Source organism: Cygnus olor, chromosome 1 (genome assembly GCF_009769625.2).
Source record: "Cygnus olor isolate bCygOlo1 chromosome 1, bCygOlo1.pri.v2, whole genome shotgun sequence".
Lineage (NCBI taxonomy): Eukaryota > Metazoa > Chordata > Aves > Anseriformes > Anatidae > Cygnus > Cygnus olor.
The window spans coordinates 40,735,840-40,807,928 of NC_049169.1; the positions used below are offsets into that span (position 1 = coordinate 40,735,840).

The 72,089-nt window shown below is 42.7% G+C and overlaps 2 protein-coding genes and 1 long non-coding RNA gene across 7 annotated transcripts; 1 reads left to right on the forward strand and 2 right to left on the reverse strand.

Moving 5' to 3' along the window:
• Window positions 1-4,199: 4,199 nt before the first annotated feature.
• On the reverse strand, window positions 4,200-7,008 carry PHLDA1 (pleckstrin homology like domain family A member 1). Its single transcript, XM_040553767.1, has one exon. The coding sequence runs from the start codon at window positions 6,874-6,876 to the stop codon at window positions 6,403-6,405; it is 474 nt and encodes a 157-aa protein (XP_040409701.1). The 5' UTR covers window positions 6,877-7,008; the 3' UTR covers window positions 4,200-6,402.
• Window positions 7,009-7,220: 212 nt separating this feature from the next.
• Window positions 7,221-13,788, forward strand: LOC121068544. Its single transcript, XR_005818951.1, has 2 exons — window positions 7,221-7,861; window positions 10,263-13,788. It is a non-coding gene; the product is annotated as an uncharacterized LOC121068544 (long non-coding RNA).
• Window positions 13,789-14,493: 705 nt separating this feature from the next.
• NAP1L1 (nucleosome assembly protein 1 like 1) lies at window positions 14,494-45,221 on the reverse strand. 5 transcript variants are annotated; one of them, XM_040553755.1, is made up of 15 exons: window positions 45,019-45,221; window positions 32,149-32,181; window positions 31,365-31,453; window positions 26,853-26,955; window positions 23,516-23,657; window positions 22,981-23,061; window positions 22,607-22,732; window positions 22,053-22,124; window positions 21,279-21,418; window positions 19,362-19,507; window positions 19,259-19,278; window positions 18,462-18,584; window positions 17,389-17,421; window positions 16,985-17,035; window positions 14,494-15,220 (listed from the first exon to the last, which is right to left on the reverse strand). In XM_040553755.1, the coding sequence occupies exons 2-15, from the start codon at window positions 32,163-32,165 to the stop codon at window positions 15,182-15,184; spliced, it is 1,182 nt and encodes a 393-aa protein (XP_040409689.1). In that variant the 5' UTR covers window positions 32,166-32,181; window positions 45,019-45,221; the 3' UTR covers window positions 14,494-15,181. The 5 variants fall into 5 exon arrangements, with proteins under 5 accessions (XP_040409689.1, XP_040409659.1, XP_040409685.1 ...); XM_040553725.1 differs by having other exon boundaries at window positions 22,607-22,735; window positions 45,019-45,190; XM_040553751.1 differs by having other exon boundaries at window positions 14,494-15,217; window positions 22,607-22,735; window positions 45,019-45,182.
• Between the last annotated feature and the right edge of the window lie 26,868 nt (window positions 45,222-72,089).

Sequence of the window (72,089 nt, forward strand, 5' to 3'; positions counted from 1 at the left end):
ACCCCATGGTGTTGTGGTCCTGCTCAGCTCCATGACCAAGGCACCATCACTGCTCGGAGGCCCCAGGCACCCAGCCTGCTCCTGCACGACCTTGGGCGGGCAGCACAGGCATCCCAGTCCTGAATTTCCCTTTCTCTGAGGCAGAGATAGGAGAGGATGAGGGCTGAGAGCCTTGCAGAGAGGGGCTGTCACAGCACAGGCAGCTATCGTCTGCAGGCCGGGCCCCGAGCACACCGCGGCATGAAGAGCACCGTTCCCTCAAAGGACCCCAGGCCTGGCACCGAAGCCAAGGACAGGCTGTGTCTGTGCTTTCGCGGAGCCCCAACTCGCTCTCTATTTCCATATTTCTAGCCTTGCAGGTGGCCGTAGGTACAAAAGATGCAGCGAGGGACAAAACATGGTCAAAAACTACAGTTAATGAAATAATCGCCTCCTAAACAACATATGACACAATACTTGAGTCCCCTGCAAGTTATAATCAACACCATATGTACAGTCATAAATATCAGAAATATTTACAAAACACTGACAAGATCTTAAAAACAAAAGCAGTGATTTCCTCATCTTGCTGGAAGCATTACAAAACGTGTGGTAAATTGTCTCATTCAAAATATCCCGCTAACCGCAGAGCGCAGTGCGCCTCGTTGTAATGGTTACTCACCCTATATGCATTCACTGGCACGTTTAATCTACGATGGCTGACTACAAACCATTGCAGGACAAAGATTACGAGGCAGGGTCGATCCTGATTTTGTTTGTGTGAAGCCCGCTGTTGTCATAGCACCCTGTTGCACAAAAGGTAAACCAAGCCATCATCCAACCATTTCCTACACGGCGGCAGCTGGCATTGATAGAGACATCCATCAGGGTGACTCAAAAAGACTGTAAAATTGGCCAATTTAAAGTGGCTGTGATTAGTCTATACTGGGGCAAATGTCTCTGTTTTGATTTTTCGTCCAAAAACCTAAATGAAACGCCTCTGGCTTTCCCTTCAAAGTCTCTTTAGGAAAACTAGTGACTGCTGCAATCAAACCAGGTCATTTGTGCCAGTCACGGGCTTCAAGTGGGTGACAGCTAGCAAGATGACTTCATTTCCCAGCCCCTCACCCGGGGGCTGATGGCGCTTTCCCTGGAAATTCAGTATGTAGCATTAGGCCAAGACCCCACAAGCCCCATCGCTGGTCCCTTGGGTGTCAGGACACCTTGAAGGGTTTCAGCTCTTACCAGGATCGGTCACCGTCTTCTGCTCTGCCCACCTTCAATGCTGAAAGCAGGAGGCAATGCTGTCAGCAGCAAGGAGGAGCTGTGCGGTGTTTCCAGGGTCCTTATCTCACAAGCCCAAAATCTCTCAGTGGAAAGACAGAAAAATCTTATCAAGACCACTAGAGTCCCCACAGTACTGTTTGTAGCTTCATAACTTAGAAATAAACTGTTTAAAAGACTCTAGTTGGCAGTCATTGCAATGGTTGATCTAAAAAACTGGGGGGGGGTTAGGTAAGGGAAGCCATTTGAGCACTTCCTAGAAAGGGCTAACGTGTTGCTGCTTGGAAACAGGCAAGTAAAGGTTTGGGTTTAGCTCTTATTTGGGTTCAATTAAAAAGGAAATTGTTTCGTTTCAGCTCTGCTGTGAATTCAATGGGTCTGCAAAGAACCATGCCAGTGCAGACGAAAAAAAAAGCACTTCAGATGAGACTTCTTTTATATTTCATTTTGTTTGGAAAACACAGGCATTGTTCCATCTTCTTGTTGCTCTCCCCCTCAGTTCATTGGAAAAGATGAAAGGCCAATGTTAGTGCTATACTAATCGCTGCACCCTCACTACTGGCACGGGTTCTGGGCGGAGGTCTCGCTTCTTGGCTCTCATTCGTTTGTTTTCTAAACAGAAACAGAAAAGGAGCCACCGTTTTTGCAAAAGGTCACAATCTGTCTTAGTCTGGGAAAAAAAAAAAAAAAAAAAAAAAAAACAGTTGATTTCAATGAATTTTGAATCAGGTCCACAAAATTTAATTGCTGAAACTTACACTGGTTTCTAAGTTTCAATGTTCATTATGGTGTGTTGTTTTTTTTTTTTTTTTTGGTTTGTTTGATCATAAAAATATCTTGAGAAAACCCTGGTAAAACAACATTCCCCAATAGGAAAACAGTGGCCCTGGTTTTAGAACCATTTTGCATGTACTGTTTTACATTCTTAGTCAAAAGTTAAAGCAGAAAAATAGAGGTGTATTTTCTTTACACCTTTATAGACATCACCATTGATGTGGGAACAGAAACAACGTCAAGCAATGCGATCCTTGTTCTGCTATATTTATGTCCTTACAGAGACACTTATTATTGTGTTAAAAGCTCATAAGGGGCATCTCTAAAAGCTGTAAGCAACGGTGGGCACTTGAGAAGACAATAAATCCACAGATACTTAATTGTAAGCACACAGCTTTTCAAAGCTTCTGAGAATCAGCATTTGTGAGAGGTTAGCTCTTTTTGTTTTGTTTTCGTATCAAATATTAAGTTCGAATGCCTACAGCTTAGCTGTTTACTAAGGAAAAAGAGAGTCTCCTAGTTGTTACAAGGACTGCCTTGGAGGCCAAGCAGAGCACTGCTGAAATTAGGGGACGCGGTGTGGGCGCTCACATCTCTCACTGCAAGAAGGGGGACAGGACGCTGAGCCTCGTAATCATGCTACGTGTAAAGATCAGTTGGAGCATCTAGGTGGGTCTTTCCTTCAGAAGAAATCTATACAGGTTGAAAGCCTTCCTCTTAGGCCGCAGGAAAAGCTTAGGTCAGGCCTTAATCATTTTAAAGCTAGAAAAGAGCCCAAACAACCATTCCTTCGACATAGCGAGAACTCTTTCAATAGATACCTCTTTATTTGAAATGGAATGCATCTTGAAAAATATGAAAAATAAATCACATCTCTCGGAAATCATTTATGAGTCATATTTACACACAATCTTTTTGACGACACTGATATTTCTGCTCACAATAGGATATGCTAGAAAACATTTGGTACATCACTGCAGCTATAATTCCAAAGCTGGCATTTGCATATCATGAACAGTAAAAGAGAGGAAATACTTCATGATGTCACAAAAACAACATCCACTTGACCTTTCCTTTTTCCCCCAATTTCTAAATTTTCTTGGTACAAAACGGTCACCGCAGCTTGAATTTTCTGGCTGCATCCTGCCCCTCAGCTGCTCTTCACTTTTCTTTCTTTATTTATTTTTAATCAAGATGTAAAATTTTGACCTCCTTATTGACTGTCTACAACTTTGTTACCTATACCAAGCATTTTCCCATTTCTCGATAAATTTATTTAAACCATATACTGTTTTTTTTTTTTTTTTGGGGGGGGGCGGGGTTGCTTTGTTTCTAGTTTGGTTGTTTGTGGGTTTTTTGTTTGTTTTGATGAGGGGAAAGACACTATTATTCCTTTTCTTGCGGTTCCACTAGGATGGAGCATAATCTGCTGGACCTACTTTCACGGCCATTTCCTACAAGGCAGTGACAGACAGTATTTAACCAAGCAGCTCCAATGAAGACTACGGTCAAAAATTGCTATCAGCCGAGAACACCGGGGAATTTAGAGGGTGAGAAAGTTACCAGACTGACCACATCGGACACCTCAGCCTTCTTTATACTGACACGACATGAGCCGCAAGCGCGACTGTCCCCAGGGGACCCCAGCCCCTTCGTTTCCCTTTGGTTTCCAGCACGTTGGGTGCCCGTGCCCATCCCAGCCGTGACCCATCAGCCCAGGCTGAGGCACAGAAACAGCTCGAGGTGGATGTTGTGGCGTGACCGTCTGACACCAGCATTTCTACAAAGGTAACACAGTGGGCAATGACAACAGGCAAAAGTTTGTCAGCAAACTAGATCAGTCCAAAGGGTTTTGAGAGAACATCCTTCAGAACAACTTAAAACAAGAAATGTGAGGTGAAACACAACATTGACCTTGAATCAGTGAATAAACAGCTTTCATTTTGAATTTCCTTTGCTTTTTCAGCCCTTTACATCAATTATATCACTAAAACCCTCAACTTTTCTTTTCAGAGTACAAATACTTCCAAAAGAGAAGTAACATTTCAGCTTTACACCAGATCCGTAGACTTCGGTGGCGTTCAGTGGGCTTGTGCCTGCCTGGGACAGGAATACCTGCCTCCACCAGAGAAACATGCACGTCTCCAATCACGTAGGAACAGTTTTTCATCAAGTACATTTATTCTTCATTAGACTGAAACATATTTTAGTAGGTGAGATACCAGCGATATGTCTGTATATCTGAAAAGGTGGATTAGTTACTCAGTAAACTGTAATTAACGACTCTAAAGAGAGGAGCCAAATTACAAATTACAGCCTATTTTGTAAGTCTCCGACTAGCTCATTAGAGAATCCCCTTGCAGCTCTAACATCCAAGCATTAGCAGAATGATAATGGCAGATGTACAGAGATGTGGAAATTGGCTATTATGATTGCCAAGACAGCGAATCTAATCCTAGAAGATGCAGGGCACCTTCGACTTCAATTAGTCTCCAAGTAATAACTTTGTTAGGACAGCTGTAATCTACCTCCCCAGGCTTGTCGCGCAAACTTTTCAAGGGCCAGATCTGAGAGAAGAGCTCGGGGATAACCACAGAGGACGGAGGAGGTCTGGGCTTTAACTCTGCCATATTTTGTGTGTCTGTGTGTGTGACCCAGACACCTGGGGGCAGGGGAAAGAAGACGAGGACAAAAAGAGATCTCTGGTTACTCCTTACAGGGCTGGGAGTAAGCTCAGGTGCACAGCAGACCAGAAAGGACCACTGCACGCAGTAGCAGCCTGACTTCTCCTTTTGAGTGTCGCTTCAGAGTTTTGCCTAAAACACTTAGAGAAACAGCTTGAACCAAGATCATGGGGGTTTTACAGTCAAACTATGTCTCAGTTACACAAACAATGGGTTGCTGGATGCGCAGCTTTGAAAGGTTTTGTTTACGCTCACGTAACTTGTCAAGGGGCCAGAAGCGGTTTTCCTCGCCGCGTTAGTTAAAACAAATAGCTCTGCGGCTGCAGCCTTTTACCTTGAGCCAGAGACAGGGGGGCCCCGAGCTGGTCTGCCCCGCTCACGAGCGCAACTCGTGCCGGAGAGCACCACGAAGCGGGCGCTGCCTGGAGGGTGCTGCCCGGGGACGCACACGGGGTGCGAGCCCTGGGACGCACACGGGGTGTGCACCCTGGGAAGCACACAGCACACGGGGTGTGCATCCTGAGAAGCACACGGGGTGCGTGCCCATCCCGCCCCGGTGAGCAGCTCCCAGCCGCGCTCGCTCGCGCCCACGGCCGAACTCCCGGTGGCTTGCGAGAGGCACAGGAAGATGCACCAGCTGTGCAATTAGCCCTTTGTTTTCCAACTTGGTGGCTTCATCAACATTTTTAGAGGCGAGATCGCACGCCTCTCGCAGCATCTGACAGTGCTGAACACCAAAATTAATCTAGTTTATCTCAGCTTACGGGGGCTGTGACCAGAATGATGCGTTTGGACACTAAGACATACATAAGATGGATTTTAAACTAGGGGCTACTTTAATGCGAGACATTTAAAAACTGCCATGAAAATAAGGTCGAGAGCCCAGACCGTTTACAAGCAGATGGAGCCTTGAACTCAGATGCGAAGAAACATTCATAAATGGTTCTCAGCTGCTGCCCTCCAGCCTCAAGGAGCCGGAGCCTCAAACCCATCGCGGAATCCAGCCGTGATTCCTGCACCACCGAGGAATCGGGTTGGATTCCCCTCAGCTCACACGTCAAACAGATGGGTTTTAGTCTCGGAATAACCCCCGGCATTATTATTATTATTTTTTTAAATAACCAAGCGTGTATAGAATTTTATCGTCTTCCACCAGGCGTGTATTTTGAAAGAGAATCATTTAAAGCCTGATTTGTAATTGCTCTTCTCACCGGAGAGAAGAGTTTTCACGCGCAGCATAGGTCTCACCCAAATTCCGAGCCAGACATCACATTTTCCGCGTTAGCGTAACACAGCGTATTTCAGGTAAAACCGAAGGACTTTTTGTCACATCGCATGCGGCCAGGCTACCCAGGGCTTCTGTAGGGCGCTAACGTACGCCGCGCTTTTTCCTTCGCTTTTTGGGCACGGCCTATGCTCCGAAACGTCCTGCAAACAAGCCTTTGAAAACAAGAAGCCAACAAACGACCAAACTAATAAATAAGATACGTTAAAGTTACAGTACGTCACGTCTGCCTGGAGTCCCCGGGGCACCGCAGGATCCGTCCCGAGGTCCCCAACCCCGGGGCTGGAGGGGCTCCTGGGCGCGGAGGGCGGCCGGGCGGGGGGTCCCGGCCAAGTCCGCTGGGTGTCCCGGTGGGGGGGCGGCCGGAGCCCCCCTGGGGGGGCCGCGGGGCCGGCGCTAGGCGGAGTTGGAGGCGCTGCGGATGCGGGGGCCGTGGGGCTGCTGCGCCAGGTGCTGCTGCTTCTGGCGGGTGGAGCGCACGGCCAGGATGGCCTGGCGGTTCTTGTACTGCACCATCTGCAGCGTGATCGCCGCGTTCCAGCCCTGCTCCTGCGCGCACCGAAAGTCGATCTCCTTGCCCTCGGCCATCACCACGGTGAAGTACACGTACTTGCCCTTCCGCTCCACGCAGTCCACCGTCTTCATGTTGGAGAAGTGCAGCTCCTTGATCTTGGCAGCCGGCTCGGCGCCCGGCTGCTGCTGCTGCTGCTGCTGGGCCGGCTGCTGGGGCTGCGGCTGCTGCTTGGGGGACGCGAGGAGCAGCCCCTCCTCGGTGAGGATGCAGCGCTTCTTCTTCCAGAGCTGCAGCAGCCCGTCGCTCCTCTTCTCCAGCACGCCCTCCTTCACCGCCTTGCAGCCGCTCTCCAGCATCCTCCCGGCTCCGCGGGGGCTGGGCTCGGCGGGCGGCAGCCGGCACCAGCCGAGGAGCCGCCGCCGGAGCGCCCCGGCCCGCGGGATGCGGAGCGGCTGCCGCCCGTGGCGCGGCGTGGCTGCGCCCTCCCTCCGTCCCCTCCCGCTCGCCTTTTCAGCTCGCCTCGCCCACCCCGGCCGGAGCGACACCCAGCGGAAAGGGCGGCCCCCGCCGACACGCGTGGAGCCGGCGCCGCCCCGGCACCGCCGCCCCCTCGCCGGGCACCCCGGGCGGAGGGGAGCCCCCCCAGGGAGGCCGGGGACGGAGGAGCAGAGTTTCGGCCGGGGAAGGGGCTCGGCGCTGCCAGGAGCCGCACGCGGCCCCCCTCCGCCTCGCTGCTGCGCCTGCGAGGCGAGCACGGTCCTCTGCCCCCTGCGGCAGGCTGGGGAGGGCTGAGGAAAGAAGGGGCCGCTCACTGCTTCGAAACGTTAAGAAGGAAGTCGGAAAACGTCCGAAGTAGCCCCCCGGTAAAACCCCCGTTCGTGGTGATCCGGCGCCGTTGCCAGACGGGTGCTTATTGTTAGATTCCTGCCCCCCCCGGCCAGCTTTTGGGTTGCGTTTGCAGAAGCCCTTTATTTGCATAGAGAGGCCACCTGACTGAGGGTTAAGCTGTTTAAAAACTCTTATCAGATGCAAGATCAAGAGGCAAGGTAACTGAATTTGGCAGTGCCAGCGAACAGGCTGATGGCGCCATGTCTCACTATACTCAAGAACACTGCTTTGCTTTTATTTATTTTTTATTTTTAAACATGTATTTAAAAGGGCCATAAGAAATAAAAACCACCTCGTCAGCCTGGTCTTAGGAGGCAGGAAGCAGGTCATGCTATGACAGAGGTCAGCAGGAACACCTTAGAAAAAAATCAACATTAATGACTGCTTCACTGGAGTTTCTCTCCGACAGTTTCCTCTTGCCTGTCTTGCAAGTTTGAACTTCAAGCATAAAAGGTAAGTTAATTTTGATTAGTTTTTTACCTCTCCATGCTTGAAGTAGTGAAGGCAATTAAAAGTAATTTGGTTGTTTTACCTTTCCTAAAGTAACTAGGAAGAATCTCACATCAGGAACAAAGATAAGGTACTAGCCACAACAAAGAGAGGGATTAATATCCTAAAGGTCACTTTAGAAAACAGTCCCTTCGCCTTGGAGCTTAGTATACACACTAACAGTCTATTCTCACAAGTCTCACGCTTACTTTAATAGAGGCACACGCTCATTTTAAGAAGAGCTGAACATTGTTCACAGTTGTCTCAAGCTGTCTCATTGCCATTTCTACCTGAATTCCCCCTGCAACTACCTGCATCTTCCTCTCCTGATCCTCCCACAAGGAGCCTCACACACAGCCCAAAGGGAGTAAGAGAATCTCCCAGCTTTTCACCTTTTGCATCTACTTTACTCTTGATTAAGTGTCAAAGTGTTAACATTCAGACATTCATCTATAGCAATCTACAACTTGATTAAAACATTAAGTTTATAAGGCACAGGACGCTGAACTACACCCACAGAACACAAGGTCCCAGAAATCTATTTCCTAAAGGGGGCCTATAGAAAAGCTGGGTAGGGAGTGGAGTGACAGGACAAAGAGTAATGGTTTTAAGATTTAAAAAAAAAAGTTTAAGATTTAGATTAGACAGTAGGAAGAACTCCTTCCCTCAGGTGGTGCGGCACTGGCACAGGTTGCTCCATCCCTGGAGGTGCTCAAGGCCAGGCTGGATGGGGCTTTGGGCAACCTGGTCTGGTGGGAGGTGTCCCTGCCCATGGCAGGGGGCTGGAAGTGGGTGGGCTTTAAGGTCCCTTCCAACCCAAACCACTCTGTGATTCTAATTGACCTGTACACTTTTGGTTGCTGCTTCATTACTCTAAGTGAACAGTCATTTGCTTCCTAGCAAACACACTAACCAGTAGTATGGAAACTACTGTAGGAATCCCACATTCTGCAGCAAGCATCCAATTTTTTTCCCCTGCAACACTGCACTGTAACATTTATATAGAGATTGTGTTTTAACATGAGCATTTTTTGCTTGTTCTCAGTGCTGGGAGTAATTTGCAATTAATCAACAAAAAAGTGAGTAAAGAAAGCCAGAGAATTTCATCCAGTATACAGGAGAAGGGGATTAAGTTCATTTCACTTTGGCCTTCCATTGTATAAAGTTCTCAGTTGTCTTGTAGTAAATGTTGGATGTCAGCTTTTTAACCCAACTCTAAGCACCATGGACATACTCTGCTAATGTAGATACAACTGTTTATTCCTGGTGAAATTCACCTAAGCATGTGATCAGAAGTAAACATGCAAAACATCCATTTCAAACTGTATTCTGTATGTCAGCAAGTATTAACAGACATTTAAAATACACTACATTTGACCAAAAACACCAGAGCAGTCAGAATTTAGGAGACTTAGGTTAAAGGAAATACTGACAGGTTCATGGTAAAAGAACATGATACCCCAAATTTTATTGCTCAGAATTTATTAAATAAACTTTGTTTTCCTAGATGGAAGTCACAACTGAACTTCCTGAGACATTTCTTAGAATTAGTATCTTGAAAACCTACATTCAACACTGTTAAGCCCACTGCATGTCCCACTGAGGTTTTACTTGACTTTCCTTTAAATATGTACTTAAAGCACTGCAATGATATTAAATGTTCTACAGCTGCTACCACTAAGTTTCACTAAATACTATGCAGGTTCTGCATCTGTTCCTACTTTGAGGAAGTTCTTCTGATATAGCTGATGCACAGATGCCTCCTACTGTCAAACCTGAAATACTACAACCTGAAAACAATGATTCTTAGAAGAATCTAAGATCTATTTTTCCCTTATTAAATTTTTCTTTTTGTTTAATTGCTCTAAGTTAATACTGGTAACATGAATGAACAGGTACATTCAGTCTCCTATATCATAAGCTCCCTAATTTAAAGGCTCCAGTAGAATAAATTTTGTATGTGTAAACTTAATTACTCTTACTGTAATTACTCTTTAAAGTGTTCTTTTTAAACCCTGAGGCAAGTCAAAAACTGTTTTGGGAAGCCACCATGAAAGACTAAAAAGCCCATAATTTTAGCGTTCTCCTGGGTAATAAAAAAGAGCAGCTTGATACCAACAATCAACTAATTTCAGAGATGCTAAATCTACACTGAGTGATAACACTTCATTACATAGAAATAAATGGCTAAAACAGCAAAAGGGTTAAGGGGGAAACTTAAAAAGAAGCATGATCTAGTCATTGCAGGACAGAAGATGAGAAAATAGACAGCCATTGAGAAATACATGACAAATTGAAGTGTTGCAATATGATTAGAACAATTATACCAAGTGCTTACTTCATAAACGATTTTCTTGACCTTCAGTGTCTCCAAATAACTTCACTGGAACTTCCTGCTGACTGAACACTGAAGCATCGAGCATGGAATCTGGAGAGCAGTCATTTCCTTTTATGAATTCCTTCTTACTGATACCGGTGCTTATCTCACAGTAAACCAGGCATAACCAGATGAAGTATTTACCCAAACTACCAGTTGCATTGCCCCAGGCTTTGGTGTTCCCTACGAAGCACAGTATGACAGTACCAAATGAAGAAGCTGTGTGCAAGGCACAGACTGGCATTGCAGCTGCTCCAGCCTGGCTTCTCCAGAGTTCCTTGCACTTCACAGGTAGCTGTCTTTCAAATTTTTTATAAAGCACTTGAGCACCCACTGGAGAGCAAAGCCAGCCTGTAAGAGGCTTTAAGTGACCTGAAGGCTCTCAGCATTGACCACCTAGTGCTGAGTAAGACATGCTGCAAGTTCAAACATACCAACTGCTTTTCATCAGCTCCAGGATAAGCATCAAGTTTGGGTGGGTACCTGCAACACTCGAGCACATAAAAGTACATCTGACAACAGCTGAAATTCAGCAGCAGCAGAGGGGACTCCTCTTGTGATCTCAGCACACTTCAGTTAGATACCTATTGACACAACAAGAGTTCTTCCGCTAAACCTCCACACTCCTTTTGCACCCACTTCTAGTGCACACCAAGCAGATCCAAATGTGGAATACCTTATCTTTTGCTTGGTGTGCTCTGTGCTTGCCCGCTTTGCTTGTTCTAGTTTTCCTGCAAAAGCTGAGGGATGCAGGCCACATGTGAAAGGCTAACAGCAGCCTAACAGAAGGATTTAAGAAGCGATGGGATGGAAGCCATCACTTGACACAACCTGTCATACAAAAACTTCCAACTCATCTTGATATGACAGTGTAGGACCCTTACTATTTCCAGGAAACGAATTTATGTTCACTTTAGGTAAGCTTTAGTGATTAGAGGTCACTACTTTGACACTCATTTGAGAACTTAAAAGAATCCGTGCATCTCAAATAGAACTGATCAATTCTGAAGTGCAACCGAAGGTTGGGGTGAGTATCAGTTACTTGACTAACTTGTACATGCAAGCCTTGGACAGGGCTACACTACCTGGAAAAGGCTATGTCAGCACAGAAGGAAGGAGGAGCTGCTGTAGAGCTGAATCCACCTTCCCAAACACCTGCACAGCTTTAGTTCCATCCAATACACTACATAAAGAAATGCCTTTGTTATCAGACTGTCCCTTTTATACATAGCTCAGCATTTTGTTTCCACTGAAAACATCACAGTGCAATCTTCACACCCAGCACAACACAAGGCATCTGAGAAACAACTGCTGCACAGATGTTTGTGAATACAGAAATCTCTGGTGATTAGCTCACATTCTCTATCAATTTCTGATTGAGGTCTACAACAGTGGGCCCTAAAACAAAGGGAAAGTTTAAGCATCAGCTTGAAGGCAAAGATGAACACAGTAAGCTCTTGCAGTTTTCTACATTCTGCTGTGTTTTTCATTTAACAAGTAAAAACCATGTCAAAGTTATACTACCTGCTATATAGGTTGGGAAACATTGGTTTCAAGAACCTAACTAAGAAGTCTAAGCCTGTGAAGCTAGTTGTAGAAGACCTCAGTAAGAAAAGTTGATATTTAGAACATCACCCCTCTCCAGAAAACAAGCCTTAAGAATGCTAAACTTAAATCTGGTCTACTACTTCATTTCAGGATACTGTTTAAGATCATGTTAACAGAGCTATACCATACAGGAAAACCCATTAGTGCTAACAATCTAATCTACAGTTGTCAGAAATGTAGAATTAACAAGCAGCACCCCAATCCATCAAGCACAAGCTCTGAGCATCCTTCTGCCTCATGCAAAGTCTCAGTTGATTCTCCTGCCTTTCCTCAAGAACCTCATTTCTCCCCCAATAGTTCTCACTTCAATATAGCAACCAAAACCAGAAGACCCCACTTGCACAAGTCCTAAACTTTAGTGTAGCACAATACTGCAACAGCTAAGAAATCTGATTTCTTGTGACACATTTTCCTAGCCTGAAGTTCATAAGATTACTAACTTACTCTCCTGAAATACTAATGAACAGTTTCTCTACAGCTGGTATAAATCCACAGGAAGCAAAAAGAATGAGTCACAGTACTCCAATCAGTGGTGAAAGTTTAATGTTCCTGCTACATACTGCCTTTACGAATTGCTAAACAAGAGAGTTGTTCATCACAAAACCATGCTGAGCACTGAAACAGTTTGTATTTAACCAGTGCCATAAGAACTGACACCTCAATTTGTATGATTGTATCCTTTTTGCTGCAGCCTGGAGAGCACAAGAACTGCTGATTTAGTACTAGCAAACCAATCTAGAGAGCAGCTTACCAAAATCTGTCATCCACATGGATTCACGGCTCTGGATCTTGCAGGCTGCAAGTTATCTTTAACATCTACCAGCTCTCCTTTTCAAACACAGTATCATGTTGTATAAGATAACAAATGAGAAAGTAGCTTCAATACAAGCTACATTTCATAAGAACAGTGACTTCAGAAATTTGTTGGACAACTTGTGACAGTGCTTCCTCTGTTCAGGATACTGTTGCCAGATGCTGTTAGCAAAAATGGGCTAGATCTAAGTAAGGACTTCAGATACTTCTCATGTCCAGAAATGTGAACCCCAAAGCCCTGTGTTAGTTACTGACGGGGTCATAACACGCCATCAGTTTGGTCTCTGCATGCCCTAAAGTTCAAGTTTTAACAATAAGTGCTTGGTTTCAACTTAATCCTGGGAGACATTCACAGAAACCAAGTGATACCCAAACACCTGGCAGGGTCAGCATCTCAAAGGATAAGCATATTCTGTCAGGATTAACATTATCACAAGACCACAACCACATCTACTTTAAGACATGTACCATAGTTATGCTAACCTTTTATTACTGTATTTTTCTATGCTGTGATCTGTGTGTTAACCTAAATAAACACTTAAGAACACAGCTTTGACAGTACTGTTTCATATACAGCTTTAGATAACAAGGGCTCCTTTTCCCAAATCCATAGATATCTAGAAAGGATAAAGATGACACCTCGCAGGGATTCTGAAATTATGCCCTGCAGTATTCAAAACTTCAAGGAACACAAAGAAGAAATCACTTTTGAGCACACTAAACCTACTTCCTCTCAGGTGTTTGCAGATTAAGGGCACTTGCGATACACTTCATTATGTCTTACCTACCTTCTAAGCAAGAGACTTACTGGAGAAACTTCATCCACAACCCCATCCTTACATGGCTGTTGACTCCTGCTTGTCCTGCTTTTTTTCAATGCTTTAACCCTTCATAGCTACCTCAGTATATCAGTGGCAAGGAACAGAGTAGCTACCGCAGAAATAGGCGCATGGTTAGCTGGGACTTCTTCATGGTCCTGTGAGGACCTTCTCATCCCCCCCAAAAGTTGCCTACATACTTATTTAGAAAATCAGAATTTCTACAATTAGGTAAAGAACAAGATTGTAGAGTACAATAGCATCCTGCTGACTGGGAAAAGTTGAATGGAAGACATCAGTTCACAGTCTCCTCAAGTTGAGTGCATTCAAACCAACGTCTCAAGAGCACCTTCACTGGTAGGCTACAGACAAAACTAGTATGAAAGATCTAGCCCATGCTTCAACTTACAGTGAACATCCAATATAGACAACACATGAACCACAGCATGCAGACAAGCATAGTGAACAAAACATTCAGTAAAAGGAAGGAAGAATTCCTTGGGTTTTGGTTCCTCCTCTTTAGATGCTTAATAGCAAGTACAAAGTAGAATACAGCTACGTGTTCTAGCAGTCTTAGGTTACAGAGCAAATTTTGTTCAGGACAACGTAGCTCTGTCTACAGAGACTGGAAATTCATGCACCTTTCTTTGGTCCAGATTTCACACTAATAACACAATGCCTTAGAATCAGGCATGGCAATATCTAAGTCCTTTACCAGATCTAGCCCCACTTCTAAAATATCTTCTCAAAATGGCAGTGTTGACCACTTGCTGAAACATGTAGCTCAGATTCACAAGTATAGCACTGCAAATGGAAAGTGTGAATCAAAAGCTTTCCAAACTGCTTTTAAAATGCTATGTAACTTGCTTTTCAGTGACTCAGTTTTTGTTTCTAGCAAGAAGTGAACTACAGCATGGAAGATACACCTTATCAGTTTACACATGCAGATACACACATCATAATAAAACAAGACTAGCTTCTGAAAATACTAGGTTTTATTCACACCCCAGTGGTAAACAATAACCTTAATATGAGGACTAGGTTTCTTTTGTAGATCACTATGTCACATAAAATACAAAACCCATAGCATAAACAAGCTGACAGTTATGAATGTTTAATGTGGTCTCGCTGGAAATTAAACAAGTCATACTAATCTTCTCAAGTAGTCAAATTCAAAATGCATCATCATCTCCTAGTTAGTACAAGTCACTGCCATTTCTATAACAAAGTAATGAAGGCACAGCTAGTGCAAGCAGACTTAAACCCGTTCAGACTACTGGGCTGAAAAATACTTTGGTTGGTTCTTCAGGAGAGTTTTCTCTAAACAAATATTGGTCTCGGTTAACAGTTCTGATAATCTTCACAGCTGCAGTCTAATAGCTACATGACAAAGACTTCACAAGAACCAAACTATGTAGCAATGAATTAACATTCATGCTTTAGGGGATTTACTGCATTCTACATATTGGCAGAAAATTATACTGTTAAAATGCTAGGTAGATTGAACCTACATTTTAAACTGGTTCTTATGCTTTTGATTTTATTTTTTTTTTTAACAAATTGGTTACTTAATTCTACCAAGATACAAAACATAAGGCTGTAAGTAACTAATAGTTGTGTTTAGGCTATTACAGTGCAGGTAATCCTCAAGGCCACATACACACTGCTTCACTGCTGCTTGCATTCTGCTGGGTTTTGATCCTTCTGCTGAGAAAAAAGGAAGTATCAGTTTACAGATATCAATACTTTAAAGGAGTTATTAGAATTGCTAAGCACACTTTCAAGTTCCAGTATTCAAGCTCTTGCATCTCTTCCCCTAAGCTAATTGCCCAAGGTTAGTAATACTGCCAACCAAAGATAATCATCTTTGGGTGTGGCAACATTCACACTTTTGTTAATGCATACATATATATGACGGATGCAGAACAAAAATCAGTTCAGAATTAAGTGCAGTGTGATACTCTGAATGACACCAAAACTGGAAAAGGAGGAGGTCAGTTATGTATCATATCAAACAGGCTGGCTCAGAAGCATAGGCTTCAGAAACACCCATACCTTCTATACAGTTTGAAGCAAAAAGCCTTCCCATAGTCAATAAAGGCACAGCCTTTCTCTAGAAGCCATTGCATAGCGGTACACTGAAACACCAAATCATGGTATGTTCTTAGCACTCTGGAAACTTCTTTTGAAATAAATTCCAGTTGCTAGAAAAATCCCAAGTGCAAATTAAGAGCACTTCTATACTGAAGCAGGCAATCAACTATACCTCACAGTATAATATGGGCATTTATGGAAAAGGCTCTGGGTGGTTACGAGTTCCATTGCAAGTTTTACTACATTGCTTTTTGTCTGGGATTGCTATTCTACGACCACAGTGCTAACTTTCAGCCTGTGATTAGCTTACAACTATGTTATTTCACTGTAGAACCACTGCCATCTGCCTCTAAGCCTTTGGCAGTTCTCTGGAACAGAACATACAATCTTGCCCTTAGCTGTTTAGCATAGCAAAAAACAATCTCAAGTGGTAGACACAAGAGGCCTAATTTGCATCTGTTTCATTTTGATTCCAAAACTTTCTTGAACTGGAAGCAATTTAAATACACTATTGCAGATTAAACATCCTCAATAGGTTGTACATTTTGATTAGTAGTTCTATACCCCACATCTTTTCAACTACAATGTTAAAATTATAGTATTTTGATTGCAGTTCAAACCATTCCTACTGAAAAATATACTGCCTCATTTGAAATAATAGGGACATGTCACAGCAGACATTCTGAGTTAACAGCTTCATTTTTGACTGCAGCTTTCACCTTTCACCATCAGGTGCTTCCAGGATGCCTTTTGCTCAGCCAGTAAAAAACAGACAATTTAGTGCCTTGCAATCACTTTCAGCTAACCAAGCCCAACAGCCATTTGCCCTGACTGAAATTTAAAACAAAGCTGCCAGTTTGTTGGCTGTCCACATCTTAGTGCTTGACTGTAAATGCATTCCTGAACTTTGACTTCCGCTACCTCAAGAAATAACAGGTTTGCTATCACCTCCCCCTGAAAAAAGTGTGATAGATTCACTCAGCACAGTACAAGAATCAGCTTGTAACAAGTTCCCCAAACCTGAACACTGATTACTTGAACAGCTCTCTGCATGTCCTTATGACTACCGTTCAACATTTTCATCACTGAACTAAAACAACGACTTGCTGCAAGATAAGTTCATAGAAAACCAAACTTGACTAATTTCAGTGCTCAAAGCCAAGCATTACTTTTACAAAACATTCCTTAGTGAAAGAACTTCAAAAACAGTTGCCACGTCAATATTACTGTCAGAACTGGGACTAAAACAGTCTCAGCCAAAAAAAATCACCATAAGAACTACTAAATGCTTAAATTAAAACTCAAGATTTAGCCTGCATTAAATATTAGGGATGTGAATGCATACGTATACTTCAAATATTCCTTGTAATTTCTTACTTTTGGGTCATAATCAGGATCGTTTTCTTCATCTGCTTCTTCTTCCCCCTCCTGAAAGAAAACAGTTGTTTACATTTTGCTAGCTTATCTACATTAGTTTCCCAAACCATTTTCAAGAACATTAAATTCTATTCTGAAATGAATTAACTACCACTTCAAATTATGCATATGGTATTAGTTTACCATCTACAAAGTGCATCATCTTGTACTGTTTCAACTTGATTTGTAAGATATCTTAGGGTTGCTTTCCCCCCCAGTCTGGATCTATAAAGACAAGCTGTTGTACCTTACATTCATAAGCGTAACTTAAACTGAGTGTCCAAAGCATTCAAAAACTAAAGGAACTTATTCCAGACAAACAACAGAAAGGAAACTATTTAAATCAAGGGAATCTGTCAACCCACCTCATCATCTGCCTCTTCACCTTCTTCATCATACTAGGAAAGAAAAGAAATGGTTTTGACAGTGTCATAAATGGTCATTTCAGACAGCAATTCATTCAGGATAACTAAAGTAGGTGCCAGAGACCATCCACACTGTACTGTGCTTTAAGAGAGCATCCTATAGCTGACAGATTTAAAAAAGCTTTATGAATCGGCATGAATAATCAAACTACATTCTGGCAGAGAAAGCTTCCGGCTTTATATTCCTTATGTGTTATGCTGGAAGAGATTATCAGACTGCGGTAACACCTCTGTCCAGCAGGGCATGTCAAAGCATAAGGCAGTCCATACCATCACTTCCCTCTTCCATCCAACCCCCATCCACTGCTCTGGACTAAAGGTTACCCTTCGACATTCTGAAAATCCAGCTCAATGCTGGACCTGTCTCACCCAACTCAGCTCAATAAATTCATCAAGCTTGTCAAACTATGCTTGTTTGTGGGGAGGCAGGGGGAAGAAAATATTTTATCTATATACAGTTCTTGTTTTCTGTACGTAGATTTTCAACCTTAGCTCCTTTAAATGCATCGAAGCAAAGCTTTTGCAGAGCTTGCTTTAAAAAAAATAGCAAGCTTTGAATGCATATATCTACATTTTTCTAAAGAGTGCCCTCCTGAAAGGATCAGACCTGAATCTCAAGAAACTGGGTAGCTAAGTATCACTATAACTATAAAGAGCATTCTGACAAGCTATATAAACAGACTAATTAGTTCTCCAGAAGCTCACTGTATTTCAGTGGAAGTATTATGCACACCCCTCTTGCTGTTATGCATATGCACACAAACTTCTGCTCACATTTCCTCTAAGTGTGCAGCTTCTATTACTGCTTTTGTTATAAAACTCTAAAGTCACTACTTCTAAAATTAATTACCTTCCCACTGCTCCTTATTTAACATCCTAGGAAGTGTATCTGAAACTAATGTTGATACCTCCCATTATAAATATGCTAATATTAATTACAAGAGTCAAAAGTTACCCAGTCTTTAAGCAACATTATTTGGAAGCTTTTAGTGCTTTGAAACACCATTACTTACATCATCATCATCATCTTCAATAGCTTCTCCTGTGAAGTACAATACTGATCGGGGGACTATACGTTCACGTAAGAAATGACCTATTTCAAAGTCTGCAGCAAGGATTGCCTCAGCATCATCATCCTGCATAAAACAATGTCATTTTCCAAACCGTAAGTCAATAACTACTGTTGATGCAAAAACACAAGTTGCAGAGATTTTGATGCGGCCAGATTTACACAAATCCCATGCACTGACTTCATGGTTCATCATTTGCTTTGTAGAAATTGAGGTTGTGAGATCAAGTATTACACTTCAGACATTCTACTCACATCATGCAGTTAACGGTTTGCTTCTTTAGTAAGCTTAATTATACAAAGATCTGGAGTTAAAATTTTATTCTTCACCCACATCCCACCTTACATCTAAGGTATAAAAGTAGTTTAATACCTCCCATAGATTTTCAGTTTGCATTAAGAACTAACCACTAACCAGGTGAGCCTAATTAAGTATCTCCATGGTTCCTATCAATCAACCCATTGTAAAGCACTTGCACACCTAAACACACTCTGTTCTAATAATAAGCTGCTGAAGTGAACTAAACTCTACCCCATCCAAGTCAACAAATACCATTTTAGTAAGGAAAATTCACGCAAACTGTTTATCACAAATATTCCCAGGTTAAATACAGAATCACTTAAAGCTAAACCTATTTAACAAATTCCTAAACAATATGAACAAGCACATTGTATAAAAAGGCAGGTATTCTTCTACTGGTGGTTCCCCCACCCCAAAATCCTTTTGATAAAACAACTTACCAGGTCTCCACTTTCAGGAACTGTAAAAGAGAGAAGGAAAAACAAGTGAGTGACGTATATATGACATTTAAAATTAATGTAAATAAACTAATATTCTGTTTACCTTCAGGGGGACTAAAGAAGTTGAAGAAGGAATCATTTGAAACAGTTTTTGTCACTGTTCTAACTGTTCCACGACCCTTGTGCTTCTGCTTCTTCTTAATGGTTTTCAAAGTAACATTTTTTCCTTTTTTCCAGTCTATTTGGCAGCTGGAAAGAAAAGAGCTGCAGCTTAGAAAAATTCCACTTATTACTAATACCTACTGAGGTTATCACAACTGTAAGGGATACAGTAAATATAAATTTCAGGTAACATTTAATCAGTGCTGTCTTTTTGTTTTATACTATACTTACTAAGAAAAAAATACTTTTTAGGATTGAAGTTTTTCATCCAGAACTTTCTCCTTCACCATTCAATCTCTGCAATATTAAGTCTCATCTGCTACAAAGTTCTATCTAGTTTCCTATCAAAAAATAATGTCACCATTGTTAGTGTGACCAAAAAAATTATAGTGTCATATTTGGTCTTAATAAGTTAAGACTAGTAATATGTTAAGAGTTACCACATAATTATAAAATCAATAAATCATTAAAATAATGCATCAAGCACATATGTAGGGTTTTTTTTTTCCTTATGACTCTTGCTGCTTACAGACCAAAATCATACCCATAGGCTTCAGTGACTCTTGCAAAGTACGGTGGGGACATGTAAATGAAGAAGTGACATAAATAAGGCTGCCTATATTTGCAGAAATGTCTTGATTAGATCCCTTAAAGACTCAAAGGAAAGAGGTAAGTTGTTCTGCAATAAGAATAAGCTGTCTTAGTTATAATACAAAACGAGAATTAGGAATAAATCATTTTCATAAAAGCAGTGTCATGTTACAGGGACCTCTGCCAGGACTTATGCTTTTCAGTAACAATCTTAATTGGGGAACACAAAATTATTTGATCAAATACACTCAAACAGTTAGACTAAACTTTTCAGGACATTTGCAGCAACATATTACATTAAATGACTGAAATGAAGTGCAATGAAAGTCAGTATTAACAAAGTGCACAGCACTGCATGGCTAAAACCAAACCTGACTATACAGCAATAGGCTCTCATTGTTACTGCTCAGAAGAGTAAGAGTGCTCAGGTGGGCAGTCAGAACATTAAGGAGGCATTAACAAAAAAGCAGCTAAACAAGTCATGATACATACATAAGCCCCTAATGTACCTGTAAGGGCGATTATGTATGACTCAGGTTACATCTCCTCTTTCTGTTCACAGTGAACGTACACAGAAAAGAGATTAAATAATTTAAGAAACTATAGCTAATTTGGAAGAGATCACTGAGAACAGAATGGGACATTTTAAAAATCCTGAGGAAAGCAGAGTTAGAGATGACTGCTCTCTATTGGTAAATAGATTAATTGAAAGGTGCACAGAGGCAAACGTTCAACTGTTATAAAACAAACTGGACAATTCTAATACAGAATATAAAACTAGATTTGCCTTCTCAAAACTGCACATCAGAAATAAGGTTTCCAAAAAAGTGACCAAAGAAGTTTTGAATAAAAATAAAAGTAAAGCTATCAAGGTCTACTGGTATATTATACTATCTAGTTTCCATTTCAGCTTCAGTGATTGCAGAACATTTATAGATAAAACTATTTATTTATATGTATATATAATATACATAAAACTATTACATATCTATCATTTATAGTACATAACTTGTTAAAAATTCTGAAAATAACACTAGATGAACATGCAAAGAATAACCTCTTAGGTGTTTCAGACTAATTTGAATTTATAAAATGGGACTTTTTAAAAGAAGTTAATTTACTTAAATACACTAAAAACCTCAACTTGAGCCTAGCCTACAAGTTATTAGGTAACAAGATTTTTTCCAGCACCTTCCTAAGATCTATAAAAGTCTACAGTTGAAGTAAGAGACTGTTTATTACCTTAAAGCTGTTTAGTAGCACTTACCCGGTACATCCCATGATTTCTGGTCCATCAAAGGAGAAGGGATCAGAATCATCTGGCTCTGACCTCATTCTATATGTCTTTGTCAACACTTCATTTGTGAAATAGTCATTTGGTTCAAAGTGAAATTCTAATGTGAAGCTCTTAAAAAGAATTGCAGAGACAACATTAGTAATTTAGCAACATATACCTTTACCTTCTAAATACTTAACAACCAAACAAAAAACATGCATGCAATAGAACATATCCATCTCTACTAATATTGAAGTGGTACACACAACTTATTCTAGAATTTGCTGCCCAAGTTGTGCAAGAAATATCCAAACATTTTCATTTAATCCATGGATCTTGTGCTTTTTACTTATTACACTGCTTGCAGCAATGACACACGCTCTCCTGATGTACAGATTTCCTGGTGCCATGTTACAGAGACAGCTTATAAATTTAAAATACTAAAGCTTAGCAAGCTATTTGCTCTCTGACAAGGAAATTGTATACAATAGTTATACAAAAAGCACCTGAAAACATTGAAATTTAAAAAGTTAAACTTAGTCAAACACTAAGGCCAAGTTATTAACTCATCTGAATCTGAAGGGTAAGTTAAATATGAATTTATATATTACTTCATGGCTAGCACTCAACCTTGTACTGTTTTTCTTAGGACAAGAAGTTGTACATTTCTCAAGACTGCCATAAGACAATTTCTTATCACAGGCCATGTTATTGATATACACGTGAGGTTTAATATAACAATCTTGTTCAGTAGGTTAAACTAACCATAGGCTGTCCAACTTCTGAAAATTTCACTTTTATATCTTTTAAGTGTTTCAGGATAGGTTCATCATGCTCCTGCAAACAAAAAAACAATTATTCAACTTTCATAAGATGAAATTGTACAGATGCAGAGATAAAAAGCTGTATTTAGAGTGAGTGATCCTTGACAAGAACCTCCTTACAACTGGGAAACATTTTCCACGTACATGACCAGCAGATGGCAACAGCAGCAGCACAGAATTTCTGCTGCATTACACAGCCTGAATCCCATGAAAATAAAATACAGCTTTTAGTAACATGTTTCATGCACACATTCCTATATATTTAGGAAGTGCATTAGTAAGGTAAAACTACAAGTTCAACAAATAAGAACACAGCAAGAAGGTATTTCAGAATGCTCTCTGCTTTGAGTCAAAGTCCCAGAGATGACATCCAAGTATTCACTTCATTTTCACTCTCAGACGTGTGAAGTATTGTACCGTTCCTACTCCTTCCTTAAAGAGCACACTTAGATTATGTACTTAAGCAACCTCAAGGCAACCAGGGCTACCACCTACCTGAACCATATCACTGAGCAAGTCCACGTTCTTGAATACCGTCAGCCAAAATTCAGGAATTCCTTTAGGGTCTTCTTTTTCTTCATCTTTTTTTTCTTCTTCAAGCTTGGCCTTCTCTTTCATTTCCTCCTTGATAGAATAAAAGTGTCAGTTTTCTAAATTTTAAAAGCATAACCCACCAGGCTTGTTAACTGTGTTATGCAGTACAGCTAACAGCACAGATTAAGTTTCATGTGCCTGCTTTAAGCAATCAATTATGAATTATTATTAAAAGCAATCATTTTGAAGTTTTTTAAAAGAAAACTTTTTATTGTATTGAAACTTGTTTCATGCTAAAGCTTGAGATATTGATGAGAACTGATTATAATACTCACTGAAATTTCTTCTTCAACATCTGCTTTCCATTCACATTCTTCCTCTGTAGGTTCATAGATTGCATTGATGATTTCACTCCGCTGAAAAATTTGACCAAGAATATTTTCGTGTTCTAGCTATTGCAGTCATCAATATCCTAACTAATAAATTGCTCATCCTAATTTCATACAATGTATTAACTACTTATCAAAACTTTTCCTGGCCCTAGAAAGGCTCATCAGTTACCAGCTTTTCAAATAAATTTCACTAAAATAAGCACAAGAATTCCAGAAAGGCTACTACATCACCTAACATCTGTTACATTAACAGGATGAGACCTAATATACCAAAGTAATTCTGTTAATCATGGAACAGACTGAGCCTTTCTCCCCCTTAACCTTAGTGATGTTCACATGAATGGTAAAATAGTGTCAGCTCAAATGAATGGGCACATATAAGACCAAAATAATTCAGAACATGGATAAGCTTTCAGTTTATGTTCCCTTGTGTTTTAGCTAAAGCTTTTAAGTACAAATCAGATTAGCATTAAAATACCTTGTCAAATAAGGGCTGATAGAGAGCAGCATATTTTCTTTCCAGCTCGTGAACTTCCTCGTAGAACTTTGCTTCTATCTGTGCACACTGAACTTGAAGATTCTTGAGAGCATTCACACGTCTTTTAACAACCTTAGGCAAGCTGAAAAATTCAGTGACAGAGCTGTTACGAACACTGCATTCTAAGCACATGTTGACCCCTCCTTAAGCAGCCCCCTTAATAACCAACTTGCATCAAAACAGATTTCACACTATTTTAAACCTTAAGAAGCTGAACAAATCAAACCTATGACCCGTTGTACCATGCAGACTGAAACTGTTATCACAATCTCTTAAAAACAGGCTTAGCCTGAAAGAGAACCAAAGAATTTCAAATACCTGGGGGAATCATGAGATAGACTTGTATAAAACTTCACGTTAAGCTTTACATTATCATTGAGCAGCACAGCAAATTTCTAAGATTGAGCATAATTAAGAACCACTAATTTGTTTGGTTTTATGAAAGTCCAAGACAGTTGAGTTATTACTTCACTAAGGAAGTCAATCTTCAACATTTATATTTTTGTTTCATCTGGGAAAGAAGCTAGGACTACTGTCTTCATATACCCCTTTACTCCCAAAATAAGCCAGAACTGTTTTTCTAAGTGAGCCACTATATTATACACATGTAACAGGAAAGCAATTAATGTAGTCTTCATTGTAAAGAGTTGTCAGCTACAACTCTTAACAGTAGTTTCACTTGTAGTAAATTACACTAAGATACTGTTAGGACAAATTTACCTACGTGAAGGCTATTAGTGACATTCATGGGGTAGATTGCTGACAGCCCCCAGCATATGGCTACAGAAGATTACCACATTAATTTTCTGTAGTTAAGCAGTTGGTCACGTTATTTAGAACAATGTAGTTAACAGCTGCTTTTTAATTGTTAGTACCAGAGTCAGGTTAGAGTAAGTAACCAGAATATGTTAACTGAGCTAAACAGTGAAAGTTCATATTAATTACTAATGCTATCTGGCCTCTAATTAGGTAGGATATGCATATGTTCTAAGAGAACCTTGTTCACTTTAAAATGTGAAATGCATCTTCCTAATGACTATACTCAACATGAATATCCTATTTCTGTTTACTAAGACAACATGCAGATAACCAATAAATCAAGATTTCCCTTAACCTCCTGACTTGAGCAGAAGTACATCCTGCTACACACACTACCACAAAAAAACTTAGTCATACATGTTCAAAAAGGGTTGATAACTTTCTTGTTACTATCACATTTTTCTAGAATGTAGTCAGCTTCGCCGTTTGTTGCATCTTTCACTTCAAGAACACCAGAATGATGTAAAAGCAACTTAGTAGCAAGCTCAGTTCAGGAAAAAAGTGTTAAGGAAGAAAATAATTAACTATAGATAAGTCATGCAATAATCACCCACCTAATGCCACATGCATATATTTAGACTAAGTACTGGTCTTCAAAATTTCATATTAAAATAGCAAAATTTCTAAAAGGTAGTGCTATAACATGCAACATACCAATTCCAGTACATCGGAACAAATATTTTAATTCCTTTATTAGAGAGTCTAGAATCTTTTGCACGCACCAGAAAGCTGTATTTTCATACAGTCCATGCCAACTAGACCAAGTTTTACAATTTGTACATCCACTACGTTTATAACATCCATAAATTCTAGAAAAACTAGATTCATGAAAAAGGGACAGCTAATACAAAAACAGAAAATGGAGAAGCAGACCAAGAAATCTGAACCAGACTACACAAGTACAATAATGGCAAGTAAAACTTGTTGCTTTGAGGCCCTGAACAACCTGATCTAGCATGTGGTGTCCCTGCCTATGGCAGACAGTTGGAACTAGATGATCTGTGGTCCCTTCCAACCCGAGCCATTCGATGATTCTATGAACACAAGCAACTAACAAATGTTACAATCACACAAAAATGCAATGTCTAAATAGCAGGAGAGGGAAAACCTGCTCTAGAGAAGTAAGTTTCTTTAAAATTATTGTAGCCAGGCACAGGTGAAGTAGTTATTGGACAACTGCTAAAAATTAGCAGATTCTAAGCCTGAGCAGATAGATGTTTTCCTGGAACACGTTTAGTTTTCCCACCAGCTTATGCATTTAGTTCCTTTACAGCCCACGTAACAGGCTTTTAGGATCCCAGATTCCTGCTGACTTCTGTGCCTCCTCAGTGTCTAGACTCCATATATAAACAAACTTTGAAAATATTTAGGAAGACATTTAAGATGCACCTGTAAAGCACGGTTAAATCAGCATGCATATGTTGAGAAAGTGCAGAGTAAAGTTGCACACATTTTACGGCTATTTTTATACTGTAAATAACTAAGCATTTGGTACAACGGCAAAGCTAGGATGCTTTAAGAGAATGCCCTACTGTACTTGGAATAGATGAAGTAGTACAGTATCTTAGAGAACAGCTGACTAGAAGAACGCCATGTAAAATACATCAACCTAAGAAGTGAGCACAAGTCATAAGATCAAGGACCTGAAAGAGTAGAAGTTAACTAGCATCTGTTGAAAAAAACAAGAAAAATAATTGGATATAGAAAGCCTGTAGTGTAGAGCATCCAGAAAGGACCTGTGTGTCCCCTTTGACTCCATGCTCTTCTGGGGCCTGCATTTATTAGGGTATTGCTGTTAGTTAAGTGTGCTTCTGTTCTATGTTACTATTTCCAACAGAGGAATGTGGTGGAGTAGGAGTAGCAGCAGCAAAGCCTGTTATTCAGCAGCCATCCCAGTTAACATCAATAGCTCTGCAGGACGCTATCACAGTAAGATAGTTGTGCTTTACAACTCACATGAATATGGTGAAAAGTTCACACACATTATAAAAAACTGAAAAGATCTACCTGTTAAGGCATGAGTAAAGAAAATTTTAGCAAGCAAGAGAGATTGTTTCAAGGTTGGTTATAACAAGTCCACATCAAGTATTGATACTACATCCCTAATTTTATTAGCTTTCTGGTTACACTGTAACCATAAGATGACCATATATTTGTCCATGTTTCAGATTAAGGCAAACCTACAAAAGACATTCCAAAGAGCAGGAAAATACCTGTAAGTGTGCCATTTCACAACTGCAGGGGACTGTTAAAAATATTTAGTGGCTGATACTTTTTTTTTTCTTCAAAAAGGCTCAAATTAAAAGGCTTCAAATCTGAAATGCACTACAGACTGACTATATTAGTTTCCTGCTATCTAGGCAGAACAACGGTTTATGATTATTAATCCTACAGTGTTCAGAAAGCAAGAGCACCATTTATACCACTCTGTCATACTGAATTAGAACAAATATTTTACCTTTCTATATATCCTGTAGATGTTCCTACCAGACCATCAAGCCTTTCCTGAAGAGCTGCAAGAATCTGAGGATTTTGCATCATCTGCACAGTCAACTGCCGAGCTAAATTAAAAAAGAAAAAACTGTAAATGCAAAGTACATCTTCTGGATTCATCTTGGATTACTATAAAAAAAGCAGTAAGTTTGTTATATACACTTGAGAGAAGAAATACAAGCAGAAAAGTATTCCAAACATCTCCATTTGAGAAGCATGGATCAAATTCATCCTATCCTGATCAAAAACCTGGATTAAAATTGCCACTGTTCAGCAAACTGAGCTTCTGCTAAAAGGTCAGGATTTATATAACACTCCTAAAAGCATCAGTTTTGCTTCTACTTGATTGCTTCTACCTCAAACTCATTAGGTAAATGCAAGGTAGTAGAATTCGTGCCGTTAATTTAAGAAGTCAAAACTGGAGTTGGGATTTCCATTCCATTTTAGATGAAACAAGAAACAAGACTTCTTCAGACTTGGATTTGGAACTGTTTTACAGATCTATGCTTACGTATTTTTTCTTGCAAAATAAATTATTCATTAGAACATTTTTTAAAGGAATAGTGTATTAATCCAATCAACTCAGTCTGACATGTTATTGATTACAGAATATCAGTGCTAAGTACTTGATTTCTATTAGTAACCTCTTTAGAAATCATTTTGCCCAAATGGGAAATCTGTTTCAAAGTATATGGTAAAAGTACTTTTTAGAAAACACACAAATTGCTATCTTAAGTGTTCTTATTACCGGTATCAACAGCGACCCTTTTACTTCAGCTCAAAGTCTGTGCCTAAACAACCTGCAGAAATAAGTTCATTTTAATAAGAATTTATTGTCACAGAATCACACAGAATTGAAGGGATTGGAAGGGACCTTGAAAGATCGGGTCCAAACCCCCTGCCAAAGCAGGTTCCTTAGAGCAGGCTGCCCAGGTAGGCGTCCAGATGGGCCTTGAATATCTCCAGAGAAGGAGACTCCACAACCTCCCTGGGCAGCCTGTTCCAGTGCTCCATCACCCTCACAGTGAAGAAGTTCTTTCGCATGTTGGTGTGGAACTTCCTGTGCTCCACCTTGTGGCCATTGCCCCTTGTCCTGTCCCCACAAACCACTGAAAAGAGGGATTTGGCCAAATCCCTCTGTCTCCTACACCTCAAGTATTTACACACATTGATGAGATCCCCTCTGTCTTTTCTCCAGGCTGAACAGACCCAGGTCTCTCAGCCTTTCCTGATAGGGAAGATGCTCCAGGCCCCGTATCATCTTTGTGGCCCTCCGCTGGACTCTTTCCAGGAGATCCCTGTCTTTTTTGTACTGGGGAGCCCAGAACTGGACACAGTACTCCAGGTGAGGCCTGACCAGGGCAGAGTAGAGGGGGAGGATCACCTCCCTTGACCTGCTGGCCACGCTCCTTTTAATGCACGCCAGGATCCCATTGGCCCTCTTGGCCACGAGGGCACACTGCCGGCTCATGGCCAACCTGTCATCCACCAGGACCCCCAGGTCCCTCTCCAGCAGGTCATCCCCCAGCCTCTACTGATACATCCGGTTGTTCCTTCCCAGGTGCAGGACTCTACACTTGCTCTTATTAAACTTCATTTGGTTTCTTCCTGCCCATCTCTCCAGCCTGTCCAGGTCTCGCTGAATGGCAGCACAGTCTCCTGGCATGTCAGCCACTCCTCCCAGCTTCGTGTCATCAGCGTACTTGCTGAGGGCAGACACTTTTCCCTCATCAAGGTCATCGACGAAGATGTTGAACAAAACCGGACCCAGCACCGACCCCCGGGGAACACCGCTAGTCACAGGTCTCCAGCCGGACTCTGCGCCGCCGATCACCACCCTCTGAGCTCGGCCAGTCAGCCAGTTCTCAACCCACCTTACTGTCCACTCCTCTATCCCACACTTTCTCAGCTTTGCTAGCAGGATGTCATGGGAGACAGTATCGAAAGCCTTGCTAAAGTCAAAGCACATGACATCCACTGCTCTCCCCCCATCTACCCAGCTGGTGATTCCATCATAGAAGGCAACGAGGTTGGTCGAGCACGACTTCCCCTTGGTGAATCCATGCTGACTACTCCTCATAACATTCTTCTCGTCCAATTGCTTGGAGATGGCATCCAGAACAAACTGTTCCAACACCTTTCCAGGGACAGAGGTGAGACTGACTGGCCTGTAATTTCCCGGATCCATCTTCTTGCCCTTCTTGAAGACCAGAGTGACATTGGCTATCCTCCAGTCTTCAGGAACCTCTCCTGTTCTCCAGGACCTTTCAAAGATGATAGACAGCGGTTCAGCGATCACCTCTGCCAACTCCCTTAGCACATGTGGATGCATCCCATCGGGACCCATGGATTTGTGTGCATTGAACCCACTCAGACACTCCTGAACCACTCTCTCGTCAACCAGGGGGGAGCCCTCCATTTCCCAGACCCTTTGTCCTCCCACCAGGGTCGAGGAGTCCCGGGGGGGGAGTCCTTGAAGCAAAGACTGAAGCAAAGAAAGCATTCAGTATCTCCACCTTCTCAGCATCTCCCATTACCAGGACACCCCTCTCGTTCAACAAGGGACCCACATTATCCCTAGTTTTCCTTTTACTGTTTACATACTTAAAAAACCCTTATTATCTTTTACCTCTTTTGCAAGCCTCATCTCTAGGTGGGCTTTAGCCTTCCTCATCACATCCCTGCAGGCCCTGACAACACTTCTATACTCCTCCCAAGAGGACAGGCCCTTTTTCCACATTTCATAGGCCTTCCTCTTCCTTTTGATCTTATCGATGAGCTCCTTGCTCATCCACACAGGTTTACAATTTTTAATCAAGCTGTTCTGCCTTCTTCCTCCATCTTCAATATTTACAGGTATGCAAACAAGTAGTATATCATAAGGCATAGAAAATATCTTCATATAGCATTCTTTTAACTGGCACTTTCAAATTAACATGGAACTTTTCAATCCTTCCTGATATATCAAGTTGGTTTTTTTTAAGTGATATTCAGTTCACCATTTCTATGCCCTTCACTAGAGTAACCACATGAATATCCTCTTCTACTTTTGTGTCCTACCAATGAAATTACATATCGAAAAATTGTATCTCAAGTGACACTGAAAAGAGAGGCCTGTTCTCCATATAGACTGTAGTATCTCCATAAAGATATATTTCAGCAGCAGATGTAGTTGCTTCTTAGAAGCACAGTATCACATTAGTCCATGCCAACCATCTTGTTAGGCTATCTTGGTTTGCTCTGACCTTACTATCCATTACTCTTTCTTTAACCTAAAAAGGTATCTAACTGTGCTATTTGAGTGTTTCCAGATATTCTTTCAAATACCAAACCTGTACACACACCATACATATGGCATGCCAGTGCCAACATTCCCTCAAACTGAAAGCCAATGACATTCTGTTTTGCAAGTCCTTGGATACATGAACCTTTTGTTTTTCAATTAGTTTTTTCCCAAAAAGCAAGAGTGCTTTACCTAAGCATTAACTGAACAGTCTTCAATATATTTAAAAATGAGCATATCCAGGTAAAAAAAATGACCAAAATGTGGAAAAAACGTGCATGGAAAAAGATACTAGAAAGCCAGCAGAAGAACTGCTTGGCAGTCTTCATTTCAGAAGACAGAAAAGTTCCCTAGTACTGAAATGTTCTTTGCTTACAGTATTCAGTTTCCCTCCAAGATGCACATATAGTGTAATTTCCCCTCTCAGATCCTCATGTATAGTTGCTGGGATTAAATACTAATACTGTTACTCATCTCTAGGTTCTTTTGGGACACCTGATTATTTAACATTTAATTATTGTAAGCATCTTCAGCTGACCTACATTATCCAAAATTTTGCAATCCACTTTTGGAAACACTTTCAATAGATATAACAAAGCCTCTAACACCACCTTGAGGAAACTTTTCTAATTTTTCATTAGCGTTACTACTTTGTTCAGAAAATCATGGAATGTGGCATTATCAGCAATCCAAGCTATTATATTACAGATTATTATCTCTCACACAAGCTATTCTCTTTTGGCTAATTGCTCTCAGATACTATCCATACCCCCAATTTTTAACATATGAGTAGCACTGCTCAGCACAGAGATGAAACCATGTCCGGGCCTTTTGTTGTTGTTGAGAGAAAGGATCAAAATAAATATATGTAACTTTTTTTTTTTAGAAAAAGACTTTATCAGCTATTAGTTTTGAAATAATTTGTTAACATCCACAATAACCTTCTCTTTTCCAATTATACAACCCTACAGTTGGCCAGGGCTACTTGCACTGGTACTGACCATGACTAAAATGAATGACAATGTACAATTAATAAAAGTCACAACCAGGGAAAAAAGTCCTTGCTTCAGAATTTAAACAGGGCAGTGTATAAGCCGTTAAGCTTTTCCACTTCCTTTTAAAAAGAAAAATCCTTTTAACATTAACAAAAAAGCACATATGCAGCTACTTTAAAAGACTTGTTTTCAACATTACCTTTGCTGTTGGCATCTTCACCAGTTTCCTCCTCTTCTACTTCTTCAACATCTTCCATATCTTGTTGATCAAGTTCAGACTGTTCTTTGCTATTAGGAATATTTAATAATAGCATAATAAGTTAACTTTTTTAAATTATAAGTGAGCTCAAAGAGTCAGAGATCACATTGGTACAAGCAAACTGATGCACTAGTTTTTAATCTATGAAAATTTGAAAGTTTTAATAGCCAAAGTCAAATTTGTCTTCATAGACTGTGTTACTTTCAGACTCAGAACAGTTTATAGAACTAGAACCGTTTCAGTTTTGAAGATAAAATTCCTTTACAGAAGGATTCCTTCAGCTCCTATTGATATCAACAAGTACAAGCCTCCGTCTGTCCTATGCATCCTCTTTGTTATGATGTATAGGCCTTGAGAACTGAGATTAGATTCACCCAAACAATACTTCAAATCCCACAAAATTACAAGCATTCAAAGTACAGAGAAAGCTACATTCAGTGAAATAATGGTAATTAGTACTAGCATTTTTTCCTCCAGAATTCCAGCCAACATGGTTAAGTTAACTGGTACCTCACCCCTGTCTTATACAGTTAAGATCCCAAACCAATTTGTCATGAGCAACTCAGGCTCTCCTCCCGCATGCAAATGCTGTAAAACTCATCTTGCCACAATGTCAAGATCACATTGTAGTAGACAGACCCTGTCCCTCATATCTGGAGGGAACAGCCATCTGAAGTACATAACAGGGCAGTTACAGTCCCAGTAACCTACAGATTTTACTTACTTGTCGATGTCTGCCATGCTCAGATTTCAAACCCTAGAGGAAAATACAAAATGCAAAAAAACAGCATTAGATTTCATTTACAAGGTCTACAGGCAAGTGCCATAACACTGAAAAGGGAACAAACCATGCCAGCTTTTAGGAATAGGATAAATACGTATTGTAGTCTAAAGTGGCATATCCCCCATGCAAATGTTTTGACCTTTCACTCCAAAGCATACAGAAATACTGGAAAATGTCATTCTGGTTTAGAGCCAATAAATCTACTAACATACACTTAAATACCAGCAAAAAATACACGTTGCATTTTGTATCATAGGATTGTGTTAATATCAAAAATTGGTAGCTAATCCTATCTAATTAAAAGTAACAAAATTATGAAAAGTAACCTGAAAGTGAAGTAACAAGGGTGCTAAAAACCCTTTTGCTAAAGTCTACTCACTTTCAGCACACAACTGCAGACGATCTTACTGCTGAATCAGATTCTTTAATACTACACATGCCTTTTTGTGGATTCATGTTTAGTCCTAACTTTACAAAACCAATCCAAGTAGTTCCTCAAAATACCCAGAGAATTGCCACATATAATTAATTTGACAACACTGTACCAAGCTATTTAACAGAGCTAATTTCCATGTCCTGAACAATCTGAATTTTAAGTACCTTAGTATCACCGTAAGCATGCTCAAGACTACAAACACTACGTGTTGAGACTATTGCACATCTTGCATGCCACGAAGCACGTATGTTCTCAAATGTATTACAAGATGAGCAACGCTTTCCACCAGCAAAACAATACTTAGAAATCTAGACTACAAAAATGTTTCTGGTAATACATTCTGGTTGCATGTAACCAGATTCAGTTCCCTCATACGTGGAAAAACTGGAGAACCAGCTATTTGTCCATCTATTTCAGAAAAATGCAGTATTTGCTAACAAACAGCAGCACTACCACAAACCAAAGATCATCCAACAATTCATTAAGAAACTGATGAGTTCCAGGAACCTTTCTGACTCATTGCAAGTTCTTTAAGTTTCAGCTGGTGTTTGCCTGTTGTGTAACTTCAGGTTCACACATGGATGCAAGCTGCCTCTAGACCAGTTCCAGTCTCCTTCACAAACCATTCTCAAAAGAATGACAGCAGAGATTGAAGACCTACAGAAACTAAGAACATGCAACAGTTACAACTCATTTACAAGTCTCCATATTTCTTGAGCAATACCACAATTAGCACTGTTTCTGGTTTGCAGAAGGTTTTATCCATGCAAAATACACACCTTCATGCAGGACCTTTGTAAGGAGGCTAGCAGCCCCTCTTGGCAAACACACTCCAGGTGCACAGCTCACCTTGCCTTCTGCCCATTTTCATACAGGTGGGACAGACACAATCACATTAACTATTATTGCTCCGTGAAGAGAGCAACATTTCCCCATCTCCATTCTCCCCGTAAAATGGCGCTTCATCTTCTATCTGGAGACAGCTCTTTCAAAGGTGCACCAGAGACATTTTCTATCTGGAGACAGCTCTTTCAAAGGTGCACCAGAGACCACAACCCAGGTTTCTCCCCAAGCCAGCAGGCTGGGTGAGACAGCAGTTGAAGCACTCTAGGTACAGGTTAGCTGAAACAGACTGACTTCTAAGTTCAACTGAGCTTTTTTTTAAATGATGCCATGAGATTAGCTATGACCAAGTCAGGCTAAAACTTTTTAACAAGTATCCATCTCATCCCCAACAGTGGCCATTAGCAGATAGCTATTTAAAAGCAATCACACAGCAAGAATTCCCCCAGAAACTCTTGTAGCTTTCAGCTACATTCAGAACAAACACACTGGCTTTAGAAGTACGGATATTTAACAAGCCCATAATAAGGACTAGTTTATGAAATAGATTTGTCTTCCCCTGAAACAATGCAGACGAGCTGATATTATTCAAGCATCAAAGCACTGAAATCCTGGGTTTTAGTTACAACAGTCAGCCTGCAGATATTAAGCCAAGTTTTTCTACGCCGATCAAGAGAGCAGCAGATGAAGTTTCACCAGCAGTTTCCACATTCTTGAATTTCTCAGCAGGTCCTTGTCTTTACAGTTCTGAATAACTGCCCCTCATCAACCACCTTCGTCCTTTCACTATTCACCCCTCTTCCCAAGGCCACGTGTGACCATGCTGAAAGCATTCACTGCAGCACAGAGCCTTGCCTGGGGAACTCCCATCTCTGCAAGGGGCAGCTATGCCTGCTCTCTGCCCCCTAGCTTTTAAGGGATCTACATGAGGACTGTACCTTCTCCAAGAGGGGCCCAGCTCACTCCAAGCCTTTGAACAACTTTCTTCAACATTTTCTCAGAGAATTCAAGTAGACCATATCAATTAGCTGGCAAGTTCAGAACCTCCCTTCAGCGTGTTCCTATCCGCTTCACCCTGTTCTTCTGTTCTCCTCGCATCAGCTTTTGTCATACCTCAGCATTTAATCTCCCCTCTGCTTTTTTACACTACTCCGTATCAGAACATTTGCAGTTGGGAGGTTTCTTCCCCAAACTGAGGAGACACTACTGTTTGTCATGGCACTGTCATCTGCCAGCTCTAGAAAGCAGCTCTTGTGTGACAGGGCTGCGAGGCACCACGCCAGCAGCACTACATTGGCAGGCAGACTAATCTGTGCAACCCACCAGCGTGGATATACAGTTGCATCACATTTAGCTTGTCATTTACTTAAATAACCATAAGCTTCTCTACAAACACAATTCTACTGGTGAAAAAACTGCAGAGGCAGACAAGTATCGAGGAAACACCTTCCCTAAGAGGAGACGGTCTTGCACAATGCTTACTACAAGGTCCCAGTCTTGTGAGCTTCAGATACAACAGCAACACTAAAATACATTATCTTCCCAAAATCGGATCTTTACATATAGTACTCCTTCCACTCAGCTTTCCAGAAGAACACCACAGCTCTCCTTCTCCACTCCTCTCATTTAGGATTGTGATCAGCAGCTGTACCTTGACACAAGAGGAAAGAGGCATTCATGGGTATCGCTGCTTGAAGCATCTTCCCTGGGAGATGCAAGGGAAGGGTTACAAGCGGTAGCAGTGTGGCCTCCACTGCTCCAACCCAGCAGGCAAACAACCTCCTCACTCAAAATTTTTATTTCCCTTTTGTTTGAGCAGCTACAGCGAGGAGCACTGAATTATGGTCAAATGCAGAGGTGCCCCAAGGCTTCGCTTACAATGAGATGTTTTGCTGCTTACCGTAAAAATACACAAAGGAAAATAAATGCTTATCTTATCTCTGCACAGCTTTAAAGACAGCACATAGGAAGTTAATGCTACAAAAAGGAAGCAAAAGAACACGAACACAAGCTACAGTATGAGCTTTCTAAAGGGTAAAGTGTTTTAAACTTTTCACAGATAGCTTAAGCTTGATCACAAGCCTGCTGCCATACAAGGAACACGTTCTCTCTCATAACTGAAAGGTTAGGAGACTTGAAAAGAAAAAAAATCACGAGCTTAGTCACAGTTTTGAGAGTGTACTGCAGAATTACAAAAAATTATCAGATCTCCCTCAAAAATTTTAATCTTACCAAAACAGTATCAAAAATGCGTTCTTTGTCATCATGCTTAAAAAAGAAGGTTAGAAGTGAAGTGTCATTTAAGAAGAGCAGCCCTACACATGCAGAAGCTAATAACAACACTGCCATGCACTTGTCCACAAGTTGTCCATCAGTAACCCCTGAAAATTACGAGCTATTCCTTCACAAAGCAGTTACGCCGAGGTGGAGCCCAGTTTTTAGACACAAGCTGTACCCGTTCAGTCCTTGCCCCTTCCCAGCCCCCCGTGCCCACGCCGAAGCCTGTCGCTGTGCCCAGCAGCCCCAGCCACATGCCCTTGGCAAGCAGCCTTCCCTTGCGGAAGGTCAGCCCAAGCACCCCGGGGGAGCGTGCTGCTCTCACCGTACCCTGCCACCCGCCCGGCCCCAGGAGGACAGGTCACAGCGAGGTGACCTTGCAGCCAGCTGCCAAGGCAAGGCCTTCCCCAGCCCCAGTGCCTCCAACCTGACGGCCTTGGCCTGGCAGTCCGCCGGCGATCTCAGCTGCTCAGCACCTCTGTGGGTGCCCATCCTGCCCCTTCCAGGAAACACTTTCCCTCTGGAGGAATTATTCACACAATTAGCTTGCTATAGCAAGTAGGAGAAATTTCTCAAGTCGTTCGAGGGACACAAACAAGCCTTTTGAGAATACTGAAGCCAAGCCTCGGGTCTTTAAAAGCAATCTACCTTCTACCCAAGCTAATTCCCTCAATAGCCAGTAACTCAGTGTACGGCAAGTCAGTCAGCTCTCCCACAGAACAGCAATCTCAGCCTCCTTCCATTGCTGGCAAACCTTGGGCAACTGAAAGTAAGACATTAACAGAAAATGGCTAAAACTAGCAAGCCCTATGTGCAATTAGGAAGCTGCAACAGAAAATAAACTGAGCAGCCTAAGTCAGATGTCAGCAACAAGAAGAAGCCCAGCTGAAGAACAGCTAGTCGCATTTAAAAAAATCAGGATTAAGTCCTGTCAACTGCTATTTGCAATGCATGCAGAAACCAAAGGTGCCAGACAAATTACATCATACCAGCCAAGTTGGCCTCGCTGCAGACTGGGAAACGCGAGTGGAATACATTCACTGGCAGCTCCCTCAGAGCCGTGCTCCTGCCCGGCGTTCCAGGGGGACAATTTGCAACACTTTGCTTTACATAAAGCAGCACCAACCACCCCCCGCCCAAAAAAATGAAGGAAGTAGCACAGAGATCCACCACCAGGCTCCTGGACTGCAGATGTTTGTAATAATTGTTGTAGGTAGTTTGCTTAAACCACCAAGAGAGGTCTGTAACTTCAAAGAGCTGCGATGCTCGGTGCTGTTTCATTTCCAGCGATGTCGGAGCTGGCTGAGCAGTTTAAAGGCACGCACTACATGGCACGGTTACAGAGCAGGATTTTTGGTACCAAGATGTAAGAAAACACATCAATCATTTCACAAGTGTTAAACGGTACCAACTACCACATGGGAAAACTGTTACACAGGAAGGGATCACATGGTTTAGCAGCAGCTGGAAGAGCATTTAGCTTCTCTTCAAAAAGGAGCAATTGAATAATGTATCGGGTTTAAAACAAGTGCTGTTTCATAAGGGAATCTAGCAAAAAAACAAGTATTTTCTTTTCCCTTCCGCAATCACATTCATGAAACATGCTATTAGCATGGAAAGTGATCATGAAGAGGCTGTTGTGCATCCCATTAACATGGGATATAAATGTTACAAACAGATTATATTCATAATATGGAAAGATGTCATCCTAGGAAAGCTGAAGGTCAAAAAACAAATCAGTCTCAACTAAATGAGATGGGCAGTCCTACACTAGAACACCAAGGCATCGTTTCTATTTGATGAAAGACATTATTAGCCACTGAGCTCTCCAGGGACTACTTGCTTTTGTCAGTGCCTCGAAGTCCTCCCGTTAACAAAAGATGTCTGATTGTTAATGTAGGAGAGCAAAAACTAACAAATAAAATGCCTCAAATCTGGAGTAGCTAATTAAGACCGTCTGCCCAAATGCAAGCTTAGAAAAACAAGAGCAGGAGCTAGCACGCAAGAAAGCAGCAGTGTAAGGGTAAAGGCTGTCAAGGCCTGACAGCGTCGGTGCAGGTGAGGAATCTAGGTCCCCTCAGTACAGAAACAAGAAGGTGCCACTGGACCCTTGCTCGGTAACTCAAACCAAACCCAGCTGTTCTGCTGCAATTCACCGTGCAACCACCAGCTCATGCACTACATCCAACAGACTCGCGCAGTCAACAGCCAGAAACAGTAACCGGCACAGGGATATACGGGGATTTTTTAGCAGAGGCTTGAGTAAGATCTTCTGGACCAGGCAGAGATTTATAGGATAAGCAGCTCAAATGAGCAGCTGTGTTTCTCAAAACACACTGAGAACTTTTAACATGTCACTGCTAAGTTGGCTAAGATAGAAGCATTCAAGCCACCGCAAGGGAGATGCATGTCTTAGCAGATGGAAGAAACAAGTTCCTCTGCTGACCATACAGCTTCCCAGCCAGCTAAAGCCAATGTAACTGGCAAATACTGCTGGAAAAGCTGGTTCTTCCTCAGCTATGTGTACCCCTTTCATCTGCAATGTTTGAATAAGTGCAAGGTTAAAAGAAGTGCCAGGTATTTCTTCTGTGCAGGGTTAGATGTGCGGCTGCATGAGTAACAGCAGGGTCAAGAGAAGGAGGACACCACAGGGGAGGATACCTCTCAGAATAGCCCTGGAATGGGGTTAGGCAAGTTCGGAGTTACCTGAAAACAAACCCTACATCTTGCCTTCTGATAACACGACAAGATTGGGAACTCAGTACTGGGGAATTACTGGGGAATAAAACTCCAGATCGTGTTACTGCTGAACCAAGCAATACAACAGTTCGCTGAATCTGTCTGCTCTCTCCCCTTCAAGTTGTCATCGTTGCTCCTGCTAACTGCTCAGGTAGGAGCACCACTGCAGCCCTGTGCCATGCAGCTATTTCGCTCGTGCTGCAAGCCTCTGCACGATACCTGTTACAGCATGCAAGCACAAGTTTTCCACCTTGGAGGTACTCTAAGGTTGCATGGAAACTTCACACGATGGGAAAAAAAACTTCAAAATAAAGCAGCGATAACAACTAATTTAACTCGTTACTGGTAATTGCAGGGCTTGCTTTCATTTGTGTGGAAGCGCTTTTTAGAGCTTTCACCTTGACTAATCTTTAAAGCAGGAAATGAAGAGTCAGTTGACAAGTAGTGAAATCCTCTATTTTTGTACTGTTTGTTTTTATTTTTAACTTTAGGTACCACCTGTTTACCTTTGCAGAAAGGAGTCACCATAAGGAGAAGGAAATGGACTATAGAATTGCAATTTAAATTCAGGACTGAATTATATCTGCATGTTTGGCTCTGCTACTGATCTGATCATGTTCTAAAAATAGGGTAATTAGCACACAGCATGGCCTTTGTTCTGGATGCCAAGATTCTGTAGCAGAAGACATACCAATTTCTATTTGGGACAATCTTTCATCATTAGAAAAGTAATCCAGAAGTTTAAATTCATATCTGAAAAACCTTACCGAGGATGTTGGGTTTTTAAACAAACTGACCAGCAGGGCTTGTTGCAGTTTCTCCTTTCCATCGCTGATAAGGGGAAAAGAACACCCATCCTGCAGGGCCGAAATCAGAATCTTCATATACAGAAAGATGTTTACAACCTCCGAAGAGTATTCCTCTGTACAGTTTATGATGCACATAACATACAACAAATTGGTTTGTTGACCATGCTGAAGGAGTAACACAAAACCAGTGTTTTAACAAAGCACTTCAGGTATCAGGCTGCATTTTAACCTTGAGCAATATCAAGCTGTGCACACCAAAACATCAGCTGAAGAGGCAGTTGACTGCTGAGACTGCCACAGAATCAAACCCAACCACCTTGACAGTTACACTATCTGCAACACTCACCCACCACAGCATTAAGGTTTTTATCCAATGTCATTTAGAAAACATTTTTACAGCCTTATCTGAAAAGTTAAAAAAAACAGTGAATTTGTTTATTTACAGTTTCTGATGGTTGTTTTTTGCTGGAACATCTGATGAATGCAGTATAGGAAACTCATCTGCTCCCTGAGAAGCCACTGAAATTCAAGAAGTATATTTAGCACCTTGTTAGCTTCAGTTCTACATTTTTCTATGGAAATTAAGCTCTTGCTGCACTGCAAACTCTCAGGTGTCCAGCTTTCAACAAGGTAGCATTCACTGAAGACAAGGATCTACCTTGGATACAGTTTAGTGGCTCCTGGGGGTGAGATGTTGCAGCTGGCAGTGGGACCCAACAGAAGTATGCAGGTGGTTATGGCTGCAGGGAGGCACTTGCCAAACAGCTACAGATGCAGAATTTAACAAGTGTCTGTAAACAGACAGTACACCTGTAGAAAGCCAAGGAATTTGAGGCTTACTTACAAAATTACCTTTTTCTTCCGACTTTCACTCAGTTGTGCTTTTGGCACCAGCAGAAGCACCTGATAAATTCCTAACAGCAAAGAAGGTGATACCAGAGTTAAGAGGGCAAGCCGTGCAGATCTCACCAGTTTGGTCTGCCTAAAAAAAGATGATACGACCTAGGCAAAGTAAATAGTACCGATATCTAAAGTAACACACATTAGAAGCAATTCAAATGACTTTAGAATCCAAAATGCTGAGAAATTGCTCTGTAAAGACGTGTCATTGCACTGAGCCCACTGAAGACTTCTATTCAACATGAAAAGCAGATGCATGGTGACTGAACCCCCAAAGCAAGGCACGGTGAGGACAGGCTTTCAGCAGTGTATCCCCAGTAAACAGCTGGTATTCCCTGCAGAACTCTGTGGCAGAGACGAAGCAGATGAGCTCAGGGCCCAGCTCCACCAGCACCTGAACACAACCTGAGATGAGCAGAACTTCAGAAGCGAACCATGAGAAGTGGCACAAGTGAGTGAAGGCATCAGGAAGTTCAAAAGCACAGACTGAAAGCTGTTTGGGATGTAAACAGTATCACAGGCAGGGGGGTGGTTTGTTTTTCCCTCCACCCCCACCCCAAAACCTAACCTCTCAATGCTTAAACCAGCTTTCCAAACTAGAGCTGGCAAAGGAAGCTTTCCCTCAAGGACGAGTCGTCCCACAAGAAATGTGGGAGAACTGCCTCTACTTTGGAACTTTTGGTATTTACCAACATCAAGAACAAAGCAGTGGGCTGCACTGATCTTACCACAGGTAGTCAGAAACAACAACAAGTCTTTGTGATTCCTGCCTGGGTCTTAGCTCCGCGCCAGACTTCCAGTACCTGCTCAGTACAAATTTCCAGCACTTAAAAATGAGACTAATGCTAGCATCTGACTGTTTAAGTGAAAGATGTTAAGTCAGCAGCTGAATGCTTCGTAGCTACAGCTACAAATTGAAGTTTTCGTATCTAGAAAGTTTGGTTTACATTTTGATCATGAAAAGCTACTAAGGAAAGCTGGCCATATTTCATCTGAGAGTCAAAGACCAGGTGAAACAGCAGATGTGCAACTGCCTATTTGTCACTGCAAGTTAATCTGGAACATCACCATTCTAAGTTATTTCTGTGTATAGGCACATTAAGCCCCCTAAATGCATCCTGTATTTCCCCAATACTATGATCTAAACAGTTCTTCATCTTTTCCTCTAGGCAAGATCACCATCCTAGCCTCTGACAGCAGTTAAGGCACAGATTACAAATAGCCAATATGAAAATTATTTTAAAAGTTTAAGCTTTAGGGAGAAGAAATTGCTTTAAGTTGCTCAAACTATTCATATCTTAACATGAATAAAAATGAACAGAAATAAAACTACATATAACTTTTCAAATGCAAGTTAGCAAAGGTTTGAGGGTATTTTTTTCAGTTGAATGGAGCTAAAATTTTAGCCTGCAACATCTGCAATCTTTCGCTAAATTCATAAAGCCATACTGATAATTAAATTTTCCCTTTGCATTAGTTTTGTTGAGTTTAGGAAGTTCTCAAAAATAATTACGCATTGTTTTTACAATAGCTTGATTTTTCAGAAGGTCAAACAAATCCCCCAAACAACTTTTGTTGACACCTTCCAGGCACATCTGGCTTTCTAGACAAGTCCACAAGACACAAGAACTACTCTCCACTTTAACAAAGTTAGGTGATGAGGAACTGCACTAACCTCTGAGCAGAGCGAGGATCAGACAGATTAAATTAACTTTATTATAATCACTTTTGCACTCAAAGTAATTTACCAATGAAAACTGACCCATAAACATTAGGCTAATCATCACACAACCAATCCTCAGATTAAACACCACCTGTACAGGACCGCCCTGCCGTGTTATTTACTAACCAGTTTCCTAATGGGAAGTTGGGTGGAAGGCAGCCACCCAGCCAGCAGCTCTCAGGAGACCCCACAGTTGTAGTAAAACGCAACTGGCACCAAGGAGCCTTGTTTCTGTCTGCAAAGTAGTATCTTCTCTACAAGTGCCTGCTGGTACCAGACAAATACAAAAGTGATAACAATTCATGGAAGGAAAGAAAAGACAAGGTTGAAGTTCCAAGGAGTGTATATGGAAATGCAGGTAAACAAACTTGTGCTTAAAAAACACTACATCTCCATTTTCTGCAATCTGTCCAAATTTCCCGAAGAAAGAAGAACCAGACCTCTGACAGTCAGTCTGAGATGCACAATGGTTGCAGCTGTGTCAGAAGAGTCAAGATGAATGGGGTTACAGCCATACTAGCAGAAACAAACAAATGCAATACACACGGTTATTATACCTGTTGGCCTACTGGAACAAATGGGCTTTCACCAAGTGTTTTCATCAAGAATTCAAATAGATGCTTGTCTCGCTTCCCCTGAGATTTTTCACTACTGAAATTCAAATCCTCAAGCCATTTCACTCCCCTGAAGGGATACGATCTCTGCCACACTGAATTAAGTTCTCCTTGTTACAACTGCTTCAACTTTTGGGAGCTAAGCGGTTGAACAGATTTACACCAACACAACTGACAGTAGGGTAAGCCAAAGTTTAGCTGAAGATCTGCAGTTCTGTCATTCCATTAAGGAAAATGGTGTCAGCCTGGAAGATTCCAGTCTCAGTGCTGTAAAAAGTCTTTAAAGGCTTCATAAAATACACACCTACAACGCCTTGCTTTCGGTTTCACTTGTGCATAACTAGTAGAGCACGTGTGCAAGAAGCTGAGAAAAAGCACAGCATCCATTTCAGGTTGCTTGGTAAGGTGATCACCATAACAGCTCCCATCTGCTCCCAGGAGCACTCTCTGAGCAAGGCACAGGTTAGACGCGCACCACTACAGCAAATCCATCGCTTTGGGCACTTCCTTTAATGCTGGGCTGACTGCATAGACGCAGCACTTCACTGTCCTATAAATGTTAGGAGAGGAACAGGGGCTCTAAAAGGCACCAGATCTACCGCCTGTGGATAAGACCCTCGTTCTGCAAATGCACAAATAAACAAACAAATCACCAGAAAACAGAACACATAATATACAAGACCTGTCACAAAATGCAGGAAGGGACATGGCTAGCATGGACCTCTTGCACAGCAGTACGCAGACCACGCAAACAGAAATTCCAGTGTCAGCAGCCTGCTCTAAGCGCTTGTACTGGATGTTCCAGGTACCTAAAGCCCCAGTAGCCTAAACCTTTGTCTGGTACAGAGGCACCTACAGCACCCATATTTCAAAGCATATAAACCTCAAATTTTATCTTGCCCTAAAAGCCAGGAGAGTTAGAAGACTTACAAGGGACTATCAGCTAACAGCTATCCAGCTCGTTCAGAATCAGTCACAGTATTCTTCTCATCCTTTAAGACACTAACAAGCTACTAACAAGCTACTAACAAGCTACTAACAAGCTACTAACAAGCTACTAACAAGCTACTAACAAGCTACTAACAAGCTACTAACAAGCTACTAACAAGCTACTAACAAGCTACTAACAAGCTACTAACAAGCTACTAACAAGCTACTAACAAGCTACTAACAAGCTACTAACAAGCTACTAACAAGCTACTAACAAGCTACTAACAAGCTACTAACAAGCTACTAACAAGCTACTAACAAGCTACTAACAAGCTACTAACAAGCTACTAACAAGCTACTAACAAGCTACTAACAAGCTACTAACAAGCTACTAACAAGCTACTAACAAGCTACTAACAAGCTACTAACAAGCTACTAACAAGCTACTAACAAGCTACTAACAAGCTACTAACAGCTACTAACAAGCTACTAACAAGCTACTAACAAGCTACTAACAAGCTACTAACAAGCTACTAACAAGCTACTAACAAGCTACTAACAAGCTACTAACAAGCTACTAACAAGCTACTAACAAGCTACTAACAAGCTACTAACAAGCTACTAACAAGCTACTAACAAGCTACTAACAAGCTACTAACAAGCTACTAACAAGCTACTAACAAGCTACTAACAAGCTACTAACAAGCTACTAACAAGCTACTAACAAGCTACTAACAAGCTACTAACAAGCTACTAACAAGCTACTAACAAGCTACTAACAAGCTACTAACAAGCTACTAACAAGCTACTAACAAGCTACTAACAAGCTACTAACAAGCTACTAACAAGCTACTAACAAGCTACTAACAAGCTACTAACAAGCTACTAACAAGCTACTAACAAGCTACTAACAAGCTACTAACAAGCTACTAACAAGCTACTAACAAGCTACTAACAAGCTACTAACAAGCTACTAACAAGCTACTAACAAGCTACTAACAAGCTACTAACAAGCTACTAACAAGCTACTAACAAGCTACTAACAAGCTACTAACAAGCTACTAACAAGCTACTAACAAGCTACTAACAAGCTACTAACAAGCTACTAACAAGCTACTAACAAGCTACTAACAAGCTACTAACAAGCTACTAACAAGCTACTAACAAGCTACTAACAAGCTACTAACAAGCTAGGCGTGGGGGCAGCACCGCACCACGCCGGGGCCGAGCGGCGTTAGCCCGCCGCGTTCCCCCCGCGCCGCCTGACGGGGCCGCGGAGCCCCGGGGAGGGAGCGGGGCGGCTCCGAGCGCCCCGTGCCGGGGCCGGGCGGGCCGGCGGCGCGCTGCCTGAGGCGGCTCCCGGCTCTGGCGCGGCCCCGGCCCCCCGGCGGCGGCGGCCACCGCGGCGCGGAGGCAGGCCCGCAGCGCCAGGCCGGGCGGCGGCCCCCGCCGCCATGCGCGGCCCCCCCCCGCGTCCTGCCGTCCTCCTCTTCCTCCTCTCCTCCTCGTCCTCATGGTGCCCTCCCCCCCGCCCGGTACCTGCGCGGGCCGGGCCGGGCCGTGCCGTGCGGGCGGGGAGCGGCAGCAGCGGCGGCAGCAGCGGCGGCAGCAGCGAGGCGGCGGCGCGCGGAGGCGGCTGGCGGGGAAAGGGCCCGCGCTCCCGCCGCTCGCGCTCATATACACCGCACGTCACCACGTAACGGGCAGCGGCACCTCCCCCTCCCGCCGCGCGCCGCCGTCTCCTGGCAACGCGCGCGCGCGCCCTCCCCCTCCTTCCCCTCCCCCCGCCCCCCCCTCCCCCCCAGGCGTTGGTGCTGGCGGTTGGCGCCCGCCCCGCGCTGAGGGGAGGCCCCAACGTGGCCGCCCCGCAAAGCCCTGACCGGGCTGAGAGGGCCGAGCTGCGGGCGTCGGGTCAGGCCTCCCCGCTGTGGTCGGGCAGAGGCAGCAGGAGCCCCAGCCCCCTGGTCGTAGCTTGCCTCCCAGAGACCTCCCGAGTCTGTTTTCCTGCGGTGCCCCTTCACCCGACTGACCCCCCTCTGGGGTTTCTCCCCCATGTGTGTAGTAACAGCATCTCCTAACGTGCTTGCAGAAAACATCCACAATCTGCACTAAACTTATGGAAACTTCACAGAATCACAGAGTCATTTAGGTTGGAAAAGACCTTTAACATTGTCTTTGAGACTTTCACCTCCTCTTGGCTGGAATGAGCCAATGATTTCCAACGTTATTACGGGCAAATAGGATGGCCAGACACACAGTGTGATGGCATAAGAGCTGTTTGCTAAACGTATATCACCAGATATTCTAACGTTTATTCTCTACATTTTACTTAATTCTCACATCTATTTGTCTAGTTTGCAGTGCAAACATAGCTTTCTAAATAATGGAGATGGCAACAGAAAGAGCGATGGATCTGCCTAATATCCACAATGCAAGCCACAAAACAAGCAAAAGATAAGGGGTCCTATTCCTCACTGTACAGTGTCACATTAGTGGTTTTTTTAAGTACATTCCAGTGAAATCTCAGTCCCCAAAAGCAGATGTCTCTGTGGTAAAATAAATAAATAAATAAATAAAAATCCCATCTGCAAGACCAAGAGGACTTACGCAGAGAAGTTAGGGATACTCTATTCCCCAGCATGTTGAGTTTGGGGAGGTGGGACTTCTTACAACATGCAATTTACAATAGCTAGAAGCTGAAAAAAAAAATTTAAAAAAAGGATCCAAGCAAAAGGTTGCACAGCACAGTCTGTGTGACAATTAGGGAGAAATGTAATGATGTAATGTGATTATTCTAACATAAAACTACCTGTAGCCCCTCATAGCCCTCAGATTTTAAGAATATACTAGTTGATAATTTTTTGTTCCTTTTTTTTTTTTTTTTTTTTCCTGGTGTGTCCTATGTTTGGTAACATAAAGAAATACACAGAAGGCATTTCATAAAAGTGAACAATTGTTCAGTATTTATTGCAACACCGATTACATTTCATGCAGATGTTCCCTTTGTGCAATCAGGAGTGGCAGCCACCTGTAAACAAATGACACAGGAAGGGTTAGATTCACAAGAAGAAGGCTGGCCTCGTCTTTCTGCAGCCTGCCACCTCGAGACATGCTGAGGTGAGACCCAGCTGCCCCTTCAGAGGACCGATGCACATAAGAAATAAGATGTGCAGAAGCCAGAAGTATTAAACTAGACAACAGCAGGCACCAAGGAGTGGGGACAGATCTAATCTCTCAAAAGTGATTCAAACTTACCTCTAGGCTGGAGGGAAACTCCTTTTCATCCAAAACTCACAGCTGAGTATTGTCTCAGTACTGGACTGGAAGCCAAACAGATATTTTTGGGGTGTTAATGGGAATCAAATCACCTGAGAATGCATTAGATTTTGCATTTGAGAATGCATTAGATTAGATTTTAGGTGCAGATTTTCCTCACGAACTTGTATTATTTTTCAAAATATTACATCTTGAAACTTTTTTCAACCTTTAAAACATGTCTGTATGAAACACGCAGCTGCAGTTATTGAATGCACAAAGTTTTTTCCAAACTGGAAGAGCTTTGGTAAGAGACACCGGGAAAACTGTCCTATAGCACAGCAGCTAGGGCAAGCCTCCTGGGGACAGTGATTTGAGGTCAAATCACAGGTCCAAATCAGAGGAAGAAGAGTTTGAACTGTCTCCCCGAGATGTTAGTTGAGTATCCTACTCATGGAGCTGTTAAATATCAGGGAATCAGATCTCTCCCTTGAGTACACAGACCTCATCAGTTGTGCTCACTTTTGAGTCTTTCCCCCTGCAGCTGGCATTACTGCCTTGCATGTTTGCTGTAGGGAGAGGCTCCGAGCAGCGGCCATCTCCAGGCAGAGACCATGAGGACACTCAGGGATCGAGCATGGGCATGGGTTTGTACCTGGAGGGGCCTGAAGCTGTTGTAGAAGGCTGTCAGTATTTCTGTAACAGCCTGTTCCAACAAATGGGTTTGGCACTCACATCCAGGCCCAGTTCTCCTTAGCACAGTGCGCATCCTTGTGCTTGCGCTGCATTCAGGCTACAGATAAACTAAAGCTACATTGCTTTAGCTAAGGAAAATGTGTAGGTCGTGGAGCTTGGTCTGCTTAGTTCTGATCAAGAACTTTGTGACAGGGGGTCCATTTAGCATTTAACCTGCTTTCAGTCCCTTGTATACTAACAGAAATATGCGAAGATCTGTAGTATGGACATGGATCTGTCTACTTGAATACCTGCTTGAACACCCCTTCAGAGTACTGGGCACGTACCAAAGGCTCGGTTTTACAGGACTCGGGTCCTGCTCAGCACTGCAGACCTGTGCCACAGGAAAGGCCATGACCTTCTGACCATAGCTGTTCGCTTCTGGTCATGGCTGATTTCAGGTCAGCTCACCCCAACAGTTTTACAGAGTACTCACTGCCCAAGGTTACCCTCCCCTGAAATCTGCTGGCAGTGCTCCCTGTGTGAGCACTGAGTTACAACAAGGGATATACAAGTGCTCCTCTTCTGCTTCTGTCTGCGGTAGCTGGCTTAGTTACAATCACCATGGAAGTTATCATCAGCCGCTGAAAATGAGAACACCCTCTCTGAACTATTTACAGAACAAAAAGCCCAAGGTTCCCCAAGTGCCACAAAGAGATGCCTTTTCCTCAGTACCGTTTCAAACCGCAATGAAATTCTGTGCGGAAGTACTAGATTTACTGGTACACAATGAAAACAGTGAATCCTGAATATTCCTTTTAAAATACTGGATTGCAAGAAGCAATTGTGTCAACTCTTACAGAATGACAATTCCAAATTATATGGCTAGCCAATGAAGGATATGATACGAAGCTGTTGTTATTTCTTCTGGGTAATGTTTACTTTTTGAGGAACTACTTGCTTTCTAAAGGAAAGTACATCATCCCAGAAAGCAAGCTGTGGTTTATAAACAGTGCCACAGACAGCATAGAAAGTTCTGCTGAACTATCACGTGGCAAATCATACAAATCCCTGTGTAGAGCTGAATGAACACCTCTCACAGATTTCTGTTGTGCACTTGCTTCTGCTTTTGTGAAATGAGAGCAAATTTTCCCTTAGGGGACATATTTTCAGGCAGGGGTAACAGCAAACTAAAGAAATAGAGTGTAGGTAACCTTTGAGATACTGTAATAAAAGACAAAGAGAAATGACATGGTTTGGAAAAAATCAAATGCAGAAATGTGATTACACACTTTTTGACATAATAAACCTTCAGCACCTTTCATTTCTCAATATTTTTAACTCTCCAGGGATTAAATCGTGACTCTTGTCTTACATTATAGGGATTGCTCATAGATACAGAAGGTGTAAACCAAAAGTAACAGCAAAGAAGCCCTAGAGAGAGGTGAAGAAAATAGGGATAGAGTGTGGACTGATAAACTAGGTAAAAAAAGGAAAGGGTAGAGATGTATTGAAATCAATGAAGAAATGGATGTACAAGTACCCCACAGGTAGCACAGAAGTTAAAATGTCAAGTACAGTGCACCTGGCAGTTTTTTAGGGCCATTGCTGGGGGCTGGAACTTACTGCCCTTTATACATATATATATAGTGCTTCCTGTGAAAAAAATTATCAGAAAAAAAAAACCACAAGAGTGCTAACTGAAATATTACTGTAGAATGGGATCTTTCAATAGGTTGTATGTGGAAACTGATACATTATTAAATTATTACATTAGAACAAATCTTTTTATAATGCATATAAAGTAGTTAGGTCGTAAGAAAAAGAAGACATTAAGTAGAATAAGCTGTAGCTCTTGCAGTACCTGTGGTTGGCCTTAACATATCTAACTTTAACACAACAGTAAAACCATATACAGAGGGGTCACTGTTTCTAGCGTCATTGGTTACTTCACATGATAAAATGCCATGAAATCTGATAGATATAGTCAATGTTTTGCTGTGGTCTTGTAGAAATGTAAGTCATGTATTGTCTAAAGGCTGCACAACTTTCTCATAGTTACTTTATACGTGATAGGAGCAAGCTCACTGCCTTAAAGGGAGTTCTTTGGCCTTTGCAGTTTTCCTGGTTTGGAGTTCATTTTGTTGGGTTTTTCTGTTTGTTGGGGTTTTCTATTTTGTTGTTGTTTTGATTTGTTTTTTCTTTTCACTGGAGCAGGGTGTACTAGCCACTGCCAGAACACTGTTACTGTTGAAAATGCCCAGGGTAGCACCTGCGGCCGGGACAAGATATATATTCAGTCCCAGAACTTGGCAGGAGATGGTTTTCCTGTGCCAGGAACAGTTCTGATCCATATGAAGAAAATAGCATCCCAAACAGAGAGGAGAAGGCAATATCCCATTCCATGGGCTGTAATCCCTCCCTCCCCGCAGATGGAGCAAATCCAAACATTCCATTTAGATCATCTTTGCTTGTTTTATTTTGACTTTTTACCGCTTCAGTATGTCTTTACTAGCATTCATTCTGATTTTTCAATTAAAAATCAAGCTAAATCCAAAATCTTGTCTTTTATTTTGTTGATTTTTTGTTTGTTTCTGTTTGTTTTGTTTTGTTTTTTAATTTTAAAAAGCCAAAATGAAACCCTGACAATTTTAGGACTTTTTGTCCCACACTCTTTTTTAAAGCAGTTGAAACCTTTGCCAAGACTAACCCTTTTGGATGAGTAATTTCATTCTTAATGAACTGGCGATTACCAGCTTAATCTCTGACCTTGCCCTTTAAAAAAAGGTTCTCAATAGCCCTAGTCGGAGTATGATGTGGCGCATGAGACCGAGTTCCTTCCTTCCTTGCAACTTGATTTCTCAGAAGATGGTGAGAAGATGTAAGCACAGACACAAAAACAGAACACTTGCTTTTTGCATTATATTTTTCCAAAACTGTTTTTTCAGCAACACAGACAACATTTTTGCCTGAGGACTTGACATCACAAGACAGCGCAGAATACAGGTTAAAAGTATTGCAGCTACCCAACTTCAGCCAGCAAAAAACTCAAGGCCTTATATAACTTAGTGTCTCAAAATTATAATTTGAAACACAACACTTCAGGTGGCTGGCATTCAAAGGCTGATCACTCACATAGCTAAAGCTGTCTGAAGAATATCAAAATAGAGATATGAACTATCTCCACCATGTTTAAATAAACGTGTAAGAACAGGTGGAAATTTAAATATTTTTTTGTAATGAACATCTTCTGTCTTCACTCTTGCACTGCCTCCTCTGTAGCTTTGACCTAGAGCTGGAGCTGAGAGGGAGGAAGAGGGAAGGGAAGAGCATTGAGCTGAAGATCTTTGAGTATGGGTCAATACTGCAGTATCTGACATTATCTCTGTGCGATCCCACAACTCCCAGAGACAATTCATCCATGCTGGATATTAATGTTGCTGCAACTCTTGGGCAGGAAGACCCCTGTCCACTGACCTGACCTGCTGTCTGGGGACGCTTGCTGCTTGCTGGGTCCCAGACCTGGGATGCTGTGGAGAGGCTGAAACAGCTTGTTCAGCCCTCAAACCACTGCTCCCTGCTGCTCTTCCAGGTGTGTGTACCAGCGATGCTGCTGGGGAGACCTGGAGGTTATCAAGCATGACTACATTACTCTGGTGCCCAAGTGTCTTTTTTTCTTGATTCTGCTGGTCAGGGACAAGGGCTTGACAAGGAGTGGATGGATCCTGTGGATTAACAACTGTTTGTGCAGATGGCGTTAATGGCAGGGACTTGATTTTTTGACCGTGGGTCCTTTTTAAAGGTCGAAGGCTGCTGGAAGAGAATCCTACCTGATTAAGCAGGGAAGAGCATCTTTGCCAACAGGCTGGCCAACCTGGCAAAGATACCCTGAAACTAGAAATGATGCAGGAGAGAAATGACAACCCACAGCTGAGTGAGGATGTGGTGGACCAGGTGGGCAAGCAAAGGGCCAAGGTGGACAAGAGATCTGGAAATCAGCAGTACAGCACTGAAGGGCGTACACGTGGCAAATCGGGAAGCGCCAAGAGGACATCGTTATGGGGGAAGTTTTACCTGGGAAATCAGCACAGCTGGGTGCCTCTCAACAGCCGGTATGCTAACACACACAGCATAGCAAGGAAACAGGAGGAATTAGAGGTCCGTTTGCCATTGCTATGGTCTTGCTGGGATCACAGAGACGTGGTGAGATAGCTCATACAACTGGAGTGCCATGGGTGGATCCAGGCTCATTGGGAAGGACAGACCAGGTATCCTTCAAGGCGGGGAAGGAGAGGGACTTCATGTGAGAGCACTGGGAACGCATGGAGCTCGGCCTAAGGAGAGCTGATGAGCCAGGTGGAAGTTCGTGGGTTAGGACTTCAGGGCAGGCCAACAGGGGCAGTGTCATGGGTCTTGGCTATAGACCACCTGAGGGAGAAGTAAATGAGGCACCTTCGTGAGATGAGGAAGAAACCTCACATTTGCAGTCCCCGGTCCTCAAGGGGGACTTCAACCACCACGATATCTACTAGAGAGACAACACATCAGGGCACAAACAATCCAGGAGATTTATAGAGTGCATCAGTCATTACTCCCTGACATAGATGATCAAAGGGCTGATGATGAGAAGCTCTCTGCTTGACCTCATACTTATAAACAAGGAAGAACTGTTCAGGGGTGTGAAGGCTGAGGGCAGCCTTCACTGTAGTGACTGTGAGATGGTGGAGTTCAGGGTCCTGAGAGGATGGAGGAATGCAAAATCAAGATCACAACGCTGGACTGCAGGGCTGCAGACTTGGGCCTGCTCAGAGACCTGCTTGGAGGAATCCTATAGGAGATGGACCTGGAGAGAATAGGGTTGGGGAGAGTTCACTGAGTTTCAAGGATCAGCTTCTCCAAGCTCAAGAACCATTCTTCCTGATTTGCAGAAGGTCAAGCAAAGGTGGCAAGAGGTCTGCATGGATAGACAAGGAGCTCTGGACAAAAACCTGCAATAAAAAGGAAGTAAAACAAGAGGTGGGACCAGGGACGGGGTACCTGTGAGGAACGTAGAGACACTGTCTGAGCATGCAGGGATGGCACTAGAAAAGCCAGAGCCCACCGTTAAATCTGTCAAAGGACATGAAGGGCCACCAGAACGTGCTTCTACAGGTCTCTCATCAGAAAAAGGAAGGTGAAGGAAAATGTGAGACCAGTAGTGAACGGGGTTAGGAACCTATGACAAAGAAACATCCAAGGTACTCAATATCTTTGCTTCAGTTTTCGCAGGTAAGATTTGCCTTCAGGAATTGCAGGTGCCTGAAACCACAGCAAAAGCCATGAACACCCAACGGAGACAGTAAAGACAGACCAGACTCTTCTTGATAGTACCCAGTGAGCAGAAAAGGGGCAATGGGCACCAATTGAAATATGGGAAATTCCATTTAAACATACGAAAAAGCTTCTTCACTCTGAGGGTGATCACAACCTGGAAAAGGTTGCCCAGAGGGATCGTGGAGTCTCCGTCTCTGGAGATATTTAAACCCCAATTGGACACAGCCCTCAGCAACCTTTTCTAGCTGTTCCAGCTTTGAGGAACCTCTCCAGAAGTCTCTTCCTGGTTCAACTATTCCGTGACATTTACATAAAAGCTTTGTTGACATTTGATGTTTGGGGAGGCAAGATTAAAAAGTTATGAAAAATATCTCGGCTAATTTTCTCACAATGAAAAAATTACCACTAATTTAAAACTCCTGAAACAGTAGCACAACATGTATAACATACACAGTGCTCACACGTTAATTCCCAAAAGTTCATGTAGAAGGCAGGTCAAAATTGTTCTCCGTGATTTGCATGGCAGATTTGCATGGGGAAAAAAAGCCTTCATATTTGGGGAACTGAAAGTTGGCTGTGTTCTCTGCTGTTTATTAGTGGTCTTTGTGTGTGTGTGTGCATGTGTGTGTATTTTGTTGTTGTTTTTTATAAAGGCATGCCGGGTTCTAGTTATAAATATGGCATTTTAATGTTCTGCAGAAGAACAGATTGCTTCTACATCATTTAGTCTTATAACCTCTATGGATTTCATATCAAATCCGTAGCCTAATTTTGGCAATTTTCTTATGAAATAACACAGTATTAAAAAGCTGAGGGTATTGATGAAACTACTTTGGAGTTAGGGATATTCTTTTGTGTGCGTGTGTGATTTTGTTTTGTTGCCTTATGTTGCTGATTTTGCTTTTCATCTTTCTCTGTCTTCCACTACCGTAATCAGATCTGCCATTCTTAACACCTCCAGTATTGCTGCGTTAGCTGGAGAAAGATGCAGGGCAGAAGTGGGGCAGTTGCATGGGATAGCATAGCAGAGGAGAGGAAGTTTGATGAAAGGTATGGGATTTGCTACCCGAAGTAACCAAAGCCTTTAAAAATAAGGGGTGGAATTAATTCCACCTAACTTCAGATGTTCTCAGCTTCAGTGTCTCAGCTTCCTGGGCTTGTCCTAATAGTGGACAAAGATAAGCTCTGGTACAGTGCAGTTTGCCTGACACATTTTAATTCTCTGGTTGAAGGTGGGATGGCTCGTGCCCAAGAAATGCCTCTTTGTGTCTACTGACAATACACAGAAGGCTGGCTCAAGTGTAAATGTGTACATTTACTGATTCTGCCTAAATTCTCTAGCACTGTTTTGAACTCCTAAAGTGAAGAAAAGGAGGCCAAACAGCAGAAACAGGCTGGGGCAGCTTGCAGTTGCCGCAGCTTGCAGTTGCCACAGCTTGTGCCTGGAAAGTGATGCCACAGAGCACCTGGAACAGAGTTATTTCAAATCACCTAGCATTTGTATTTCACTTGTTATTTTTGAGTGCCGTTTTTCCTTCATGTTTTCCACAGTGCTGTCTGGGTCTGAAACGCAGACAGTATACATGGCAAGTGGTTGTTCAGCTTGGGTTTGGAACTATAAGGGTGACATCTCCTCCCAGGGTCACCTGGCTGCCCTCCTGGATACCCTCAGTGGCCCCCGGCGTCCCTTCTCCCTCAGATGCTTTGGAATCACTTGCTGGGACATGATAGTAGCTGCAAAACTCCAGGCATGGGCAGACATTCAAGTCTGATCAGATGTGTTGCTCCTTTCCTTTGCATTATTGCCGCTCTGGAAGTAGAACGGTCCTTCCTTGTCCTCATGATACCTTTTCTCATGAATTTGCTGTTCTAGAAAGCCTCAAACCTTAGTATTATTGCAAATGTCTGAAAGGCAAGAAGGATGGCCAAGATTCCTGAAAGGTCTAGGTGTAGCCTATAGCTGCTACAGTGAGTATGTGTCCCTGGGGTAAGCAAATCTGCAGTGAGCTAAGAATACCTGGTTATGTAGCCGCAGCAAAGCATGGAGGATTCATCCAAACACGATGCCATACTAGTGAATAGGTATCTGATCCAACAGTGCTATGCAGAGAGGAAAGACAGAACACAGATTTGTTAATCTAAATATGCATGTGTTACTTAAACTTCCTGAAAATAAATCACTTTGGAATGGCTTTTTTTTTTTTTTTTCCCAGCTCCAGAGGAATATTTAATAGTGGGTAAAATATCAAGGAACTCAGAATAAGTGGTGAAAAGTGGCTGTCTGCAAATCCCCAAAGAGATTCTGAAAGAAACTTTCCCTTTGTGTCAAAGGCCCAAGTTCCAATTCTCTGATTAGTTCGTAATAGCAGATCAGCCAGTCATGAATTCACTGCTAATGCACAATGAAAAATAATACAATTTCAACATAAATGATTTATAAGTATTGGCAATACAGATGTAGTTAAAATGTTTCCTACCTTCAATTTAGGAAAGGACAGGCATAATGAAATTTGTTCTATAACAGTGAGATGCCCTCTATAAATGCAGAATTATATAAATGAATTTTATGACAAGTCCTTAGTAAATTCCAGAATTCTAGAGAACCTTTGTTAGTTTCCAATCTATTAATCTGCTTATGAAATAAATTGTATTCTGGATCTCTTGTGATTTCTCTACATAACCAGTCTTACTTCTAGGCTAGCCTATTGTTGGTAATTTATCTGTAACTATCCAAGTAGTGGCATTTCGTACATCAATATATTGGATTCTATCAAATAATAACACAAGCATTTAATGCTATAAACTACTACATTTTATCGTGCTACCCAACTACCTTTTTTTTTTTACCTTGTTTCCTATTAGATATTTAGCCATCGATATTGCAGTATTTTAACGACCTTACACATTACAGAACAGTTTACAGCATCAAAGTGGAATTATTTGTATGAGAGTTATGGTGCTACAATAATTAAATCATTAGTAAACAGGTTGTAAATTCACAGGGAAGTACTGCTCCAAATATTTATAAATGCTCAAAGCCCTAGTTCACTCTGAGTGGTAAAACATTAGTTGCTGTAGTACTGCTTTGCAAATGTATGTTCCTGACATTCAGTGAACTGGAGGAATCGTGCTTCGTTAAACTGAGTCTGCTATTTCGTACTCCCAAAATATCCAAAGCTACAGCCATTCCTCCCGAATCCCAGGAGGCAGGCAGGCGGTAGCCAGCCACCTGGACGCTTTTCAGTCTCCCAGGATCTCATTAGCTGCTGAGCGCACCGGCCGCGTTGATCAGTTCCTTTTGCCCGTGTTCCTGCTCCCAAATAACCGGCCTGGCCACAGCCCTGCTGGCACCCTGATTGGGATCAAAATGGGCGATTTTGACTGTTGGCCCTCCAGACTTTGGCCTGGCCCCTGGTTTTGGTCTTGCCTTGCCCTCTGGCCTGCTGTGTCACCGGCTGTGTGGCCCAGAGCCTCCTCAAGTCCCCCTCCCAGGCGGCCGGCCTGGTTCTGCACTGCAGCTCCTTCCAGGCTCCGCACCGAGCTGCAAACACGGGTTTAGCCTTCAGTTCCTGTAATCAATAACTGTGATCATTATTTGTTAGTCAAGGTCAGACTGCCTCATTACTGCTACATGCATTTTTAGTCCTACAGATGAACACAAAACATCTGCTTGGCTGGGAGGGCAGGTGCAACGAAGTGCATCTTCAGGGACTGGCGGGCTCACTGAGCAAAGTTGTATGGTTTTATAAACCGTGAAAACAATGACTATTTTCTATTTTAATCTCTTTTCTAGTCCCTTTTTTTTTTTTTTTTTTATTTTTTTAAATTTCTGGCTGTGTCATATTTTGTAGGGGAGGCCAGGCCCCTCCCCACAGAAGTGCTTACTTCTTCATAGGATATTAACAATATTCTCCTGAGGGTTTCAGGCCACCGAGAAAGCTGCTATGGGCTAACACGGTCAGGTAACACAACCACCCCCTCACAGCATGCATTCTTGGCAGCATGCAGGGCACATAATATTTAAAAGAAATTCTTCCAGAGGAAAGCCCCAGTCCTTCAGAAGCTTCCAAAAGTCATTAAACAATGCCACAAGTGTTGAAATACTGGAGGCTACTTAGACTCAGACTTAACTAAGATGGGAAACAGCTTCTAAGGAAATAAAAATGTGTGTGGCCTCCTGAATTTTGGCTCGATGGCTGCAGCTAACTTACAACTTGCATTATCTATGTTCTTTACTCCCAGTAGCTTACTTATCACTGTGTATCTTTTTTTTTTTTCCTTCAGAGTGTTCTGGAAAAATTTGTGAAGTGCAGGCAATGATATATGACTGTGGGCCTGATCTTCTGTGTACATTACTCAGCAAAATAAAATAAATTTAAAATTAAAAAATGGAGCTGGCTCCTGGACTGTAAAATGTTGTTAACTTGTTGCTTTAGGCTAGGTGGAGTACTGTCAAGGTTGGTTGAAGGGATGGGATGGGTGTCTATAAACTCCAGGGAATCTGTGAATACAGCAGGCATTGAAAGTCCCTCATAGCCTTTGTATGAGGATTAAAAATCCTCCCAACTCCCAGGAGTTTGGGAACTTGGGGTAACACTTTCCCACTTTTGACCTCTTTGACATGGGTACACACATGGCACGGGACAGCAATCATTTTTAAAGGGAACTTTGTATTTTCTTTGTCAGAGGCTTAGGGCAATCAGGAGGCAGAGCATGCATCAGCAAAGGATAGAGTTACACATCTTTGCCTTTGTCCTTAGATCCACTTCTGCATAGATCCAAACCGAACAGCTCATCATCTTTCAGTGACACCTGGAATTGTTCCCTGCTTTGATTTTTCATCTGGTTAGTATGCAGTTTCTCCATCAGTGGCACTTCCGTATGCAGCCTCTGTTTAATGGGATTAGTGCCATGGAACAGTATAATTGAAGGGTTTTTTCTTCCTTAATATGAGCATGTGTATTTTATCTGCTTCATCTGCATTAGTCATGTTTGCTGGGAGTATACAACCATTAAGTGGGTCACTTGGAGCAGAAATGCCCTGCTCCTTACTAAGTAATGGCATGCCATCAGCCTCATGCTTACAGCCCTTCCCTGTTCTCTCCCACATTGGCTGTCTTGGTGCTTTTGCCTTCACGTGTAGGAGATCACAATTGCTGCTCTGCTCCAACGTTTCTGTCTACCAGGAGGCATCATATATAACCCTGTATTATACCTTATTTTAACAAATTGTTTCCTTCCTGTTGGAAATAAAAATTCCTGCTTGAAGCCCCGTTAACTGCAGCCTGGCACTGCTCCTGCTTCTGCCTCCTCCTACTTTCCACAGGAGCCTGGTGTGCTTCAGGAGTTCCTCAGCTAGACAAGTAGCTACTAATGGCCATGGTAATTTTAGGTTTGCAGGCTGTGGATCCCTTTCTTAACTTAACGAGAATGACATGCTTTTAGAGCACTTTTCAGAGCTCTGGAGCTTGCATTTAATCTACCCTTTATATTCAGAATATCCACGAAAAACATGTTCCATTAAAAATACGTGGCATTTTGCAGATCCCATAAATTAAACGTACAGTGGTGAGAAGCACACAAGAGGACAAACTCTATTTTAAGGTATCTCCAGTAAAACCCTAAAGATATTTTGGGTAGAAATAATAATGTTATAAGGGTTTTCTGAAGGGAAAGGATGAAGCAGCTGGGGAAATGAAACTACTTTCTTGGTCTTGGTCTTCCTTTGCCCTATCATTCCTTATTGTGCACTTAAACAACAGCAGACAGTCTCGGTGCAGCTTTTTCTGTCCTCTTGGAGAATGAATTTGAGAAGTAGGAGGTCCCCTATTAAGCACAGTCATTTCATTAAGACAGCCTCTAGCCCAGAGCCTTCAGCAGAGAAAGGCCACAGAGCATCGGCCTGAGCATCTAGCAAGGACTGTCTCGATTTCAGCTCAAACTGACTTTACATGAAAAATGAAGTCAGCAAATGAACCTAGAGAGTAGGATTTTTTGCCTGCTTATGATTTCACTGGTGCCATGCAAGCATTGCAAAGGCCCTGGCCAGGTAGTAGTGCTCGGCCTGAAAGTGTGAACGGTGAAAGTGTGGTCACCTCTCTCTGATGACTTGCATAGCTCATGAATAAAGTAATGCTCAGAATACAGATGGTCTCAGGTCCCTAAGGGCAGTGAACTTCGTGGAACTTCAAAGGAGAAGTACAGGTTGCAGGAAGACTGGGGAAATTCAGGCAGGATTTTAATGGCCAGACAGGTGCCTGCAGTCACAGTATCATCAAACATAATTCCATTAATTAAAGGATGGTCGGGCCTTAATGAGGCCTTACAAGCAGAAAAACTTTTTTATTTTATTTTTTTGCTCAACACATGGTGTGAAAAGGATCAAAAAGAGACAAAAATACTATGGGTAAGAAATTCTCTTCTGACTTCATCAATGCACTCATTAGCACCTTTTCAATTATTAATTGTTCTGGTTGCTGCAGTTATTACTGATCCATATTAATCCTCCAAAGAACAGGAGATGACAATACTGGGTCATGATGACCTTGTCTTTCCATATGTTATAGCTGGTCAGGAATTTTCCAGTGAAACAGCAGTTCATTAGAAAATATGAAATCCCCCAAATCTTTTCTTTCTTCCTTCTCTTCCTTCGTCTTTTCCCTTTCTTTTTCTTTCTTTCTTTCTTTCTTTCTTTCTTTCTTTCTTTCTTTCTTTCTTTCTTTCTTTCTTTCTTTCTTTTTTTAACTCTTCATTCTTCATTATTTCTGTTGAGACTGTCTTTTTGGATTTAACATCCTTGCTATAGCTAACATTCACGTGGAGGGTTTGCCCTGAGGATAAACAGGTCCTCTTCCTGGTAATTCCGATGAAGTGAAAGAGAGGAGACTAAGGAACACCTAGCAGAGAGTGCATTTTAGGCCAACCCAACTTCAAGACCAATTTTGCCTACATTTCTCTCACAAAGAAAATAGATCCCATCTTTGTAAGAAGTTAAAAATTTAGGGGATAAGACATTTCATGTTTTTCTGCAATGGGACCTAAAAAAGATCAGCAGCGGTCTTTTGTAGGTTCCAGAGGAACAAAAACTTTGTTCTTTCTTGTGTGAGAAGCAACAGTCAACAACACAACTAAATGGCCAGTGTTTGAGTTAGAAGTGAAATGAGATATGAAGGTGCTAGGAAAAGAAGGTGAATGGGAATTGAATGAGGGAAAAATAGAAGAAAAGCCAGGAAAGAAAATGAGTGAAAATAAAAAGAGAAAATTGAAATTTAGTTTTCCAGATACTGCAAGATGTCGGGTATTGTCATCATCATTATTAATTATTACTACTACTACTATTATTATTCTTATTGCTATTTTTGTTGTTGTTTCTTCTTCCTTAGTAACAATAATAGCACTACCAACAGTATGAGGAGGTAGGACAAGAGACCTGTAAAAACCTGGAGATGTCTCTAAAGGACCGAAGTCTGTCCAACAGTTATCCATTCCAATTGTTGGGTAAGATGTGTCACATTCTCTATTCAAAGATTAGGGGAGAATTTATATTTGTGCAGTGACTTGGAGGCAGATGTTATCCGAATGAAACAGAACTAGAGCTGATCAAATAAATGTGAGAATTATTACCGCCCTCCACCCCCCCATCGCCTCCAATTTGCTTTTTACACCTGTCGCAAAACTCTCAGGATTAGTAATTTCCACAGATATTGCAAATAAAGGGGAGGACGATGACATTCCCTTTCCTTCTGTTAAATAAACCTCCCCATGAAATTATAACCCCTCTAAAACTACCCGATGGCTTATAGCTTTGGAGGGCCATCAAGCTGAATTACAGCTAGTCCCAACATTGTGGTGATAAGCAGAAGAACAGATCCTGTGTTTAGTAGAGTAAAATTGGTCTTCTTAGAGGTTACAGCTGGCTACGGATCAGAGGCATTAAAACAACAACAACAACAAAAACTTGTTAACCTTCTGATGAGCCAAAATAAACTAGGCCCGATGTTGTTAGTAGAGAACCACCTAGTATATGAGGTCCCTCGAGCCGTTGGGCTTTGCTGCAGCAGCTACTCTCTGAGGGGTGAGCCGCTCAAGGTGTTTACTCCTCCTGGGGCAGGAGGGATCCTCGGCTGGAGATGTTTTGTCTGCATTCCTAGCTCAGCATCCTCAGGGGAATGCTCTCATCCCCAAAACCTCCTGCCCCAGGCAACCCGGCTCTTTGGGAGAGGGCATTCATGGCCTGCAAACTCCCTCAGCCCAAAGCCACAGGGAAGTTGGAGTGTCGGTATGGAGTAAATCCCCTCCCAGGCACATCAGGGAGACAGCAAGAAGATGGAGCTCAAGGCAAAGACAGAACTTGGTTTTTGCTTTTTTGGGGAGCAGGGAAAGATGAGTAGCCCTCACTTTGAATTTAGATACTGTTCAGAATGCATTTTTAATTTAATTTGGTTTAAGCTGTGTTTAGAAAGCGAAGTTCCTAAATTCCCTAAATAATTCAGATTTGAATTAAATAGCCACTGACAGGAACAGGGTTGGTAGGAAGAAAACATGGTACCTGCTTCTGCTCAAAGGAGCATCCTTTCATGGAAAGGATAAAGGAGTCAGAATCGTCCTACAAACATAATTGAACTAAAACAAAAAACAATAAGGATTTGCAATAGAACTATGTAAGAAAAAAACCTGGAGTAACTGAAACACAATGCGTGCTTGGTCCTTAAAGTCAGGATATCATCACACTGCTCAGGTCCTTCCTTTGAACTCTCCCAGGACACTGCCTTTGCTATTCACTCATGTTTCTTCAATTCTCTTTTATTCCCTGGTAATGGAATTGAATACAGTTCTACTGCATAGCTGGCCACAACTATACGCTTTCTGAAAACTAAGTAGAAGGAAATTTCCTGGACTTCCAGGCTTTGTTTGTGTTCCTTTCTTACAGCTGCATATCCACCTGGGAAAGCACTTCCAGTGTGGGATCCGCAGTGCAAGTGGTTTGCAAAAGTGATCCATTCCTATAGGGGGAAACTTCAGCAAGATGAGTTGCATTAGTTCTCTGAGAAGCAACAAATAACTCTAAGCAGTAAAGATTTTTGCCTTTAATTCCTTTCACCCTCATAGTTTCTAATGGATTAGTCAGAGAGAAGTCAAAGCAGGGAGGAAGGAGGGAAGGAAAAGTGTGAATTTCCCAGATTCATGTGAGTTTCATATCACATTGTACTTTTCACAGAAACAGTGTGGAGGTAGAATGGATGTTTTGCAGTCATACGCCTTGTTGGGTTAAGGTTTTTCCTGCTTGGTGCCTTTTAGGCACCATTATTTTCAGGTGACAGGAGAGCAGAAACGGGCTGTGTGAAAATACGCTATGCCACTCCTCAGATATGATATTCATGTGAATTATTTTAAATCTTCATTTGCAGGATCTCAAATGTTAGGGAAACAATCCAGACACACTTGGTTTCTTTTCTGAAGGAAATCATAATGATGAGCTCATACTTTTCGTCTGCCTGCCTACCAGTCTGTCTCTTGCCTGCTCCATTCCTCCCACTCTCTGCTGTAAGCCACTGGTGAATTTCAGCTAAATCAAGAGTGAAGTGTAGAACATAAAATAACGCAGTTCCTGCCAGCTTTGTAAGCCAGACACCAGGGCGCATGAACAAGACCGCAGAAAGAGCCACCTCTCTGCTCAGGTAGGGTAACATCCCAGGTGGGAGAGAGCCTGTGAACGACCCTGTTCTGAGACAATCTTCCGTGAGTGCCTGCAGTTACAGTGTGTCCATAGGAAACCAAGCTCCTTGAGCTCGGTGCTCAACTACTTGTTCAGAGATCCTCCTTCAGACTGCTGTATCACAGGGAAAAAGGGAATGCATAGAGCTGATATCATAACTCTGTACTTTTGGTGACAATGACATGTATTAATATTTTATTTTAAATTCCTTCTCTGTCTCCCACTCTCTTTTTCTCCTATCCTCTTGTTCCTGCTCAGTGGCACATGTGTGTTCACACACAGGCACACCACAAAGGCATTGGCAGATTTTAGTCCTGGGGTCTTAAAGCTGAGAGAAACAGTCAGAGCTTTTGCAGAGAGGAAGACTGAGTGCATATTTCAGCAGTGGGCCAGGACTCAACTGGTCGAGATTTAATTCTGCATGCTCTGCATCCTTCTGGGCTTTTGTTCCTTCTCTGTAGTGGGAACGATCAAATTTCCTTTCTTCCACCTTTCCTTCATCAAGACTACAATGGCTGAGGTTTCTCAGACTCGGTAGGCCTTACTACGTCTGATCCCACTTATTAATTGGGAAAAATCCTCTCTGACAGGTAGTAGAAGGTGAACCACTTGGTTCTGCTGTCCTTATCCAGGCAAGAGCCAGACCCAGTGGAAGCACCTGCAGCAGGACAACTCCCAGGTAAGAGCCCATCTCTTTTCACCATGTGCATGCATCACATGCCTCTTCTTGACCTAGTGTACTATCACACACTGCATGCTGTTGCTATAAATTATTAATTATTATAAGCGAGCAAACTGTATCCTGCTTTTTTTTTTTTCTCTTTTTTCTCTTCATTTAATTCATTCAATGACCAAGGTCAGGTGTTACATACAAATCCAGCAACTCCAACTTGGAGCAGGCAGCCCTTGCAGCAACTGTAGAGAGCATTCTGTTCCTGTTCCCTTTTTGATTACTTTTTTTCTACACACAGTCTTGAAGAAGAGAGAAAATGTTTGCAATACCTTGATCTGTTTATTTATAACTTGCCAAAGCTTTGGCTGGAAGCATCCCAATCACATCTCACAGTAAAAAAAAAAGGGGGGGGGGGAGGATTGAACGAAAAAAATGCATATTTGGAATGCTATATTTGAATTAAAGAGATTTATATTATCCTAGAATTTCTTTGCCATTTTATTTTCCCTCCCAATTTAAAAAAAAAAAAAAAAAGATAAATTATTCCGTTAGTAACAACGCACTTGTCTTTCATATTTGAAATTACTCTTGAATGAAATTCTTACTAAAAAGGCTTTAATTTTAGCATTTTGATGGGAAGCAGAGATACCAGTTTTGCATTTAGCTCTCCTCCTCACCACCCCCATTTACATTCTCAGGAGAATTTAGAGCTCAGAAAAAGTGCCAGACTGGCAGCCTTGGAAGCTCAGAGTCCCCGTTTATCTGAAGGCTGCTGCATTTTGAGCCACTGCTGCGTGGGAACCTGGTGGGAAAGTTCACTGGTGAGAGGGCACTGTACGTGTCAGACATTTCCGCAGCGCATCTTGGATTAAGTGAGGGCTGCTTCCTCTTGCGAAACCTCTGCCCAGCAGTACCAAAGAGGCATGAAGGGGAGGAGGGCAGGAAAGTTATAATCCACCCTGAAGCTCCACCCCGAGCCTGAATTTTGCCGCCTGAGATGCGACAGTGAGTTTCCAAAGTGAGAAGGCATCCAGAGCTGCTCATTTTTGTCATGTCTTAGCATATAATAAGCATGAACATATAGCGTGTGCTTCTCAGCAGGACGGATGAATTGGAGCCAAGTGCCATGTTGCAGTGGCTAGACTGCTTCCTGCCAGCTTGTCCGGCAGGAGCTCACCGAGCCCCGCTGCTCTGCCCAGAAGTCTGAGGTGCTGACACCCCATGTCATTACAGAACAGCCATGGAAAAGACGGAATTTTGTTTTCCTTTCAGCAGGTTGCATTTCAAAAGGGCAAAACTGCCTAAGCCAATGCAGTCGTTTCTTGTCCTGCGCTTGTACAAGAATAAAGTCTGAGACATCTGTAGATGAGAATGAAAAAAAAATGCACCGCTCACTGTGCAACTTGTGAAGGAACAGACACCAAGGGACACGGGAATATCAGCCTGCACATATGGGGCTGGGATATTTGACACTGTTCCAACATTTCTGAAAAGAAAGAGCCAGCTCTGTTTTAGAAATTGTCCATCTTTGGGGGGTTTGTTTGTTTCTTTTTCACATAGCATACTGCGTATGGAATCCTCGCTGCGCTAAAGAGGTGCCGTGTTCTGCTACGCTTCTGCAGTTTATGGTGTGAAACACAATAACACAGCTGGCAGGGTGTTGCCATGCGATGTGTCTCCAGTGCTTGTTCCAAGAGCAGGTTTCTGATATAAATCTGCGGCAGTGAGTGCAAACGAATTAAAAACAGACAAGATGCCAAACACCATGGCTTATCAGCTCATCACATTATTGTCTGATATTCTGCAAAGGTTTTTCTGGTGAAATTTTGTTCACTGCTCTGTTTCACTGAAGAAGAGATTGCTAGGTTTGGGGGATTTCTTATTTTGGGGAAAAGGAACAGAAGTCTTTTGTTTCCAGAGAGGTTTTGTTTGTCTTTTGTTTCCAGAGAGGTTATATTTGAATTTATAGAGATCATTTGATTTTTTAACAGCTATCCAGTAAGATTAACTTTTAAAAGTTGGACAGACTTTGAAGGTTGGCTGGACAGAAGACTTGAACATGAACTGTTAGAAACAATCCTTTAGGAAAATGAGCTAAAAGATTCCTCTACTACTAATGAATTTCCAGGAAAATTGAATGTACACTGCTATTAAGAGAAAGCAATGATCACAATACCATCTTTAATTACAAATTAGACTTTCATTTTGATATTTTGAGGCTGTGCCTGTGGATGCTACATAAAAATATGCAATATGCAAGAATGAAGATAAAAGTAGGAATAAAAGATCCCAGTCTGGTTGGTTGGTATGATGACAATGCTCATTTTAGCTAAGAATTTAAATGACTGTTTTTCAGAAATTGCTTCTGTCCCATGGGAGAAAAATACATTTTGACATTTCAGGAACAAGCAAGAGTACTTCTGTTTTGGGCAGCAGCAAAGTGGGCACAAAAAGCCTTAGAGGCAAGGTCTTTTAACAGCTAACATAACCTGGCAAGCAAGCAAATAGGAAAGGCAAAGTGTAATAATCTGGGCTGCTCAGAAAGGAATACAACTTATGAACTAAAAGCCTTTTTATGAAAATGTTTTTATGTGGAACGTTTTACCCACGGACCTGAATTCTGAAATTCTGAAAATTCTGAAATTTTCCTTTACCTGCTATCATAGCCTTCTGGCAGGCAAACTTACATTTCTTAGACTTGGGGTACAGCACTGAATGCAGTGCTGCAGCCCTCAGCTCACAGGGGGATGAGTCTGAGCCCACCCAGACCTGCAAGTGTTCCCAACAGAATTAACCACGTGTCCCCTGGAGGAGCAGGGGAAGAGAAAATGTCCTTCTGGATAAATAGGTGTTTTAGCTTTGACTCATTCCGAGCATAGATGAGTCAGCCAGGTGTTAAGTTACTTGTCTGTATTTCCAAAAGCCGGAACCAAGCTGAAAAATCAGGGTCCCAATCCATACATCCTCACTTGAGCATTTCCTCCACAGACCACCAGCCTCATGCACCACTGTCTCGGCCCCTTTTTATCTGGGCTATTTTAAAGAGCCCGGTTCTAATGCAGCTTCATTGTGCAAAACACCTCAAGCTCGTTATTTCTTTCTTTGTGTTAATACGTGGTTAAGACTTGGACTGTTTATAGCAAGCAAACTAACTTTTAGTTCATGTTGTGCCCTTTCTTCCCAGAATTTGCTCTTCCCTTTTTGTCTCTGCAGAGTACAAAAACACGAGATATGCCAGGTCATCCTACAGATGTCTCAGAAGGCATTGCAGCAGCTCAGATAGTAAACGCCGCCTCTATCTTCATATTGATAAAATAAAATAGGCCAACACTCTTTCAGTAGCTGCATAATCTGCAAAAGCTGCTGACTGTGGGTGGCAGGTGCTTGTGATTATCCTGGAGAGAAAGGAAATAGGGCCTAGGAGGGCAGGCCATGAGTGGAGAGGAAACGTAGGAGGGCAGGCCATGAGTGGGGAGGAAACATAGGAACAAGGTGTTCAGACAATACATTCGAGACAAGCACGTGGCTAATGCAGATCTGCGACTGTCCAGTACCAGCAGTGGGCAAAGGACCTGGTGAGGAGGTTTTTAACACCAGCCTCATTTCTTCCAACTGGAAAGAAACTCAGGGAGGTTCGGTAGCAGGTGCAGGGTTACCAGGCGAGCTATTGGCAGCGCTGGGAAAAGCACGTGGGGCTCTGCGTCCCCCCTGTCCTGCTGCCTTTGGGTGGACCAGGGCTCCTGTGCCCCAGGGGGACAGACTGCGGGGCAGGTGGGAGCTCTGCCCCTTCCCAGGCCTTGGGGCTGTGCTCAGGGCAGGGCTGGGCCTTTTCCTGGCTGCATATTCGGTCTCATTTTTACAAGCGCGTCCTGAAAAAAAAAAAAAAAACAACACAGTGCTTTGTCTGCTAAAGTGCTCTGCATTTGAATCTGACCTAGATCTTTCTAAGCTTTTCACAGCTATGGAGCTGAGCGGGCCGTAGCAAAGCCCGGGCAGCTTGCCCCGGCCCAGGGAGCGCAGCGCCTGCCACACCAGGCCGAAGGCCGCATGGAGCGCTTCTGTAACACACGACGGCAGATTGTGAAAGGCATCCTTCACAAAATCTGCACTCTTTAATGCATGAACTTGCATGTAGATATTAGTTGGGTGTGGGGTTGCCCTGTGTATGGTGTCCACGCTAAAATCCAGTGGGTCAATGGTCAAGGATACTGGCTGAAGACAAAAGGTTATGTTCATACTCCTGCGCATTGTCCAAATACAAATTGAGAAACACGACAAAACTGGTGGGATGGAAGGCGCCCGTGACCTTACCCAAGGGCTGACCTCCCCCAGGGTGTGCGAGGCAAGGATCCTGTACCAAAAGGTGTATTTCAAAAAGACACCTAGGTGAAATCCTAGCCAAGGGGATGTAGCTAGGCACTTTGATCAGTAGATTTCCATTTGGCCTGTGTACTGTCTCGGCTGAGGCAGAGCTAGCGTTGCGTTCACATTTCAAGCACTGTAGCCAAACAGTTAGCAAAGTCTAATAATAAAAGCAGGACCTTGAGGACAGCACAATCAAGTTCTGTTTCCAGTTGTACTCCAGACTGCTTGTACAACCTTGACGAAAACTTGGCATCAAGACTCCAAGGCTGCACTGGAGAGAAAGAAATGCAGAGCTGGGACTCGCAGGAGGCAGCTGCTTGAGGAGGTAGGCAGAGGCGAGGGGTCGGTGTGAGACCAGGCGGCGGGTGGTGGAGAGAGGGCTTGCTGGGAGGGTGAAGCAAGCACTTGGCGGTTTGCAGAGCTCCGCCAGAAAGCAGCAGGTAAAGAAAAGTAGGTGGGAGGAGGGGAGGCATGTTTTCCTGCCCCAATCCAGCAAAATCGGTGCCCACTTTTAGCTGCAAAGCCCTGCTGGATACACAGAGCTTCACCCAGGCTGGTAAGATATGTGGGCCTATCGATAGGCCCCATCCTATTATTATTTTGTAATGTTCCCAGGAGTAAGAGCAAAAGAAGGAACCTGCTCTCCGCTGCAGATAGAAGGTCATTTTGGTTCTTGAATAAGCAGTGTTGTTTTATTTTATTTTTCTCAGTTAAAAATAACTTTTCAGTAGAATTCATTCCCATATTGTCTGCCCCCAGGGTAAGGCTAGAAGTGCTGAAGAGAAACCCCAAATTTTTAGAAAACCATACTAAAATCATATGCTTCATCTGATCACAACAGGGTGAAGAGAAAGGAACAGCAGAGGTCTGTCCTAACTGAAAACTGGAGAATCAAGGGATGTTTGTTGAAATAGCTTTTCCTAGTGGTTATTATGCTCTCAGAATGGGGGAAAAAGCCAAAGAAAAATATTAAAAGAGCCTGAATAGAAATGTAGCTATTTCCATTTCACTAACCGTGATGAATTTTGAAAAGATGTTTCATCTTCAGAGCAAGACTAAATTACAGACAGGATAACAGATGGGTTTGGGGCTTAGTACAAGGCTGCAAATCACTTAAATGGCTCTGCTAACATCAGACTGCAGGGATGCTACCAGTTTTGAAATTTAGAAACGTTACTATCCAAACACCATTTATTGATTAGTTTGCATAAAAACATAGTTTGATAAACTGCCTTTTCTCCATTGATGAAGCATGTGTGATTTCCTCATCAATGCTGAAAAGTGCTTAAGCAAATAAAATTATCTAAACCTCACTCTGGCAACGCGGCTGCTTTGCTTCTTCTGCGGTCTCCCCAGCTGTGCTTGCTGCTGAGCAGGCTCTCCGACCTGATCCCTTGGTTCCCTGCCACGCCAGGGTATACTCTTTCCACCCTGGAGCAAAAACTGGGCCGAGCCACGCAAAGAACACGTGGGCCCATCCTAACACATCGGTCACATCATGCAGTGCTTCAAGTTCAGGAGAAAGAAGCAGCCTTCTTGTTGGGTGCTGTGAGCACGAAGCCCCGCTGCCTACAGCTGCTCACAGTTCCCAAAGGCAGCTGGGTCTGGCGTGCGAGGCTGTGAGTGGGAGCTGAAACCCGAGGACGGCGCATACTTCTGCTTCCACGGGGCTCTGAGTCAAGAGACAGCTATGGGCGACCAAGATGGAGAGTTTGGTCTTCCCCACCGCAGCCTTAGCACTATTTTCGGAAAGGTCCTGTGCCGAAGAGGTCCTGTCGTTGTGTCGCTCTGTCAGGCCTTGCTTCTCACTGCCGCTCGTCCTTCTTCACAAAGACCTGCCCATGTCACATTGGTAGGAGGTGGGAAACGCCACGTTACCAGCGGAGCAAGGTGAGACAAGAGGCAGCAGAGCGTGGTGCAGAACACACCAGGCTCCCGCCCGCCATCGGGCCGTAGGCCGCCCGGCCTGGCCACCAGCCCAGCCTCATCCAGCCAGGAGCTCCCAGACCTGAGGCCACGTGTGGTGGAATACAAGAAACAACACGAATTTCATCTCTGTACCGAGAGGATGCGGTGATATTGCCCTAGAGAACACAGAGGGAAGGAAGGTGCCACATCCCATCCCTGAGCACTTGGAGAGGAGGAGCCCTTGTGCCGAGAGCTGAAGGGGTGCAGGAGGCTGTTTCTCAGAGAGCAGTGAAATCTCAGCCCCTGGTTATATATGGGTGAACAAGGGCCTTCTTCATGTGGATCAAAGCCTGCAGCAATTTGCTTTGTCATCCGTCAGTCAGTTATTATACTCATAATAGGAACAGCAATATAGGACAGCAATATACAGCGTGTAGCCAAGATAATATTTTAATCATCTTAGACAGAAATTGATCAGTGGGCCCCAGACCTCCAGCTCTGTCATCATTCACCTTCAGGGTCTTTTTTTTTTCAAATGCTGGCAATTCCAAAAGAGTTCAGGGAACAAATAAAGGAGGTGAGTTAGCATGGAAATGCTCGGGGTTTGAAGCACCGGTTTAAGAAAGGCAGCCTGGTGATGAAGTTGCTATTTTAGGAAATCAATTCAGCACCATTTTCAGGTTCATAGATATTCCAGATGAAAAAGACCTATTAGGTCATTTGTCCATCCTTCCTGCCAAGAAAAGACTGTGGTAGTCATTGGCATCTGAAGCTGTGTCAGTCTTTCCAGATGCCCTCTCTGCGGCGTCACAAATATGTTGGCTGCGGATCGCTCCTGCCTCGCAGCTTCTGAAACACACCCGTTAGCACTGCTTAGGAAACAGTGCCCATGGAATCGGGGAGCAGCCGGATGCAGCTTTCCGAAGGATAGGGGAAATCTGCAAGCAATAATTTTCCTTCCCCCTAATCAGGCTTGTATACTCACAGAAGAGAATGAGAAACAAGAAAGGCCCGATGGGTGACAGCTTCATGCTTCATTACCTTCCTGGTGCCTGCAAGACAAATCAGTTTTTTCCTGATGTTGGGAGGGGATGTGTTAGGATTAATTCTTGATTTTGTTTGCCAAGACAGATTTCCTGAACTTTTAATTCCATCCCTGCAGTTGAACAAAGAAGCAGCTATCTTGCCTTTACATGTTTGAACATCATTGCCTCCTGGGTACCGCCAGTGCCCGTTGGATGCTTCGTGAATTTGGTTCTTAAATTGCTTTTAGGAAGCACTCAGCTAGAGCTCAAATCACAGAACAGAGTGTTTGCTTTGTAATGCAAATACTTGGCTTGGAACAGACAGAAGCAAGAACCTACTTGCGAGCTCCTTTACACCCTTGTACATGACTCACTGGAGACGATGAGGGTTAACCTGGCACAAGGCTGTTGGGAAGGAGAAGAGGAATGGGCCCCGGTAGCACACGTTTCTTCTTTTCCTTGCTGAGTCTCGTTTCCTTGTGCCAATTTTTCCTTGCCAGCAGCTAACTTCCCTTCCGGATTCCTCTAATGTTTCCCTAGCACAAGAAACCCCCAGCTCCTGACAGAGGCCACTGGGAAACACCACAAGTGCAGCCTCCTGCCACCTCCCCGGCGGAGCCAAACTTCACTCACTTCCCCTCACTCCGGTGGGTCATAACGTTTTATAAGGTATCTTGTCGTGGCAATGCCTTTAGCCCAGCACCGTGGGCAGGAGGCCATAAAACAGCAAACAGGAGAGCTGTGAGCATACCTCTCCTCGCGGAGCTGCAGCCGATGGGTGTGCGGTGGCCAGGGGACAGCCAGAGCTGGCAGGGCAGGTGAGACACCGCAGGGACCAGACGGGGATCCTGCAACGTGTGGTTGATGTTGGCAATTAATACACTTGGACAAAGCAACTACAGCGAAAAGGCAGAGATCGATACAATTATCCTGCCCAGCAGCAGCTCTAAAGGGACTAGAGGAGCACAAGAAGCTGACCAATAACTTGTTTTTTTTTTTTTTTCAAAAAACAAAAGCCCTTTTCTTTAATGAAATATTCCTTTAAATTGTCACTTGGTTTATTCAGCCAACTGAACAAACACAATAGCAGATGGAGTCCCTGTTTCTTCTCCCAGCACATTCACAGCTGGAATGTGCAAAGCCTTTATCTCCGTTTATAAGAATATTAGTAAATATATTTGCATTCGGTGTTGCTATGGTGTCTGAATGGTAAATAATGATGATCTCAATATATTAAGGTGGTCAGCACGGTATTGGTAATCCAGGTTCCAGTACCTTTCTGTAGTACTGTAACACAAGAAGATTTCTTTAGGAAAATACCTGCTTGATGCATTAATATGTACAACAAAACATCGAATTTTACCAGAATAATCCTGCTACATAATCCTGAGTTCTTTTATATGGATTTAGTTTTTAGAAAGAATGATTCATAATATGATCCTTTCAGTGTGACAAGGCATAATTTGCCTTGCTAGCGGCCATTTAAGGACAAGAATACTTTTAAACTACGGTTTGAGGGGACAATGGCTATCTCCAGGTACTATAATAGCTTGAAGCTCTGAATTATTAACATCATAAACACTGCAGGCTATCAATACACCGAGACTGAGCACTGCCTCCAGGGTGGTGCTCCTGGCACGGCTGCGGCTGCAGCAAGGCACTGGGCTGACGAGCCACCTCC

Coding starts and splice junctions, on each gene's coding strand:
- PHLDA1 (XM_040553767.1), bottom strand. CDS start 6,876: ATGCTGGAGAGCGGCTGCAAGGCGGTGAAGGAGGGCGTGCTGGAGAAG.
- NAP1L1 (XM_040553725.1), bottom strand. Junction 18,585..19,258: donor TTCCTGAAAGTGGAGACCTG/GTAAGTTGTTTT, acceptor TGTTTTATGCAG/GATGATGATGCTGAGGCAAT. Junction 17,422..18,461: donor TTGAAGATGATGATGATGAT/GTAAGTAATGGT, acceptor TTTCTTTCCTAG/TATGATGAAGAAGGTGAAGA.